Source organism: Dermacentor variabilis, chromosome 1 (assembly GCF_050947875.1).
Source record: "Dermacentor variabilis isolate Ectoservices chromosome 1, ASM5094787v1, whole genome shotgun sequence".
Lineage (NCBI taxonomy): Eukaryota > Metazoa > Arthropoda > Arachnida > Ixodida > Ixodidae > Dermacentor > Dermacentor variabilis.
Window position 1 is genome coordinate 125,132,528 of NC_134568.1, and position 72,089 is coordinate 125,204,616.

The following is a 72,089-nucleotide window of genomic DNA, read 5'->3' on the forward strand; positions in this document are numbered from 1 at the left end:
CAACATTATTAGCTGGGAAAGGTGTTCTTGTTGTCATAGTTCAGTACATGATATGGACATTGCTTTGTCAGCGCCAAGGACACTACAAAGTATTTTATGGTCAGTTACCACTAGGAGGATTGTTTGCTTTATATGTCAAGAAAGACATGCTTTGCTTTCTTTGTTGCACTTCCAAACAGAAAGGCAGCATGCCACTAGGCTGACCCAACATTCAAGTTGTTGCCAGCCTTGACATCTAGAGAACAAATGCTTCTATTTACTAAAAAGTTGGTTTAACATTGTTTTAAAGCAAGTTAATCAGTGTGGGCAACAAATTGGGATGTACTATTTGTTAATGAGATTAGTCACTTCGTCTTTGAAAAGAGCCCAACTAGCCTACATAGAGCGTGAGAAAAAAGTTGGCATGTGGTTTTCACAGAAGCAACTTGAGTTTGCAATCGATGGAGGCAAATTGTGCCTTTCTGTAGTCCCTAATGATTAATTTCTGGTGAAGGGTTCAGCGAGAAGTGCTTCCTGTAAGAGTAAAATTTATGATGGTAGCTCATTTTTAGACGTGGAAGCAAGCTTAGCAGTATAACTAGATCCAGAGCAGGGGGTCAAAACAAGGTCAAGCACGGTGGCTTTTGACAGAGTGCATCAGTGTGGCTGTGTATTGATTTGCACTAGATTGAAGCCAGAACATGCATACAAGAAGGAAGTGCATTCACATGAAGAAAAGGCTTCAATGAGAAAACCTGGAATATACTGCATCTTTGTTACTAAACCCAACATTGCGCAGGATGCAGAGGTGTAGAATTGTGTAAAGGGCTGTGATCGTAAGTAGGTATACGGTTGTCCCCGATTTGTAGAAAGAAGGGAAAAATTTGAAAACAGGCCAACGTGGTAGGAGCTAAGAAAACAAGAAAATTCTGTCCAGTGCCCGTGAAACAGATATGAGGCTTAACGAAAATAATTTCAGAGGCTGCTGTTGAAGTTGGGGGTAAGGCACCGAGTCAAGGAACGGGCAAGTTCTCCCAAGCAACAGGAGCTCAGAAATGACAGTACGAATCTCAGACACCAGTAATCACACTAAGCTGACTGAAGTACTATCAAAACTAGTAAAATGGAAAAGAATTAGTTACATACAATTAAGTTTATAATATTTTACAAATTGAGAAAGCACTAAAAGAAAATCAGAAGCATGGCTAATGTTTTTTTTTTGTGCTTTCTGGAAACCTTTATATTGCTTCTCAAAACCACAGTCGGCACAATCCTTTGGGTGCGCTTTTCAAAGGCTGGTTGTCTAGCTCTAGAATAGCTGTCTCTTCTAATGCCTACTAACGTATGTTGAGCCAAGATTAAGGTTAATGGCCTTCAAGATTGGTGCACATGCCTGATGTAGACCTCCGAAGCCACGCGAGTGGCCCAGTGGTTTTGCCAGCCGCATGTGGCACTCACGAGCAACACTACTGAAGAGGAGAAAAGGGAAAGGGTTTAGCAGCTGGTTTTCTGCTCGCGCGGCACCCACATCTAGTAAAGGAAGGAATGGATCTAGATGTTTAAGGTTAAACGTGAAAAAATAAGGCGTTTCAGGACTCAGAAGAATATAGTGAAAAATATAGTGAGATAGTGAAAAAGCATTTGGTTCGCTAGAGAAAACTGCAGCCATCAAGGCAGTGGGTCAAGAAGTAGAAGCACACTTGAGTAAATTAGGTGAGAGAGAACCTCTTTGTTGGAAGGCAGAGGTTTACGCCAGCATGCCTATGACCATTCAGCATATAAAGTAATATCTGCACATTCCACAGCCACCAGAAGTCTTCCCAAGAAATACAGAAAAGATGGTTTTAATAAGGGTGTAAGGGAATCTCTCTCTTATTTGTTACTCTCACTGCATGCTTGCAGGAGTATTCATAATGCTTAGGTTTGGAGGAATAGGTGTAAGGAGCAATCAGCCCTATAATTTTAAACCTGCAGCTTTCAAATGATGTCTTGTTCACTAACACTGGAGATAATCTACAACAAATTATTGAAATTTCAACCAGGAAAGTCAAAGGGCAGGCTTTAAAATCTATAGTCGCCAGGCTGAAATACTGTTCACTAGCCTGGCAAGGAAAAACAAGTTTAATTGTCATTAGCAATCATCTTTGTGACACTGTGCATGAGTATGTTTATATCTCTTGGCCGAATGGTTACAGGGGACCATGAAATTCGGATGGAAAAAAAATGGGTGGACTGCATATACAGAATTATTGATAAAGCTTTCTGTACTTAACAGTAATATCTATATCAGAAGTATGTTTAATTATCATTTACTAAGGTGGTACATATGGAGCTGAAAATACACTGAGCACAATAATGCACAGGAATACGGTTCTCGTGGTATGGTTTCGTGGCAGGGCAATATTTAACACTTATCTCAAGGCTCAAGTGTGCAGCTTTTGCCAAAGGACTGAAGCCTAATTGTGTCTGACATGACTGTGCATTGGGGCGCTTTAATATGGGAGTGCATGCACCTTTTACTCCAGTGTAGCCACATATAGACTGGGTGAGAAGAAGCATTTTTATAGCATTAAATTTGTGTTAATTGTCATTTAAATGTTTAAATTCCTTGGAATCCCTTGAACAGATGGCAGCAGCATATTTTAGTGATGCGCTGAAACAGCCATAGCATCTAGAGTAGCCACTTCTCACTTGCTCCCCATGACAGACACTGTCAAGTCATGATGAACACCAGCCTCTACTTTTACCTTTGAAAATGGGTAACCGCTGTGTCGTGCGAATGCTGTAGCTTATCGGGGTGAAACGTTCAAAAGGATGAAGTCGTGTCTGACAGGTCGAATAATACGAAAAGCAGATAACTGACGGTCTGCTAGAATAACAGATTGATTACCAATGGAGAAAGGACAACCAAGTTAAGCAATATGACTGATTTGAGCTGAAGGGGACGGAGTGTAAGGCATTCCACTGCAGCTCAAAGGAGCTGGTGACTGCTGAACAGGTTCAAGAGGATTAGAGCTGCAAATACATAAAATTTTGGGCTTGTTGCAAAGCAGATTCAAGATCATTACCCAGAGGTTAATTTATTCGTCAAACCAATGAACGTTTTGTGAAGCAACCCTGAAGCACGTTATGCAAGTGCAAACAATTAAGTTACAGACGGGGATGCAGCCTCGGACTGAACGCGCTGGAAGCAAGGCTACGTTGCTCAGTACTGCCCTCAAAGACCAACCCTGGGCCGTCCAGCGGGCCATGGAAGCAGCCAGAGCTCCCATGGTCCTAGAATCCCATGGCCAGAGAGAATCCAAATTGAAGCTCATTCCAGATACATGGCTCTCCTCGACAGAATAGTAGCGAGCGCAGTATTTTCACGAAAGAAAACGCAAGCAACTCAGATGAGAATTATCGCTGTGGGACAGGCTTTCTTTAAAAGTGTAGGCACGTGTAAGTGTCTACATATGTGTCTGTAGTTTCCGCCGGAGGACATCGCCTCCTATTGGAAAACCGACGCCTCTTGGTAAAACGAAAAGGCTTAGGCTTTGAAACCGAACCTGTACGCGCAGCAAAGAACCAATCAGCATCGTCGCTTTGCCATATCAATGCCTCATGCACGCGCACGGAAGCACGCGCTACGGTCAGAGCCAGGGCTCACGCATTCCTTGCTGTAGTCGGCGTAGTGTTCGAACAGTCTTTCAGGGCTGTGTGCGCCGCCGATGAGCTGTCATTTCTTGGTAAGCTGATCTTTTATTTCACTCGACTTTGTACTTAGAGTGGTGCAGCTCTCAGCGTTAAAAAATGATCTAGTAAGTTCTAGCTGCTATTACCGCAAAACTAGAAGCAGTGACAGTTTTGATTGTGTTCCTTCCGTGATCGATCGCCGTTGCCACGCTGAAGTAGGCTGTAGGTGATCGCCGTTGGATGGGATTTTTGTCGCACCGGAAGTGCGATCTCCGTCGTTTGCGACGAAAATCGCAATCGCAGCGCCGACCCTCCAATTTTCGGCTTCGACAAACCGGTTGGTCGCACAGTGATAACAGTGGTGTCAAGGCGTAAAATGTCGGCGAAACGTTTTACTCGCTCTTGGACGTGGCATGAATGCTCCGAAGGGTTTTGGAAGGCATTCCAAGACGCCTAGCTACTGGCGCTAAATCGTCACCGCGTTGGGGCCTGCGCGATAACAAATGCTTCCGAAAGCGAGGGTGACGTGGCGTCGCGGCAATGTCTTCTCTCACGCAACACCTGGTGCGCTGATGCAGCAGCAGATGTCCCCTGCCCTTTCTGCTCTGCCGAGGCGCACTCGTGATGTGGTGTCTTGGCCAATGGGAATTGAGGTACTGTTTGAACACAATGTCGCGTTAAAGGCCCCTTATTGCAAAAATTCCGGGGTCGGCATCGGATATTGTTTCGCAAAAAAATCATTCCGAAGCACAACCACGCGGGCCTTCCACGTGGCACAGAGGACTGTTACTGAACTGAGTGAATTCCTCAAAGTAAGATGCGTCAGAAAAATCGTAAAGTACGACCGAACCACAACTACAGATATGATAGCATTGGATTGTAATTTGAATATGCCAGAAAATATATTTATGTTGCATGGTAACTCAACCACAAACCCCTATTCCAGCGTTTCTACCATTCATATAGCGTGGTGTGGCCCGCTTGGTTCCTTGCAACAACATCCAGATGGCACTCACCTCGATGCACCCACAAGAAAGCTGTGGTTGCCGAGAGGTGTGACAAGCAGTTAAGAATCTTTGAATGCTATCGCATTCCACCCTTAAAGGCGAAGCTTAAGTGCCCTCTGCTTGCCCACATGACAGACGAAGGGGTTTTTCAGTATGTAGGTCATTTGCTGCTTTCGAATCGGAAAGAAAAAGAAAAGAAAAAAAAAACACCGCATGTATGCATGCATTATATCGTAGGGCAACTCTAATTGGAACTTGAATTGCTTCTATGAAATTATCTTACCTAATCCCCATTGGATTCTTTTAGGATCATAGCAATTAAGTGCCTGGTTCAAATGTATTTGTTTGCGAAGTTATGTAGATATAGTTTCCCCGTGTGAAAGCTTCCAACTCCCTGCATTCGGCCTTTGGTACTCTTTCTTGAGACGTACCCCAATTTATAGCAGAAGGTTACGAGCGTCATCTCGTCTAATATCCCATCGGGTTCTTCCCTGCATGATCATTTCATGTCTCCTCTCCGCGACTCCCCTATGTGTGTAATGTGGCTGTGTGTTAAATGGATGTATTTTTCTGAGTAAAGTGTGCTTTAGAATGGAGCAAATAGGGTACATTATGCAGATAGAATTCTTGTAATTGTTTTATGCTGTACATTGACTTCCCGGTACAGACTACCGGGTACAAGCTTTTTTTATGTTCTAGAGAATTTTTACTAATCAACTGTGGTAAATAACATACATGGTTATATTGCGCTCAGTTTTACACAGACAATATTAAGTGAAGGACAGGACGTGGACAGACGTAGCGCAAGTTGCGCTACGTCCGTCCATGTTCCGTCCTTCACTTAATATCGTCTGTGTAAAACTGAGCGCAATATAACCATGAACGTTCACCAACTAGCCCCCTTCATTGCTTTACTAAGTGGATAACATAATTTCTAGTCCTTGAGCTGGACTGCTCAGAGAAATTACTTGCATGAGTAATCAAAATGTATAATCAGTGAAGAAAAGTTCACTAATTAGGTTTTTATCTCATTACTTCAAGACACCCGTATTTCAATTTACGAATTGTAGCTAGAGAGCTTGAAAAGCGTATCCACCTGAAATGAAACATATGGGCGTCCCATTTATTTTTGTGCTTCAGTGCATGAATGGCATTTTCTTTGAAAGGTTATACAACAGTGCATTTTTTACTGCAAGTGTGATGGCACATAAACCAGTGCCATCCTCGGAATTATGATCTAGCGGATATGCCTTGCAAGCTGGCTACGATTCGGCAATTGCAATAAACTGTAATGTAATATTAGTTGAAAGCTTAAATTAAGGATGGTGTTTAATTGATCACTTATGCATATCAACGTTTCGTGCAAGTAATGTACACCTCGAGTAATCCAGCTCAGCTTGAGGAATCGAACTGGAATTATGCAATTGCCACAGGTGTCATTGCCACAGCGAAAAGTACCATATGCATAACATTTTTCTGCCTTCTTCATTTCAAGCAGGCAACAAGTCATACTTTTCTGGCATTTTCATTTCTTATTACTTTATTAGTTTTTGTACCGTCTCAGTAGTGATTTCCCGCCTTTTTTACAATATTCCACCTATCTTAACTTGCCTTTCTCTCTATTTCTTAGCGCTGCAGGGTTTTTTTTTTTTTCGGTCACGAGACACTTGAGGTGTCCATAGAAAAGTGAGGAAGTTGGAATGTCTGCGGCATTTTTATTTCGCCTTTGGTCCTCCTCTGTCAATACAATAAATCGAGACTACTACGGTCTGCATTTTGCTTTCAATTGTTTTTAAACTTTCAATGACAAAAAGAAATGAATGAAAAAGCTGTTTGAAGCACTATAATTTCCCTGTCTAAATTTTATAGCGATGCTATTTTATTGCTTTATTCGATAATTGCTGGCCACGTGGCAACTGTGTGGTGCTAGATTTCCTTCAACATGCTACAAATCATTATTTACCATGTACTTTTTTGATGCAACCAGTTCATACATAGCCGCAAGGATTAAAGCCCTCCCTTATGTAATGCGTCCAGGCCTTTAACATGAAAACAAACGAAATGAAATGAAAACATGCGCCAAATGCAGCAGAAAAAAAAACTAGAGTGTAGGAACAATGAGACATCAAGAAGATCAATCAGTCAGTCCATCAAGTTCATTTGACACGAGATTGCCATCATCCATCCTGTCTAACTATCCATCCTAGCTGTCACGAAATGTAGCTTGACTTCCTGGCATACGTAGGTTCCTTTACATGGTCACGAAAATAAGGGAGGAAGGGGTTCACAAACTTCCGACCCATTTTTCAGTTAGCCTCGTATGTACAATTGTTGCGAGTCACACAGTGACCGTGTTCCCAAAAGCTGGATGAGCAGCGCATGTGTCATTCTTTCTGCTTTACTCTGCACTTCTCCACATTTGACACTGGGAGCTTGGTCCAGCTTCCGCTGTTGCTCATCTCAAAACATACCGCGACCTTAACTCCTCTATTAGCTCCTCTTTTAGCCCCTCTGTTATCACATGAAGCTTTTGATGAGATTATCAATTGCTGCTTTGATCTCCACACCCACCTGTGAACCAGTGAGATCACCTGACCATACCCCCTCAATTTCGTATGGGAAGGAACCCTTGTAACCACACTCTACGCCGAGAAGCAGTGTTTCGTTTGGCTTGCAGTTTAGATTAATTGCATTAAACCTTTGTATACATTATGATTCCTTGTGAATCCGAGAAATTTGGGCCTCATATACTGCGATTGGGAACACTAACTACTAATAAAGCAAATAATAAATAAATAAGTAAATCTAAACAAATGCGAGACAAGATCTTGCAGTGCCCCTTTAAGGCTCACCAACCACTCAATAAATTCTTCTGACTATGATAACTATAGCTGCAGGATATGAAACTTTTAAAGAATGTACTACCTATTGGATAATCTGGATGCATAACCTTTATTATTGGCATTGGTTGCATGATTGTAAAAAATTCTTCCTGCTGCAGTGCACACCTGAAAGCTCCTGCCAGCTGAGGAAGAAACGGAGAAGGCAAGAGATGGAAGAGCAAGGCGACGAGAACAAGGTAAAAGCGGGAGCCAAATTTTCAGCGAGACAAGTGGACAAGTCCACTTGTCGAAACGTTGGCTCCCGCTTTTACATTGTTCTCGTTTTGCTTCTGCCAGCTGCTATGTCCTCGCAAGATGATGACCCTGCAGGGCACTATCTTGGAGCACCGCAAAGTCGTGAGAGTGGACAAAGGTGTGCCTCTCCCATGGCTCCAAGGCATCCTTTCACAACTTCCAGCATCAGTCCGGAGCCTGTTCGGTGCAATAACTGAAACCATACGGTTGGTCGCAAGACTTTTTGCTGTGCGATAGTTGTAGGCTCGGACAACAGAGTTTACATGTCCACACAACCTCGGGCATCTACCAAGAACAGTGCAGCAAAGAGCCACAATCCGGCTGACATGAAACACCTTAAGACGACTGATGCACCCATTGAGCTCTGCGATGTCACGGGCACCGTCTCGAAATTGTTAATGCTTTATGGATTTGTTGATTTGGTACACCCACTTCGAGCTAGTGTATTTTTTTTTTTTTGACGAGAGGTTCTTCGAAAACATTGGCACCATGACCTATCAAAATTGGGGCTCAAGCTAGGCGATGCAGTCATATTAGATTCCGTAAAAAGTCAGCTAGGCCACAGTGCCAAGTATCAGGCCACTCATATGGAACTGGTAAGAAAAATGGCTCATACGAGCAATCCCGCACCGAAGCAGGCAGCGTACCAACAAGGTAGCGACGGCATCGAAAATCGTCTTCCTGGATACAATCCAAGCCACACATATCTAATATTTGGTGAAGACATTAAAGAGTGTGCCTACTTGTCTATTGATAACGTTGACATCTCCCTGCTTCAGCCGAAAAAGAGCCTGAATGACCTGTTTAGCGTTTGGGACAAGGTGACAAGGTTCACTTTGATGCCCAGTGAAATCCAAAGCCGACCAGCTACGCCAAGTGGTGGGCCACCGTCAACAAATTGCAAAGTGTCGAACTTTCCCATGCCAACGACAGCAGAGACAAGGCTTTTGTATTCAACAACAACATCGCCAAGCTTCTGCTTGACCCAAAGGTCTGGGTCTGGTATCCGCTGTTGAACCCAATGTCATGGTCCTTGTGCCAGACACAGTGGCATATTGCAACGGAAGGAAGATCAGGTCATTCAGTGAGTTGTTGAAGGACAGTGCTGTACTAGAAGATTTAGATTTGGTTGTAGACGACGTCGAAGTGGAACACGACATGTGGGTAGCGACACTAATGTAGACTGCTGAACAACCCGAGCACCCACCAGTAGAGCAGAGCGAAAGCGCGTTTCACAACGCCCTCGCTCTCCCCATGAGCGAAATGATAACTGGCACTCATGACCTAGAAGCGGGAGACCTCGACATCCTCAACATGCCTACCATGTTCTGCTCCGCAGCTGACATTGACCATTCGGTCATGGTTTACCTGCAGAGCAAGAGAATACTCAAGGCCGTGAACGACAACAGCACACTGTGCGAAATGCCGGAGCCGGAGGGATGCAGGAACGTGCAGTTCATATTCTGCAGAAACCATGTGCCCCACATAGGTCATTTAAAGAATATCCTCCGAGAAAACTACATCATTCGTATTGACTACATGGTCGGTACGGTTGGCGGCGGGAGGAGGTGTGCTACCGCCTCATGTGGCAGGAAGGGCTTCAAACGTGCACCAAACAAGTCTCGCAGAGTTTGGCCTGCTGCTGAAGGCCAGTACGGCACAGCAAGACATCCCTGCAGCGCCGAGCAAACTTGGCGAACTAGCGTAAGTTGTGGAACGGTTTAATGGTTTATTCAAACTGCCTTTCTGTCTCCATTTTGAGTAATCCAAAGTGAATCTAGTCAAGTTGCACAAACCACGACTGAATGCCAAGCGCAACAGAGCATATGTCACACATAGCAGGCGAACACTATGAAGGCTGCAGTGACTTTACTGCTCTAATTGGGAGTAAGAAATAGTTCCTAACATACGAAAGAGAATGTACAGTATCTCTTAATTCAATGTAACATCAGGCCTCATACTTTTATGTTGCAATATATGATGTCACTATGTGACATGGGAGGTATCAAAAACCGGAACCTCTTTAGCACCGGACATACGAAGTGGCACGTTTCTGCGACCAGTGGCCACAGCCCACAGTTTGTGCTTACGCTTGCAACCAAACATAGTATGAGACATGTTAGAAGCACAAGGGTGCACTGATAACCTTATGGCCACATCTTGCAGTTGTGATGTGAAGTAGGTTATTCCATAGAAAGTATCACAAATGAATATGTTACTCGAAAAAAACACTGAGTGAAATTCTTATAGCTGCACTACTTGCATGGCAGCCACAGTGTTGCCTGCTAAGTGTGAATGCAGCATAGCGAACAAACACATTTCGTTTCTGTCATTAGCATCTGACATGAAAATGCCTAGACTTGCCTCCACAGGTTGTACCTTTGTCCTTCACACCATGTATATACAGGTGACGTGTCTGGATGAACTCTAGTCATCAGACATCTTTAGCTGTGTTGTATGAGGCCTGTGGGGTAGCTCCTCTGGTGGTGGGTGCTGTAATACAACCCTAACGTTTTGTTGTCTTTTCTCCTGTATTTAAACATCTTTCACCGAAATCTGTGTGGTTAATCTGGAGGTCAGCTGTGAATCTGAGAGACAGAATTTATTTGAGTGAAACAATTGGGAAGAGAGAAATATCTCCATACCAGTTTGAAAATGAGAGTCCTTATGTTGCGATGACAATTCAGCTTCTTTCTCGGAAGCCAAATCGACCTCGAGATATCATGACTCAGATTTTTGAAACATGGATAGAGGCTTTTCTTGTGTGGTATTACTTTTTGGCAGAGCCCCTTTCCCTTTTTTGTATTAAAGTGTCCAATTGATCAGCACAGCATGCCCACAGGCATAGAATGAATTAAATGGAATGAATAAAGTTGCATCTTTACATATAACTGACTGCACACAACCAAAAACAGCTAGCTGCAACGCATATTTTTTTTATTCGGGGCATGGCTGTGCACGGTGAACCACAGTCTCGCGGCAATGGACAAGAAGGGCCAAGCAGTGTTCCAAACTGCAACCTTGACGACGTCCAGAAATAGGGAAGTAGCAGTCTGCCTCCAGGACCCAGTTGCTCCAAATGGCCGTTGGCAAATTCGCTTGGAAAGGGACAGGCTGACAAGGAAGATGGTGAACATGGCTTACCTTTTCACGTGTGACATATTGTAGCAGTGCATAAAAAGAATGTATGCTCTCTGGGGCTTTTATTGAGAGCGTTTTTGAGAGCGTTATTGAGAGCTTTTATTGAGAGCTTATTATAAGCGTTTTATTGAGGTACCAAGCTTCTTCTCGCACATGCTCACCATAATGACACGCCATCATGCCACCATCTAACAAAACACACCTGCATCAATATAAAATGCTTGTTCCAATGAAGAAATGTCCCTTGATATTCAGTATTCAGTCCTGTTACTTCGTGTCTCCCCTTCATCTTCGTATATTACACTTTAATAACTGTGAATCAATACAAATCATTCCATTCACTATCCTCTGGTACTTATCTTGTCCGCAAGCAATAATCCTCATCCATCTTACATGCATTTCCTCTTGTCAAACACTGTGCTCACTATCCTTTCAAGCATACTATCACTTGTTAGTAGGCATTGACATTCGTGACCTGAAAGTAGAAGGCACACAACATTAAAAAAAAAAAAAAGCCAAGCAAGGTAGATTGCGTTTATTTGTTTCGGACAAGACAAGCCCCAAGGAGTGCTAACCTCCAGTGTTGAGTGACTGGTCCACATTCTTTTCATAATCAGAATCCTTGGTAAATTCGTTATGAAGATACAAGGTTCTGTATAGTATATAGTGACATACAGACAGTGTAGGATTGATTGTGAATAATACGAATGACGCGATTTTGGATATCCTCGTGAGATCCCTTGTAGTTTGAAATGCACATTGTCTCTTATACTCCTCAAAATTCTTGTAAGAGATTATGTAGAATATTCTTCCAGGATATAATGTCTGGTGCTTGTGGAACTATGTGGAAGTGGTTTAAGCTCATTTCTGCTGCCCGCTTTCCTAAAGATTGGCACTAACTTGATCTAGACCATTGCGTAGGCACAGATGACAAAAAGCAGCCTTGCAGAATGTTTTGAATACCTCGAGTTGACAAGAGAAGAAGCCATGATGTTAAGTGTTCATCATTCCTTAAGAGAGCAAAGCTGCTTTATGCGACAAGAACATGAATTGACAGTTACTTTCTCCGTCTTCATGGAGATTCTGCCATCAGCGTCCTAACTGGAGTATGGGTTTTTCACATTGGTAACATAGCAGTCGGTAATAAGAACTGAACTTGTAAAGCAGTTAAACAGCTCAGTTGCCTTTTGGTCTGAGGAGGATATGGTGTCCACGCAAAGAAGCGTACCTCTTAGCCTGTACTCATGCAGTTGCTAATATTTTTTTATGTTGTATTTCAGTAACTGGCTCATCATTACCCACGGGTCCTGCCACCTGCAATGTAAGTGATATAGGACAGGTAATTGGTGTAACCTGGGAGTGGGCAAGAAACAGTTTAGGGAGTCAACCCCCCTCCTCCGAATATTTCTGACGAACCCCTCTCCTTTCCCACGGAGCAGAAAGATTCAGGAGGTGGGCTCCAAAAGAAGGACATGGATGAAAGGGAAAGCTTGAATGTGAAAGCCAGAGGAGGGGCTAGTGGCGGTCTGGAGGGGTTTGTCATGTCACCGTACCTAGAACTTAAGTTTATCTAGTTTCCTCCCAACCGCTACCATGTCTCGAGTAGCAACGTTTCCTTGCCTTCTCACGTCACCTTTTGCGTATCCTCTCCCCCTCCCTTCCTCTTTGTATGAGAACTGCGAGCGAAGAGCAGCAAGGCTGATGTTCACTCGTTTTGCCATTGCATCAGATCTACCCATTCTCTGCCTTCTTTCCCCCTCCTCTCTACCATTCTCTCTAGCTTCCCTCTGAATGTGGGTGTAGTAGAAAGGTAAGCGCTGCCATTTCTGCAGTGGTTTTACGGGCAGGCACGGATAATTGTAGCTGTGAAGAGGCTAATGTGGCGATTGACGCCCAGGGAGCTCCAGATGGCATTGTGCATGTTCGACCGGTGCAAAGGTCCAAACGAGTTTCTAGCATCTTCTTACCTCTCTGCCATGCTCCTTCCATGTACGCATGCTCTGAACCACGCACCATGAGGGGAAACATTAAAAAAAGAAAGCTTCACTTTAAAAGAACTCTGATTTGTGCACGGCAAAATATATCAAGGCCGTGAAGGCTGAGCCAGGGAAGCTAGAAACTGCCACAATAAACTAATGGGATGGCAAGTAGGAGGATGGCCTTGAAGTTAATACAGAAACGGAAATATAGCAAGGTTAATGGAGCCGCGTCACATCCCGCTATGCCAGTGGTTCGGCAGAACAGTGAACCTTGGTAGCACAGCATGCCAGCATAGCAGAGGCGAGGCGGACTGGTGGGACCGCATAAAGGAGCGTTACAGAGGAAAGGTGAACATACATGTTCGGCTTGAAAGAATATTTTCAGATCCAATCCAATGTTTGAACCTAAATGTCGCAAAGCTTGTTTGAGTTGGCGAAGTAGCTGTAGTGAAGGACACGCACACAGCCTCAATGCCTGTCAAATGCCTCTTTATGTTAAAGTGTGTGTTGGTGAGAATTTTATGCACAGAGGAATATGATAGATATGTAAATACATTTAAGGCTTCTGTGCCCCATGCGTCTCAGTGGCGCATGTGCATTCTGGGGGATAGGCAAAGAATGGGCAACATACCCCATGGCATATATTTAGTGACCCAAGTTGTCTACCTGGCAAGAAAGCATCTGCAGCAAGGAAGAAAGCGGCAAAGAAAGCTGTCATTTAAAACTGATTGTTTTTCTTAATGGTTAATATCGTTTTACAGTTCCTGCTCCATGTACGCCAAAATCCAAACACATGTTTTGCAGGCTACCATGAGCGGGAAATCCACTGCTGCTGGGCCCACCCTGGAGCCTACAGTCTATCTCTTCTCGGGCAGGAAGGGCACAGTGATGCAAGTCTTTGTCTCTTCCGCCATGGTGGAAGCCAGAAAGGGGCAGACTATCCGGGAAGTGACGGTCACTGTGGACTGCTTCTACAGGGACGGCAGGACGGTCCTGAGCAAACTCAGCCAAGTTCTCCAGAAGAGGGACATCGTCAACATCGACTACAGTCGAAGCTCGATACATGAAACAGCTGGATGATCGCGAAATAGTTTATTATAGGCAGAATTCGATATATAAATACATGTCAAAAATGCATAAAGAACTTGTACAAATCAATTAATGAACTAATTTACATGAATAGAGGTAGGGGATTTTCAGCTGGAAATAGCATTTCAGTCGGAACCTTTCGATGGACAGCTAGAAATCAAATTTTCCAGATGGAAATTGACTTTGCTCCTGCCCAAAACAATATTTTTAAATTGTGTTTCTGGGTGGTAATAGAACTTTCTCTACTGGGGCTCCCAATAACTGGCTGGAAATAATTTTCCAGCTGGAAACAGAACCTACTGCAGCTATGTGACCAGACATTCCAAGGTGAAAATGCCAGGTATGGCTGGCATATTTAATATAACCGTTTCATCTGTCTTTACGAATGAACCTAACCATAGTGAAACAGAGCAGTTTTCTGTTGGTTTACCTGAAATGCCACCTATAATTAAGCATTAGTTTCTCAGGTATCCTGTCCTTAATTGAAAAAATGAAGTTGTCATCTTCTACTGGTAGGGACAAAATAAATTCCAAGCTCTTAAAAAACACTAGGCACATATCCGCCGAATTTTTACTATTGCTGTTTTCCCAGTAACTCTCCTCAGGAATTCTCACGACTGGAAGTGTGGGAAGGTCATTCCAGTTCACAAAGCAGGCAGCAGAGACTGTCCGCTAAATTACCGCCCCGTATCTCTAACCAGTGTGTGCTGCAAACTCGTGGAGCATATCATGCATATCATATACTCTCAGATCATGCAGTTCCTTGATCTTAACAGCTTTTTTAATCCCTCTCAACATGGATTTCGAGAAGGCGCCTCATGCGAATCCCAACCAGCCCTTTTTCTTCACGACTTGCATGCTAACCCCAACACTAACCTACAAACAGATGCTATTTTTCTTGACTTCGCCAAGGCTTTTGACAAAATACTACACAAGCGTCTACTAATGAAGCTCTCCCAACTAAACCTGCCACCCGACATTCTAAACTAGATTGCCGAATTTCTGACTAACCACTCTGTTTGTTTCCCTTAACAATGTCAAGTCTTAACTCACTCCTTGTAATGTCCGGTGTGCTGCAGAGATCTGTCCTCGGCCCGCTTTTATTTCTAATATATATCAACGACTTGCCTAACAATTCATTATGTAAGATCCGCATGTTCACTGACGACTGCAACATAACTAACACATCTCACCAGATAGCCCTACAGAATGATCTTAATAATGTGTTCGAATGGTGTAACCGCTGGCTAATGACGCTTAATCCTAACAAATGTAAATTAGTTTCCTTCCACCGTCCCAAAAACCCGCTTCGATTTACTTTTGAAATTGCTAACATACCAGTTGAAACGAGTGAATCCTATACATACCTTGGTGTAACACTAACCCCTGATCTTTCCTGGCACACCCATGTCACGAATATCATTTCATCGGCTAACCGATCATTAGGATTTCTAAAACGTCATCTGCGTCACTCACCCTACCACGTAAGACTTTTGGCTTACCAATCGCTAATTCAGCCCAAACTTGAGTACGCATCACCAATCTGGAGCCCTCACCAAATTTATTTGATCAATGCTATCGAAGCAGTGCAAAATCGTGCTGCTCGCTTCATTAATTCTTCTTATTCATACGATATCAGCGTGTCATCCCTTAAATATGAATCTGGTCTGCCCACTCTTTGGTCTCTCCGCAGGATCGCCACACTATCACTTTACCACAAGTTTTATCACAGTTCTTTCAGCCATCAACCTCACATCGCTCCTGCCACGCGCACTTCCCCCCACACGAGCCATCCGCTTCAAGTCACCCGATCCCGTTCTGGCACCACAACTTTTACTGCATCATTTTTTTGCCGTGCAGCTTCAGAATGGAATGGCCTTCCCCACGACATTGTTTCAATCACCTGTGCATCACGATTTATTCAAAGTGTATCCATGTACCTGTCTTGTTAATAAGCTGTGGAATTAGTAACATCTCTGTACAACCCACCCCTTATGTAACACCCCCTTGTGGGGTCTTTAAGGAAATAAAGTGAAGTGAAGTGAAGGCCTTCTGAGCTAAATGGGGAACATATGAAAGTCAGTTGAGAAAAGTTGTTTCCATTTGCAAGAACTGATACAGCAACTTGGAAATGTCCCATCACATTGAATGTTAGCTTTAGCATGGGAACTATATCGTGCCATCAGATTGTCCTACCGTCAAGATTCCCGCCTGCACACCGAGAACACCTCTGCGGGTCCTGCATAAACCTTTGTTTATACATTGCAGATGCCTAGAATTATAATAAAGTCATCTGTTCCTTCCATTGGCCTCAAGAAACTTACCCTGACTGTGCCCGTGTATAATGATGGGTCTGCCAAACCATATTCATCCTACGTATTGTAACGGATGGGATGAGTTTATTTACAAGGTGATAGATGGTTAGCGTAGAGCAAGGGACAAAATAGTCATCCATGGCCAACAAACAGTGGCCAGCTCCTCGCGCGCCCCTCTACTTTCTCTTCCTTCGGCTGTGCCGCGCAGCGTGACAATATGATCATTGCTCGGCATTTTCAACTAGACCATAGGTCAACGTCAATTACCGGAGAAGTTGTTGCAATCCAGGCGGGACTTAGATTTTTCTCCAAGGGTCCTCCTCGTGCATCGATGATGATGCTCTGCCATTCTAAGCAGGCTCTTCAAACCATTGGCTGCATCCTCACACGGGGCCCATATTATTCATTAGCTCTTTAAATAGCAGAACATCTCGATCATGCAAATAGAAATGGCCACAATATCACCTTTCAGAGGAGACACGCACACAGAGCTGTGATTAGGAATGAATAAGCAGCAACTGAAGCGAAAACTGCTTTAACCCTTTCAGGGTCAATGACGTAAAGATACGCCGCCATGAAGAAGTTCAAAATGGTGAAGAGGCAGACAAAACCGTCTTCTTTTCTTTCAAGCTTTACTTTGGTTGGCGTAGTGGCCCGGGCTTTCTCTACCTTTTCACCATGAACCATCTGGACCAGACGGATGTACATAAATATCATTGTAAGAGCAAGAACATTAGAGACATCAAATTTTTAATTCTTATAAGTTTATTTATTTATTTATTTATTTATAGTACCCTCAGAATGAGTATACATTAATTATAGAGGGGAGAGGCTACATAAAGGAGGTAAAAAAATGATACACAGAAAAGGCACAGTATGTGTAACAATAAAAAATTATGCTAGCTCACTAATTTACACAACAAATAATAGTGGTAGTTCACCATAGAAATCTCATGATACACTTCAATATACAAGGTAGGAATGATAGGTCAATACATAGTTAATTTGCAAAAATAGTACTTGTATATACAATTACAAGCCACATGATATATTGAAAGCAAGTTTCATGATTTACATGTAGTTAACTAAAGCATTTCTAAATTGAACAGGATTACTTATAGAAACCATAGATGCTGGCAGACCGTTCTATTCGTTGCATGTTTTGGGTAAAAATGATTGCGAATGTGTTAGAGTCAGGCACATGTACCTTATGCGTATGATCTCTACGGGAGGAGATGAATGGTGCTGTATTAATCCATGCCGACCGAAGCGCAACATTCTAGTAGTAGATCTTATGGAATAAGCGTAGGCGTGATTGTTGCCTACAGGTTAATAGCGAAGGTAGGTTCAGAGTAGTCTTCATTTGTGTTACACTTGCCGTACGATGGTAATTAGCAAGTATAAACCGAGCGGAGCGATTCTGGACACATTCAAGGCAGGTAATTGAGATGGCATGATGTGGGTCCCACACTGATGATGCATATACCAACTGTGGATGGAAATATGTCGTGTATAACAAATGTTTGAGTGATAATGTACGAACAAGAAGTTTCTGTGAAGATATCCATGTGTGCGATTAGCTTTGCTCGTTATAAAGACTATATGGTACTTCCAGGATAAGTTCTAGGTTATATGGACGTCCAAATATTTGTAATTTCTTACGCTCTCCAAAGGGATGTTATCAACTATATAGGCAGGACAAGCTTCATTAGTACGGGATATTCGCATTGATTTACATTTCTTGACATTGGGCTGCATGTGCCATATTATAGTCCAGTTATGCAGTGTGTTTAGATTGTCCTGAAGAGATGAAATATTAGTGTCATTAGTAATTTTACTATATATTACGCAGTCACCTGCAAAAAGACAAATTTTAGACTAAATGTTATCAGGTAGATCGTTAACGCAGATTGAAAACAACAGCGGCTCAAGCACAGACTGTTGTGGAACACCAGATTTCACGGGTGTCAGGGTTGAATTAACTTCATTAGCGCTTACAAATTGCATGCAAATTGCATGCAAAGTCGACAACGGTCGGAAAGTGAGCAGCATCACAGAGAATGGCCCTGTGTACATATCGCCTGATTAAAAGATTAGTTGTCCATGAATGTGTTGACAGAGGTGGGCAGGCCTGTTCTATTTGCTTCTAGCTTCCGGTATAAAATATTTCAGAACAAATTGGAGTGACCAAAGAAAATATGTTCTTTGTGCATGGTTATGTAGGCAAGATGATGTGTGTACTGGATCAGAAAGTAGGCATTCTTTTTAACTAACTTTTGAAGCGATAAATTTAGTGCAAAGGCAGTCAAGGTATTCTTCAGCTATAGCAAAAGGGAGAAATATATGGAAGTGATCATCAAGAAAAGTGAAAAGGGTATCTAGCACAAATCAGTTATTTTATACTCGCATGTCGCACTGAAAAAATTCAAGCGTAATTGAAGTGAACGGTCTCGCATATTATGGTTGTTTGTAAAACAGTCGGACTTCAATATATGCGATCACGTTTGGATTGTTTAGCTCAGGCTGGGTATGTCGCGAAATTGTGGCAACAGGCTACAAGCGGTAATGAGAAAATCATGACTGGGGTGCCGCACCAAAGAGGTACATTCCAACTACAAACAAACAAGGGTTCTGGAAAGGGGTAATTTAAGACGAAGATGCCCTTGACAAATTTCGCCATAAATGTTTAAGTATACAGTTAGCATTAGTGACAATGTTATCAACATGCATCTCCCAGGAGAGGTTATTAGTTATGTGGACTGAAAAACATTTATATGGTTCAACTTGTTACAGAAGACGGCTTTCATTACAGTAGTGACAATCATTAGTTTGCCTAGGATTTCTCGATACCCACATTTGTTAATTTACATTCTTTAGTGCACAGTTTCATTTGCTGTATGTTGTACCGGCTTATTTCTGTAGCAAGTTCATTTAGAAGCTGCTTTTTTCAGCACTAGAAGAAACCGTACTGCAAGTTACACAGTCATCAGCAAACAGTCTAATAGATGATGGGATGACGTGAGGCAAATAATTTGTATATAGATATGAAATAGTCGAGGACCGACTACAGGCCATTGTGGGACACCAGATACAAATGTAATGAGCAAAGAATGACAGTTATTGGTTGATGCATAGTGTCTTGTGTTAGACAAAATGTTTTCTGTCGAGGCAATAATATGTTACTGTTTATGTATAATTTTTGTAATTCCAAGCAAAGATGTGGTTGCACAATGAAATAAAATGCTTTATGGAGTTCTAGAAATGTGGAATCGGTGTAAAGTCCATTGTTACCAAGAGAAAAGAGATTGCGAGGTAAAGAAGTAGTTACTTAAGTTGTGCGTCACATGAGAATGTGTTGCAGTAACCATGTTGATGAAGCCTGAAAAAAAGATTGCTTTCCAAAAATTTTGCCAATTGTGAGTAGATATTAAACATATTCAAACTGCTTTCAAGGGATAAATTGGTCAGAGATATGTGCGTGTAATTGTGTGGGACTGTGGATTTTGGTTTTAAACAATGGCACATACCACCTTGCCCAGCTTCCAATCTGCTGGTATGCAGCCAGAAGCAGATGATTGAGAAAGAAGTTCAGTTGGGAAAGCGCTGAATACATTTCCAATTTTACCATAATTAAGTGCTTCACGATGAAGGTTACCTTCACGTACCCACTAAGATTCATCATGCCAAGGGGATTAATTAATACAGGATCCATAGAGATTCATGGGATATTGATGTAGAAGCAGTCTGCACAATGGACTTGGAAAATACATCATTAAATGCATACAACATTATTAGCTGGGAAAGGTGTTCTTGTTGTCATAGTTCAGTACATGATATGGACATTGCTTTGTCAGCGCCAAGGACACTACAAAGTATTTTATGGTCAGTTACCACTAGGAGGATTGTTTGCTATATATGTCAAGAAAGACATGCTTTGCTTTCTTTGTTGCACTTCCAAACAGAAAGGCAGCATGCCACTAGGCTGACCCAACATTCAAGTTGTTGCCAGCCTTGACATCTAGAGAACAAATGCTTCTATTTACTAAAAAGTTGGTTTAACATTGTTTTAAAGCAAGTTAATCAGTGTGGGCAACAAATTGGGATGTACTATTTGTTAATGAGATTAGTCACTTCGTCTTTGAAAAGAGCCCAACTAGCCTACATAGAGCGTGAGAAAAAAGTTGGCATGTGGTTTTCACAGAAGCAACTTGAGTTTGCAATCGATGGAGGCAAATTGTGCCTTTCTGTAGTCCCTAATGATTAATTTCTGGTGAAGGGTTCAGCGAGAAGTGCTTCCTGTAAGAGTAAAATTTATGATGGTAGCTCATTTTTAGACGTGGAAGCAAGCTTAGCAGTATAACTAGATCCAGAGCAGGGGGTCAAAACAAGGTCAAGCACGGTGGATTTTGACAGAGTGCATCAGTGTGGCTGTGTATTGATTTGCACTAGATTGAAGCCAGAACATGCATACAAGAAGGAAGTGCATTCACATGAAGAAAAGGCTTCAATGAGAAAACCTGGAATATACTGCATCTTTGTTACTAAACCCAACATTGCGCAGGATGCAGAGGTGTAGAATTGTGTAAAGGGCTGTGATCGTAAGTAGGTATACGGTTGTCCCCGATTTGTAGAAAGAAGGGAAAAATTTGAAAACAGGCCAACGTGGTAGGAGCTAAGAAAACAAGAAAATTCTGTCCAGTGCCCGTGAAACAGATATGAGGCTTAACGAAAATAATTTCAGAGGCTGCTGTTGAAGTTGGGGGTAAGGCACCGAGTCAAGGAACGGGCAAGTTCTCCCAAGCAACAGGAGCTCAGAAATGACAGTACGAATCTCAGACACCAGTAATCACACTAAGCTGACTGAAGTACTATCAAAACTAGTAAAATGGAAAAGAATTAGTTACATACAATTAAGTTTATAATATTTTACAAATTGAGAAAGCACTAAAAGAAAATCAGAAGCATGGCTAATGTTTTTTTTTTGTGCTTTCTGGAAACCTTTATATTGCTTCTCAAAACCACAGTCGGCACAATCCTTTGGGTGCGCTTTTCAAAGGCTGGTTGTCTAGCTCTAGAATAGCTGTCTCTTCTAATGCCTACTAACGTATGTTGAGCCAAGATTAAGGTTAATGGCCTTCAAGATTGGTGCACATGCCTGATGTAGACCTCCGAAGCCACGCGAGTGGCCCAGTGGTTTTGCCAGCCGCATGTGGCACTCACGAGCAACACTACTGAAGAGGAGAAAAGGGAAAGGGTTTAGCAGCTGGTTTTCTGCTCGCGCGGCACCCACATCTAGTAAAGGAAGGAATGGATCTAGATGTTTAAGGTTAAACGTGAAAAAATAAGGCGTTTCAGGACTCAGAAGAATATAGTGAAAAATATAGTGAGATAGTGAAAAAGCATTTGGTTCGCTAGAGAAAACTGCAGCCATCAAGGCAGTGGGTCAAGAAGTAGAAGCACACTTGAGTAAATTAGGTGAGAGAGAACCTCTTTGTTGGAAGGCAGAGGTTTACGCCAGCATGCCTATGACCATTCAGCATATAAAGTAATATCTGCACATTCCACAGCCACCAGAAGTCTTCCCAAGAAATACAGAAAAGATGGTTTTAATAAGGGTGTAAGGGAATCTCTCTCTTATTTGTTACTCTCACTGCATGCTTGCAGGAGTATTCATAATGCTTAGGTTTGGAGGAATAGGTGTAAGGAGCAATCAGCCCTATAATTTTAAACCTGCAGCTTTCAAATGATGTCTTGTTCACTAACACTGGAGATAATCTACAACAAATTATTGAAATTTCAACCAGGAAAGTCAAAGGGCAGGCTTTAAAATCTATAGTCGCCAGGCTGAAATACTGTTCACTAGCCTGGCAAGGAAAAACAAGTTTAATTGTCATTAGCAATCATCTTTGTGACACTGTGCATGAGTATGTTTATATCTCTTGGCCGAATGGTTACAGGGGACCATGAAATTCGGATGGAAAAAAAATGGGTGGACTGCATATACAGAATTATTGATAAAGCTTTCTGTACTTAACAGTAATATCTATATCAGAAGTATGTTTAATTATCATTTACTAAGGTGGTACATATGGAGCTGAAAATACACTGAGCACAATAATGCACAGGAATACGGTTCTCGTGGTATGGTTTCGTGGCAGGGCAATATTTAACACTTATCTCAAGGCTCAAGTGTGCAGCTTTTGCCAAAGGACTGAAGCCTAATTGTGTCTGACATGACTGTGCATTGGGGCGCTTTAATATGGGAGTGCATGCACCTTTTACTCCAGTGTAGCCACATATAGACTGGGTGAGAAGAAGCATTTTTATAGCATTAAATTTGTGTTAATTGTCATTTAAATGTTTAAATTCCTTGGAATCCCTTGAACAGATGGCAGCAGCATATTTTAGTGATGCGCTGAAACAGCCATAGCATCTAGAGTAGCCACTTCTCACTTGCTCCCCATGACAGACACTGTCAAGTCATGATGAACACCAGCCTCTACTTTTACCTTTGAAAATGGGTAACCGCTGTGTCGTGCGAATGCTGTAGCTTATCGGGGTGAAACGTTCAAAAGGATGAAGTCGTGTCTGACAGGTCGAATAATACGAAAAGCAGATAACTGACGGTCTGCTAGAATAACAGATTGATTACCAATGGAGAAAGGACAACCAAGTTAAGCAATATGACTGATTTGAGCTGAAGGGGACGGAGTGTAAGGCATTCCACTGCAGCTCAAAGGAGCTGGTGACTGCTGAACAGGTTCAAGAGGATTAGAGCTGCAAATACATAAAATTTTGGGCTTGTTGCAAAGCAGATTCAAGATCATTACCCAGAGGTTAATTTATTCGTCAAACCAATGAACGTTTTGTGAAGCAACCCTGAAGCACGTTATGCAAGTGCAAACAATTAAGTTACAGACGGGGATGCAGCCTCGGACTGAACGCGCTGGAAGCAAGGCTACGTTGCTCAGTACTGCCCTCAAAGACCAACCCTGGGCCGTCCAGCGGGCCATGGAAGCAGCCAGAGCTCCCATGGTCCTAGAATCCCATGGCCAGAGAGAATCCAAATTGAAGCTCATTCCAGATACATGGCTCTCCTCGACAGAATAGTAGCGAGCGCAGTATTTTCACGAAAGAAAACGCAAGCAACTCAGATGAGAATTATCGCTGTGGGACAGGCTTTCTTTAAAAGTGTAGGCACGTGTAAGTGTCTACATATGTGTCTGTAGTTTCCGCCGGAGGACATCGCCTCCTATTGGAAAACCGACGCCTCTTGGTAAAACGAAAAGGCTTAGGCTTTGAAACCGAACCTGTACGCGCAGCAAAGAACCAATCAGCATCGTCGCTTTGCCATATCAATGCCTCATGCACGCGCACGGAAGCACGCGCTACGGTCAGAGCCAGGGCTCACGCATTCCTTGCTGTAGTCGGCGTAGTGTTCGAACAGTCTTTCAGGGCTGTGTGCGCCGCCGATGAGCTGTCATTTCTTGGTAAGCTGATCTTTTATTTCACTCGACTTTGTACTTAGAGTGGTGCAGCTCTCAGCGTTAAAAAATGATCTAGTAAGTTCTAGCTGCTATTACCGCAAAACTAGAAGCAGTGACAGTTTTGATTGTGTTCCTTCCGTGATCGATCGCCGTTGCCACGCTGAAGTAGGCTGTAGGTGATCGCCGTTGGATGGGATTTTTGTCGCACCGGAAGTGCGATCTCCGTCGTTTGCGACGAAAATCGCAATCGCAGCGCCGACCCTCCAATTTTCGGCTTCGACAAACCGGTTGGTCGCACAGTGATAACAGTGGTGTCAAGGCGTAAAATGTCGGCGAAACGTTTTACTCGCTCTTGGACGTGGCATGAATGCTCCGAAGGGTTTTGGAAGGCATTCCAAGACGCCTAGCTACTGGCGCTAAATCGTCACCGCGTTGGGGCCTGCGCGATAACAAATGCTTCCGAAAGCGAGGGTGACGTGGCGTCGCGGCAATGTCTTCTCTCACGCAACACCTGGTGCGCTGATGCAGCAGCAGATGTCCCCTGCCCTTTCTGCTCTGCCGAGGCGCACTCGTGATGTGGTGTCTTGGCCAATGGGAATTGAGGTACTGTTTGAACACAATGTCGCGTTAAAGGCCCCTTATTGCAAAAATTCCGGGGTCGGCATCGGATATTGTTTCGCAAAAAAATCATTCCGAAGCACAACCACGCGGGCCTTCCACGTGGCACAGAGGACTGTTACTGAACTGAGTGAATTCCTCAAAGTAAGATGCGTCAGAAAAATCGTAAAGTACGACCGAACCACAACTACAGATATGATAGCATTGGATTGTAATTTGAATATGCCAGAAAATATATTTATGTTGCATGGTAACTCAACCACAAACCCCTATTCCAGCGTTTCTACCATTCATATAGCGTGGTGTGGCCCGCTTGGTTCCTTGCAACAACATCCAGATGGCACTCACCTCGATGCACCCACAAGAAAGCTGTGGTTGCCGAGAGGTGTGACAAGCAGTTAAGAATCTTTGAATGCTATCGCATTCCACCCTTAAAGGCGAAGCTTAAGTGCCCTCTGCTTGCCCACATGACAGACGAAGGGGTTTTTCAGTATGTAGGTCATTTGCTGCTTTCGAATCGGAAAGAAAAAGAAAAGAAAAAAAAAACACCGCATGTATGCATGCATTATATCGTAGGGCAACTCTAATTGGAACTTGAATTGCTTCTATGAAATTATCTTACCTGATCCCCATTGGATTCTTTTAGGATCATAGCAATTAAGTGCCTGGTTCAAATGTATTTGTTTGCGAAGTTATGTAGATATAGTTTCCCCGTGTGAAAGCTTCCAACTCCCTGCATTCGGCCTTTGGTACTCTTTCTTGAGACGTACCCCAATTTATAGCAGAAGGTTACGAGCGTCATCTCGTCTAATATCCCATCGGGTTCTTCCCTGCATGATCATTTCATGTCTCCTCTCCGCGACTCCCCTATGTGTGTAATGTGGCTGTGTGTTAAATGGATGTATTTTTCTGAGTAAAGTGTGCTTTAGAATGGAGCAAATAGGGTACATTATGCAGATAGAATTCTTGTAATTGTTTTATGCTGTACATTGACTTCCCGGTACAGACTACTGGGTACAAGCTTTTTTTATGTTCTAGAGAATTTTTACTAATCAACTGTGGTAAATAACATACATGGTTATATTGCGCTCAGTTTTACACGGACAATATTAAGTGAAGGACAGGACGTGGACAGACGTAGCGCAAGTTGCGCTACGTCCGTCCATGTTCCGTCCTTCACTTAATATCGTCTGTGTAAAACTGAGCGCAATATAACCATGAACGTTCACCAACTAGCCCCCTTCATTGCTTTACTAAGTGGATAACATAATTTCTAGTCCTTGAGCTGGACTGCTCAGAGAAATTACTTGCATGAGTAATCAAAATGTATAATCAGTGAAGAAAAGTTCACTAATTAGGTTTTTATCTCATTACTTCAAGACACCCGTATTTCAATTTACGAATTGTAGCTAGAGAGCTTGAAAAGCGTATCCACCTGAAATGAAACATATGGGCGTCCCATTTATTTTTGTGCTTCAGTGCATGAATGGCATTTTCTTTGAAAGGTTATACAACAGTGCATTTTTTACTGCAAGTGTGATGGCACATAAACCAGTGCCATCCTCGGAATTATGATCTAGCGGATATGCCTTGCAAGCTGGCTACGATTCGGCAATTGCAATAAACTGTAATGTAATATTAGTTGAAAGCTTAAATTAAGGATGGTGTTTAATTGATCACTTATGCATATCAACGTTTCGTGCAAGTAATGTACACCTCGAGTAATCCAGCTCAGCTTGAGGAATCGAACTGGAATTATGCAATTGCCACAGGTGTCATTGCCACAGCGAAAAGTACCATATGCATAACATTTTTCTGCCTTCTTCATTTCAAGCAGGCAACAAGTCATACTTTTCTGGCATTTTCATTTCTTATTACTTTATTAGTTTTTGTACCGTCTCAGTAGTGATTTCCCGCCTTTTTTACAATATTCCACCTATCTTAACTTGCCTTTCTCTCTATTTCTTAGCGCTGCAGGGTTTTTTTTTTTTTCGGTCACGAGACACTTGAGGTGTCCATAGAAAAGTGAGGAAGTTGGAATGTCTGCGGCATTTTTATTTCGCCTTTGGTCCTCCTCTGTCAATACAATAAATCGAGACTACTGCGGTCTGCATTTTGCTTTCAATTGTTTTTAAACTTTCAATGACAAAAAGAAATGAATGAAAAAGCTGTTTGAAGCACTATAATTTCCCTGTCTAAATTTTATAGCGATGCTATTTTATTGCTTTATTCGATAATTGCTGGCCACGTGGCAACTGTGTGGTGCTAGATTTCCTTCAACATGCTACAAATCATTATTTACCATGTACTTTTTTGATGCAACCAGTTCATACATAGCCGCAAGGATTAAAGCCCTCCCTTATGTAATGCGTCCAGGCCTTTAACATGAAAACAAACGAAATGAAATGAAAACATGCGCCAAATGCAGCAGAAAAAAAAACTAGAGTGTAGGAACAATGAGACATCAAGAAGATCAATCAGTCAGTCCATCAAGTTCATTTGACACGAGATTGCCATCATCCATCCTGTCTAACTATCCATCCTAGCTGTCACGAAATGTAGCTTGACTTCCTGGCATACGTAGGTTCCTTTACATGGTCACGAAAATAAGGGAGGAAGGGGTTCACAAACTTCCGACCCATTTTTCAGTTAGCCTCGTATGTACAATTGTTGCGAGTCACACAGTGACCGTGTTCCCAAAAGCTGGATGAGCAGCGCATGTGTCATTCTTTCTGCTTTACTCTGCACTTCTCCACATTTGACACTGGGAGCTTGGTCCAGCTTCCGCTGTTGCTCATCTCAAAACATACCGCGACCTTAACTCCTCTATTAGCTCCTCTTTTAGCCCCTCTGTTATCACATGAAGCTTTTGATGAGATTATCAATTGCTGCTTTGATCTCCACACCCACCTGTGAACCAGTGAGATCACCTGACCATACCCCCTCAATTTCGTATGGGAAGGAACCCTTGTAACCACACTCTACGCCGAGAAGCAGTGTTTCGTTTGGCTTGCAGTTTAGATTAATTGCATTAAACCTTTGTATACATTATGATTCCTTGTGAATCCGAGAAATTTGGGCCTCATATACTGCGATTGGGAACACTAACTACTAATAAAGCAAATAATAAATAAATAAGTAAATCTAAACAAATGCGAGACAAGATCTTGCAGTGCCCCTTTAAGGCTCACCAACCACTCAATAAATTCTTCTGACTATGATAACTATAGCTGCAGGATATGAAACTTTTAAAGAATGTACTACCTATTGGATAATCTGGATGCATAACCTTTATTATTGGCATTGGTTGCATGATTGTAAAAAATTCTTCCTGCTGCAGTGCACACCTGAAAGCTCCTGCCAGCTGAGGAAGAAACGGAGAAGGCAAGAGATGGAAGAGCAAGGCGACGAGAACAAGGTAAAAGCGGGAGCCAAATTTTCAGCGAGACAAGTGGACAAGTCCACTTGTCGAAACGTTGGCTCCCGCTTTTACATTGTTCTCGTTTTGCTTCTGCCAGCTGCTATGTCCTCGCAAGATGATGACCCTGCAGGGCACTATCTTGGAGCACCGCAAAGTCGTGAGAGTGGACAAAGGTGTGCCTCTCCCATGGCTCCAAGGCATCCTTTCACAACTTCCAGCATCAGTCCGGAGCCTGTTCGGTGCAATAACTGAAACCATACGGTTGGTCGCAAGACTTTTTGCTGTGCGATAGTTGTAGGCTCGGACAACAGAGTTTACATGTCCACACAACCTCGGGCATCTACCAAGAACAGTGCAGCAAAGAGCCACAATCCGGCTGACATGAAACACCTTAAGACGACTGATGCACCCATTGAGCTCTGCGATGTCACGGGCACCGTCTCGAAATTGTTAATGCTTTATGGATTTGTTGATTTGGTACACCCACTTCGAGCTAGTGTATTTTTTTTTTTTTGACGAGAGGTTCTTCGAAAACATTGGCACCATGACCTATCAAAATTGGGGCTCAAGCTAGGCGATGCAGTCATATTAGATTCCGTAAAAAGTCAGCTAGGCCACAGTGCCAAGTATCAGGCCACTCATATGGAACTGGTAAGAAAAATGGCTCATACGAGCAATCCCGCACCGAAGCAGGCAGCGTACCAACAAGGTAGCGACGGCATCGAAAATCGTCTTCCTGGATACAATCCAAGCCACACATATCTAATATTTGGTGAAGACATTAAAGAGTGTGCCTACTTGTCTATTGATAACGTTGACATCTCCCTGCTTCAGCCGAAAAAGAGCCTGAATGACCTGTTTAGCGTTTGGGACAAGGTGACAAGGTTCACTTTGATGCCCAGTGAAATCCAAAGCCGACCAGCTACGCCAAGTGGTGGGCCACCGTCAACAAATTGCAAAGTGTCGAACTTTCCCATGCCAACGACAGCAGAGACAAGGCTTTTGTATTCAACAACAACATCGCCAAGCTTCTGCTTGACCCAAAGGTCTGGGTCTGGTATCCGCTGTTGAACCCAATGTCATGGTCCTTGTGCCAGACACAGTGGCATATTGCAACGGAAGGAAGATCAGGTCATTCAGTGAGTTGTTGAAGGACAGTGCTGTACTAGAAGATTTAGATTTGGTTGTAGACGACGTCGAAGTGGAACACGACATGTGGGTAGCGACACTAATGTAGACTGCTGAACAACCCGAGCACCCACCAGTAGAGCAGAGCGAAAGCGCGTTTCACAACGCCCTCGCTCTCCCCATGAGCGAAATGATAACTGGCACTCATGACCTAGAAGCGGGAGACCTCGACATCCTCAACATGCCTACCATGTTCTGCTCCGCAGCTGACATTGACCATTCGGTCATGGTTTACCTGCAGAGCAAGAGAATACTCAAGGCCGTGAACGACAACAGCACACTGTGCGAAATGCCGGAGCCGGAGGGATGCAGGAACGTGCAGTTCATATTCTGCAGAAACCATGTGCCCCACATAGGTCATTTAAAGAATATCCTCCGAGAAAACTACATCATTCGTATTGACTACATGGTCGGTACGGTTGGCGGCGGGAGGAGGTGTGCTACCGCCTCATGTGGCAGGAAGGGCTTCAAACGTGCACCAAACAAGTCTCGCAGAGTTTGGCCTGCTGCTGAAGGCCAGTACGGCACAGCAAGACATCCCTGCAGCGCCGAGCAAACTTGGCGAACTAGCGTAAGTTGTGGAACGGTTTAATGGTTTATTCAAACTGCCTTTCTGTCTCCATTTTGAGTAATCCAAAGTGAATCTAGTCAAGTTGCACAAACCACGACTGAATGCCAAGCGCAACAGAGCATATGTCACACATAGCAGGCGAACACTATGAAGGCTGCAGTGACTTTACTGCTCTAATTGGGAGTAAGAAATAGTTCCTAACATACGAAAGAGAATGTACAGTATCTCTTAATTCAATGTAACATCAGGCCTCATACTTTTATGTTGCAATATATGATGTCACTATGTGACATGGGAGGTATCAAAAACCGGAACCTCTTTAGCACCGGACATACGAAGTGGCACGTTTCTGCGACCAGTGGCCACAGCCCACAGTTTGTGCTTACGCTTGCAACCAAACATAGTATGAGACATGTTAGAAGCACAAGGGTGCACTGATAACCTTATGGCCACATCTTGCAGTTGTGATGTGAAGTAGGTTATTCCATAGAAAGTATCACAAATGAATATGTTACTCGAAAAAAACACTGAGTGAAATTCTTATAGCTGCACTACTTGCATGGCAGCCACAGTGTTGCCTGCTAAGTGTGAATGCAGCATAGCGAACAAACACATTTCGTTTCTGTCATTAGCATCTGACATGAAAATGCCTAGACTTGCCTCCACAGGTTGTACCTTTGTCCTTCACACCATGTATATACAGGTGACGTGTCTGGATGAACTCTAGTCATCAGACATCTTTAGCTGTGTTGTATGAGGCCTGTGGGGTAGCTCCTCTGGTGGTGGGTGCTGTAATACAACCCTAACGTTTTGTTGTCTTTTCTCCTGTATTTAAACATCTTTCACCGAAATCTGTGTGGTTAATCTGGAGGTCAGCTGTGAATCTGAGAGACAGAATTTATTTGAGTGAAACAATTGGGAAGAGAGAAATATCTCCATACCAGTTTGAAAATGAGAGTCCTTATGTTGCGATGACAATTCAGCTTCTTTCTCGGAAGCCAAATCGACCTCGAGATATCATGACTCAGATTTTTGAAACATGGATAGAGGCTTTTCTTGTGTGGTATTACTTTTTGGCAGAGCCCCTTTCCCTTTTTTGTATTAAAGTGTCCAATTGATCAGCACAGCATGCCCACAGGCATAGAATGAATTAAATGGAATGAATAAAGTTGCATCTTTACATATAACTGACTGCACACAACCAAAAACAGCTAGCTGCAACGCATATTTTTTTTATTCGGGGCATGGCTGTGCACGGTGAACCACAGTCTCGCGGCAATGGACAAGAAGGGCCAAGCAGTGTTCCAAACTGCAACCTTGACGACGTCCAGAAATAGGGAAGTAGCAGTCTGCCTCCAGGACCCAGTTGCTCCAAATGGCCGTTGGCAAATTCGCTTGGAAAGGGACAGGCTGACAAGGAAGATGGTGAACATGGCTTACCTTTTCACGTGTGACATATTGTAGCAGTGCATAAAAAGAATGTATGCTCTCTGGGGCTTTTATTGAGAGCGTTTTTGAGAGCGTTATTGAGAGCTTTTATTGAGAGCTTATTATAAGCGTTTTATTGAGGTACCAAGCTTCTTCTCGCACATGCTCACCATAATGACACGCCATCATGCCACCATCTAACAAAACACACCTGCATCAATATAAAATGCTTGTTCCAATGAAGAAATGTCCCTTGATATTCAGTATTCAGTCCTGTTACTTCGTGTCTCCCCTTCATCTTCGTATATTACACTTTAATAACTGTGAATCAATACAAATCATTCCATTCACTATCCTCTGGTACTTATCTTGTCCGCAAGCAATAATCCTCATCCATCTTACATGCATTTCCTCTTGTCAAACACTGTGCTCACTATCCTTTCAAGCATACTATCACTTGTTAGTAGGCATTGACATTCGTGACCTGAAAGTAGAAGGCACACAACATTAAAAAAAAAAAAAAGCCAAGCAAGGTAGATTGCGTTTATTTGTTTCGGACAAGACAAGCCCCAAGGAGTGCTAACCTCCAGTGTTGAGTGACTGGTCCACATTCTTTTCATAATCAGAATCCTTGGTAAATTCGTTATGAAGATACAAGGTTCTGTATAGTATATAGTGACATACAGACAGTGTAGGATTGATTGTGAATAATACGAATGACGCGATTTTGGATATCCTCGTGAGATCCCTTGTAGTTTGAAATGCACATTGTCTCTTATACTCCTCAAAATTCTTGTAAGAGATTATGTAGAATATTCTTCCAGGATATAATGTCTGGTGCTTGTGGAACTATGTGGAAGTGGTTTAAGCTCATTTCTGCTGCCCGCTTTCCTAAAGATTGGCACTAACTTGATCTAGACCATTGCGTAGGCACAGATGACAAAAAGCAGCCTTGCAGAATGTTTTGAATACCTCGAGTTGACAAGAGAAGAAGCCATGATGTTAAGTGTTCATCATTCCTTAAGAGAGCAAAGCTGCTTTATGCGACAAGAACATGAATTGACAGTTACTTTCTCCGTCTTCATGGAGATTCTGCCATCAGCGTCCTAACTGGAGTATGGGTTTTTCACATTGGTAACATAGCAGTCGGTAATAAGAACTGAACTTGTAAAGCAGTTAAACAGCTCAGTTGCCTTTTGGTCTGAGGAGGATATGGTGTCCACGCAAAGAAGCGTACCTCTTAGCCTGTACTCATGCAGTTGCTAATATTTTTTTATGTTGTATTTCAGTAACTGGCTCATCATTACCCACGGGTCCTGCCACCTGCAATGTAAGTGATATAGGACAGGTAATTGGCGTAACCTGAGCGTGGGCAAGAAACAGTTTAGGGAGTCAACCCCCCTCCTCCGAATATTTCTGACGAACCCCTCAGCTTTTCCACGGAACAGAAAGATTCAGGAGGTGGGCTCTAAAAGAAGGACATGGATGAAAGGGAAAGCTTGAATGTGAAAGCCAGAGGAGGGGCTAGTGGCGGTCTGGAGGGGTTTGTCATGCCACCGTACCTAGAACTTAAGCTTATCTAGTTTCCTCCCAACCGCTATCGTTTCCTCCCAACCGCTCCCAAACGCTAACTGAAATATAGGAATGTTAGTGGCGCCGCGTCACATCCTGCTGTGCCAATGGATCGGCAGAACAGTGAACCTCGGTAGCACAGCATGCCAGCATAGCAGAGGCAAGGCGGACTGGTGGGACCGCATAAAGGAGCGTTACAGAGGAAAGGTGAACATACATGTTCGGCTTGAAAGAATATTTTCTGATCCAATCCAATGTTTGAACCTAAATGTCACAAAGCTTGTTTGAGTTGGCGAAGTAGCTGTAGTGAAGGACACGCACACAGCCTCAATGCCTGTCAAATGCCTCTTTATGTCAAAGTGTGTGTTGGTGAGGATTTTATGCACGGAGGAATATGATAGATATGTAAATACATTAAGGCTTCTGTGCCCCATGCGTCTCAGTGGCGCATGTCCATTCTGGGGGATTGGCAAAGAATGGGCAACATACCCCATGGCATATATTTAGTGACCCAAGTTGTCTACCTGGCAAAGAAAGCATCTGCAGCAAGGAAGAAAGCGGCAAAGAAAGCTGTCATTTAAAACTGATTGTTTTTCTTAATGGTTAATATCGTTTTACAGTTCCTGCTCCGTGTACGCCAAAATCCAAACACATGTTTTGCAGGCTACCATGAGCGGGAAATCCACTGCTGATGGGCCCACCCTGGAGCCTACAGTCTATCTCTTCTCGGGCAGGAAGGGCACAGTGATGCAAGTCTTTGTCTCTTCCGCCATGGTGGAAGCCAGAGAGGGGCAGACTATCCGGGAAGTGACGGTCACTGTGGACTGCTTCTACAGGGACGGCAGGACGGTCCTGAGCAAACTCAGCCAAGTTCTCCAGAAGAAGGACATCGTCAACATCGACTACAGTCGAAGCTCGATACATGAAACAGCTGGATGATCGCGAAATAGTTTATTATAGGCAGAATTCGATATATAAATACATGTCAAAAATGCGTAAAGAACTTGTACAAATCAATTAATGAACTAACTTACATGAATAGAGGTAGGGGATTTTCAGCTGGAAATAGCATTTCAGTCGGAACCTTTCGATGGACAGCTAGAAATCAAATTTTCCAGATGGAAATTGACTTTGCTCCTGCCCAAAACAATATTTTCAAATTGTGTTTCTGGGTGGTAATAGCACTTTCTCTACTGGGGCTCCCCATAACTGGCTGGAAATAATTTTCCAGCTGGAAACAGAACCTACTGCAGCTATGTGACCAGACATTCCAAGGTGAAAATGCCAGGTATGGCTGGCATATTTAATATAACCGTTTCGTCTGTCTTTACGAATGAACCTAACCGTAGTGAAACAGCAGTTTTCTGTTGGTTTAGTTGAAATGCCACCTATAATTAAGCATTAGTTTCTCAGGTATCCTGTCCTTAATTGAAAAAATGAAGTTGTCATCTTCTACTGGTACGGAAAAAATAAATTCCAAGCTCTTAAAAAACGCTAGGCACATATCCGCCGAATTTTTACTATTGCTGTTTTCCCAGTAACTCTCCTCAGGAATTCTCACTTACGATTGTAAGTGTGGGAAGGTCATTCCAGTTCACAATGCAAGCAACAGAGACTGTCCGCTAAATTACCGCCCCGTATCTCTAACCAGTGTGTGCTGCAAACTCGTGGAGCATATCATGCATATCATATACTCTCAGATCATGCAGTTCCTTGATTTTAACAGCTTTTTTAATCCCTCTCAACATGGATTTCGAGAAGGCGCCTCATGCGAATCCCAACCAGCCCTTTTTCTTCACGACTTGCATGCTAACCCCAACACTAACCTACAAACAGATGCTATTTTTCTTGACTTCGCCAAGGCTTTTGACAAAATACTACACAAGCGTCTACTAATGAAGCTCTCCGAACTAAACCTGCCACCCGACATTCTAAACTAGATTGCCGAATTTCTGACTAACCACTCTGTTTGTTTCCCTTAACAATGTCAAGTCTTAACTCACTCCTTGTAATGTCCGGTGTGCTGCAGAGATCTGTCCTCGGCCCGCTTTTATTTCTAATATATATCAACGACTTGCCTAACAATTCATTATGTAAGATCCGCATGTTCACTGACGACTGCAAAATAACTAACACATCTCACCAGATAGCCCTACAGAATGATCTTAATAATGTGTTCGAATGGTGTAACCGCTGGCTAATGACGCTTAATCCTAACAAATGTAAATTAGTTTCCTTCCACCGTCCCAAAAACCCGCTTCGATTTACTTTTGAAATTGCTAACATACCAGTTGAAACGAGTGAATCCTATACATACCTTGGTGTAACACTAACCCCTGATCTTTCCTGGCACACCCATGTCACGAATATCATTTCATCGGCTAACCGATCATTAGGATTTCTAAAACGTCATCTGCGTCACTCACCCTACCACGTAAGACTTTTGGCTTACCAATCGCTAATTCAGCCCAAACTTGAGTACGCATCACCAATCTGGAGCCCTCACCAAATTTATTTGATCAATGCTATCGAAGCAGTGCAAAATCGTGCTGCTCGCTTCATTAATTCTTCTTATTCATACGATATCAGCGTGTCATCCCTTAAATATGAATCTGGTCTGCCCACTCTTTGGTCTCTCCACAGGATCGCCACACTATCACTTTACCACAAGTTTTATCACAGTTCTTTCAGCCATCAACCTCACATCGCTCCTGCCACGCGCACTTCCCCCCACACGAGCCATCCGCTTCAAGTCACCCGATCCCGTTCTGGCACCACAACTTTTACTGCATCATTTTTTTGCCGTGCAGCTTCAGAATGGAATGGCCTTCCCCACGACATTGTTTCAATCACCTGTGCATCACGATTTATTCAAAGTGTATCCATGTACCTGTCTTGTTAATAAGCTGTGGAATTAGTAACATCTCTGTACAACCCACCCCTTATGTAACACCCCCTTGTGAGGTCTTTAAGGAAATAAAGTGAAGCGAAGTGAAGGGCTTCTGAGCTAAATGGGGAACATATAAAAGTCAGTTGAGAAAAGTTGTTTCCATTTGCAAGAACTGATACAGCAACTTGGAAATGTCCCATCACATTGAATGTTAGCTTTAGCATGGGAACTATATCGTGCCATCAGATTGTCCTACCGTCAAGATTCCCGCCTGCACACCGAGAACACCTCTGCGGGTCCTGCATAAACCTTTGTTTATACATTGCAGATGCCTAGAATTATAATAAAGTCATCTGTTCCTTCAATTGGCCTCAAGAAACTTACCCTGACTGTGCCCGTGTATAATGATGGGTCTGCCAAACCATATTCATCCTACGTATTGTAACGGATGGGATGAGTTTATTTACAAGATAATAGATGGTTAACGTAGAGCAAGGGACAAAATAGTCATCCATGGCCAACAAACAGTGGCCAGGGATGAGTTTATTTACAAGATAATAGATGGTTAACGTAGAGCAAGGGACAAAATAGTCATCCATGGCCAACAAACAGTGGCCAGCTCCTCGCGCGCCCCTCTACTTTCTCTTCCTTCGGCTGTGCCGCGCAGCGTGACAATATGATCATTGCTCGGCATTTTCAACTAGAGCATAGGTCAACGTCAATTGCCGGAGAAGTTGTTGCAATCCAGGAGGGACTTAGATTTTTCTCCACGGGTCCTCCTCGTGCATCGATGATGATGCTCTGCCATTCTAAGCAGGCTCTTCAAACCATTGGCTGCATCCTCACACGGGGCCCATATTATTCATTAGCTCTTTAAATAGCAGAACATCTCGATCATGCAAATAGAAATGGCCACAATATCACCTTTCAGAGGAGACACGCACACAGAGCTGTGATTAGGAATGAATAAGCAGCAACTGAAGCGAAAACTGCTTTAACCCTTTCAGGGTCAATGACGTAAAGATACGCCGCCATGAAGAAGTTCAAAATGGTGAAGAGGCAGACAAAACCGTCTTCTTTTCTTTCAAGCTTTACTTTGGTTGGCGTAGTGGCCCGGGCTTTCTCTACCTTTTCACCATGAACCATCTGTACCAGACGGATGTACATAAATATCATTGTAAGAGCAAGAACATTAGAGACATCAAATTTTTAATTCTTATAAGTTTATTTATCTATTTATTTATTTATAGTACCCTCAGAATGAGTATACATTAATTATAGAGGGGAGAGGCTACATAAAGGAGGTAAAAAAATGATACACAGAAAAGGCACAGTATGTGTAACAATAAAAAATTATGCTAGCTCACTAATTTACACAACAAATAATAGTGGTAGTTCACCATAGAAATCTCATGATACACTTCAATATACAAGGTGGGAATGATAGGTCAATACATAGTTAATTTGCAAAAATAGTACTTATACAATTACAAGCCACATGATATATTGAAAGCAAGTTTCATGATTTACATGTAGTTAACTAAAGCATTTCTAAATTGAACAGGATTACTTATAGAAACCATAGATGCTGGCAGACCGTTCTATTCGTTGCATGTTTTGGGTAAAAATGATTGCGAATGTGTTAGAGTCAGGCACATGTACCTTATGCGTATGATCTCTACGGGAGGAGATGAATGGTGCTGTATTAATCCATGCCGACCGAAGCGCAACATTCTAGTAGTAAATCTTATGGAATAAGCGTAGGCGTGATTGTTGCCTACAGGTTAATAGCGAAGGTAGGCTCAGAGTAGTCTTCATTTGTGTTACACTTGCCGTACGATGGTAATTAGCAAGTATAAACCGAGCGGAGCGATTCTGGACACATTCAAGGCAGGTAATTGAGATGGCATGATGTGGGTCCCACACTGATGATGCATATACCAACTGTGGACGGAAATATGTCGTGTATAACAAATGTTTGAGTGATAATGTACGAACAAGAAGTTTCTGTGAAGATATCCATGTGTGCGATTAGCTTTGCTCGTTATAAAGACTATATGGTACTTCCAGGATAAGTTCTAGGTTATATGGACGTCCAAATATTTGTAATTTCTTACGCTCTCGAAAGGGATGTTATCAACTATATAGGCAGGACAAGCTTCATTAGTACGGGATATTCGCATTGATTTACATTTCTTGACATTGGGCTGCATGTGCCATATTATAGTCCAGTTATGCAGTGTGTTTAGATTGTCCTGAAGAGATGAAATATTAGTGTCATTAGTAATTTTACTATATATTACGCAGTCACCTGCAAAAAGACAAATTTTAGACTAAATGTTATCAGGTAGATCGTTAACGCAGATTGAAAACAACAGCGGCTCAAGCACAGACTGTTGTGGAACACCAGATTTCACGGGTGTCAGGGTTGAATTAACTTCATTAGCGCTTACAAATATCATGCAAATTGCATGCAAAGTCGACAACGGTCGGAAAGTGAGCAGCATCACAGAGAATGGCCCTGTGTACATATCGCCTGATTAAAAGATTAGTTGTCCATGAATGTGTTGACAGAGGTGGGCAGGCCTGTTCTATTTGCTGCTAGCTTCCGGTATAAAATATTTGAGAACAAATTGGAGTGACCAAAGAAAATATGTTCTTTGTGCATGGTTATGTAGGCAAGATGATGTGCTTACTGGATCAGAAAGTAGGCATTCTTTTTAACTAACTTTTTAAGCCATAAATTTAGTGCAAAGGCAGTCAAGGTATTTTTCAGCTATAGCAAAAAAAAGAAATATATGGAAGTGATCATCAAGAAAAGTGAAAAGGGTATCTAGCACAAATCAGTTATTTTATACTCGCATGTCGCACTGAAAAAATTCAAGCGTAATTGAAGTGAACGGTCTCGCATATTATGGTGGTTTGTAAAACAGTCGGACTTCAATATATGCGATCACGTTTGGATTGTTTAGCTCAGGCTGGGTATGTCGCGAAATTGTGGCAACAGGCTACAAGAGGTAATGAGAAAATCATGACTGGGGTGCCGCACCAAAGAGGTACATTCCAACTACAAACAAACAAGGGTTCTGGAAAGGGGTAATTTAAGACGAAGATGCCCTTGACAAATTTCGCCATAAATGTTTAAGTATACAGTTAGCATTAGTGACAATGTTATCAACATGCATCTCCCAGGAGAGGTTATTAGTTATGTGGACTGAAAAACATTTATATGGTTCAACTTGTTACAGAAGACGGCTTTCATTACAGTAGTGACAATCATTAGTTTGCCTAGCATTTCTCGATACCCACATTTGTTAATTTACATTCTTTAGTGCACAGTTTCATTTGCTGTATGTTGTACCGGCTTATTTCTGTAGCAAGTTCATTTAGAAGCTGCTTTTTTCAGCACTTGAAGAAACCGTACTGCAAGTTACACAGTCATCAGCAAACAGTCTAATAGATGATGGGATGACGTGAGGCAAGTAATTTGTATATAGATATGAAATAGTCGAGGACCGACTACAGGCCATTGTGGGACACCAGATACAAATGTAATGAGCAAAGAATGACAGTTATTGGTTGATGCATAGTGTCTTGTGTTAGACAAAATGTTTTCTGTCGAGGCAATAATATGTTACTGTTTATGTATAATTTTTGTAATTCCAAGCAAAGATGTGGTTGCACAATGAAATAAAATGCTTTATGGAGTTCTAGAAATGTGGAATTGGTGTAAAGTCTATTGTTAACAAGAGAAAAGAGATTGCGAGGTAAAGAAGTAGTTACTTAAGTTGTGCGTCACATGAGAATGTGTTGCAGTAACCATGTTGATGAAGCCTGAAAAAAAGATTGCTTTCCAAAAATTTTGCCAATTGTGAGTAGATATTAAACATATTCAAACTGCTTTCAAGGGATAAATTGGTCAGAAATATGTGCGTGTAATTGTGTGGGACTGTGGATTTTGGTTTTAAACAATGGCACATACCACCTTGCCCAGCTTCCAATCTGCTGGTATGCAGCCAGAAGCAGATGATTGAGAAAGAAGTTCAGTTGGGAAAGCGCTGAATACATTTCCAATTTTACCATAATTAAGTGCTTCACGATGAAGGTTACCTTCACGTACCCACTAAGATTCATCATGCCAAGGGGATTAATTAATACAGGATCCATAGAGATTCATGGGATATTGATGTAGAAGCAGTCTGCACAATGGACTTGGAAAATACATCATTAAATGCATACAACATTATTAGCTGGGAAAGGTGTTCTTGTTGTCATAGTTCAGTACATGATATGGACATTGCTTTGTCAGCGCCAAGGACACTACAAAGTATTTTATGGTCAGTTACCACTAGGAGGATTGTTTGCTATATATGTCAAGAAAGACATGCTTTGCTTTCTTTGTTGCACTTCCAAACAGAAAGGCAGCATGCCACTAGGCTGACCCAACATTCAAGTTGTTGCCAGCCTTGACATCTAGAGAACAAATGCTTCTATTTACTAAAAAGTTGGTTTAACATTGTTTTAAAGCAAGTTAATCAGTGTGGGCAACAAATTGGGATGTACTATTTGTTAATGAGATTAGTCACTTCGTCTTTGAAAAGAGCCCAACTAGCCTACATAGAGCGTGAGAAAAAAGTTGGCATGTGGTTTTCACAGAAGCAACTTGAGTTTGCAATCGATGGAGGCAAATTGTGCCTTTCTGTAGTCCCTAATGATTAATTTCTGGTGAAGGGTTCAGCGAGAAGTGCTTCCTGTAAGAGTAAAATTTATGATGGTAGCTCATTTTTAGACGTGGAAGCAAGCTTAGCAGTATAACTAGATCCAGAGCAGGGGGTCAAAACAAGGTCAAGCACGGTGGCTTTTGACAGAGTGCATCAGTGTGGCTGTGTATTGATTTGCACTAGATTGAAGCCAGAACATGCATACAAGAAGGAAGTGCATTCACATGAAGAAAAGGCTTCAATGAGAAAACCTGGAATATACTGCATCTTTGTTACTAAACCCAACATTGCGCAGGATGCAGAGGTGTAGAATTGTGTAAAGGGCTGTGATCGTAAGTAGGTATACGGTTGTCCCCGATTTGTAGAAAGAAGGGAAAAATTTGAAAACAGGCCAACGTGGTAGGAGCTAAGAAAACAAGAAAATTCTGTCCAGTGCCCGTGAAACAGATATGAGGCTTAACGAAAATAATTTCAGAGGCTGCTGTTGAAGTTGGGGGTAAGGCACCGAGTCAAGGAACGGGCAAGTTCTCCCAAGCAACAGGAGCTCAGAAATGACAGTACGAATCTCAGACACCAGTAATCACACTAAGCTGACTGAAGTACTATCAAAACTAGTAAAATGGAAAAGAATTAGTTACATACAATTAAGTTTATAATATTTTACAAATTAAGAATGCACTAAAAGAAAATCAGAAGCATGGCTAATGTTTTTTTTTTTGTGCTTTCTGGAAACCTTTATATTGCTTAATTCTCAAAACCACAGTCGGCACAATCCTTTGGGTGCGCTTTTCAAAGGCTGGTTGTCTGGCTCTAGAATAGCTGTCTCTTCTAATGCCTACTAACGTATGTTGAGCCATGATTAAGGTTAATGGCCTTCAAGATTGGTGCACATGCCTGATGTAGACCTCCGAAGCCACGCGAGGTAATGCCCAGTGGTTTTTCCAGCCGCATGTGGCACTCACGAGCAACACTACTGAAGAGGAGAAAAGGGAAAGGGTTTAACAGCTGGTTTTCTGCTCGCGCGGCACCCACATCTAGTAAAGGAAGGAATGGATCTAGATGTTTAAGGTTAAACGTGAAAAAATAAGGCGTTTCAGGACTCAGAAGAATATAGTAAAAAATATAGTGAGATAGTGAAAAAGCATTTGGTTCGCTAGAGAAAACTGCAGCCATCAAGGCAGTGGGTCAAGAAGTAGAAGCACACTTGAGTAAATTAGGTGAGAGAGAACCTCTTTGTTGGAAGACAGAGGTTTACGCCAGCATGCCTATGACCATTCAGCATATAAAGTAATATCTGCACATTCCACAGCCACCAGAAATCTTCCCAAGAAATACAGAAAACATGGATTTAATAAGGGTGTAAGGGAATCCCTCTCTTATTTGTTACTCTCACTGCATGCTTGCAGGAGTATTCATAATGCTTAGGTTTGGAGGAATAGGTGTAAGGAGCAATCAGCCCTATAATTTTAAACCTGCAGCTTTCAAATGATGTCTTGTTCACTAACACTGGAGATAATCTACAACAAATTATTGAAATTTCAACCAGGAAAGTCTAAGGGCAAGTTTTAAAATCTATAGTCGCCAGGCTGAAATACTGTTCACTAGCCTGGCAAGGAAAAACAAGTTTAATTGTCATTAGCAATCATCTTTGTGACACTGTGCATGAGTATGTTTATATCTCTTGGCCGAATGGTTACAGGGGACCATGAAATTCGGATGGAAAAAAAATGGGTGGACTGCATATACAGAATTATTGATAAAGCTTTCTGTACTTAACAGTAATATCTATATCAGAAGTATATTTAATTATCATTTACTAAGGTGGTACATATGGAGCTGAAAATACACTGAGCACAATAATGCACAGGAATACGGTTCTCGTGGTATGGTTTCGTGGAAGGGCAATATTTAACACTTATCTCAAGGCTCAAGTGTGCAGCTTTTGCCAAAGGACTGATGCCTAATTGTGTCTGACATGGCTGTGCATTGGGGCGCTTTAATATGGGAGTGCATGCACCTTTTACTCCAGTGTAGCCACATATAGACTGGGTGAGAAGAAGCATTGTTATAGCATTAAATTTGTGTTAATTGTCATTTAAATGTTTAAATTCCTTGGAATCCCTTGAACAGATGGCAGCAGCATATTTTAGTGATGCGCTGAAACAGCCATAGCATCTAGAGTAGCCACTTCTCACTTGCTCCCCATGACAGACACCGTCAAGTCATGATGAACACCAGCCTCTACTTTTACCTTTGAAAATGGGTAACCGCTGTGTCGTGCGAATGCTATAGCTTATCGGGGTGAAACGTTCAAAAGGATGAAGTCGTGTCTGACAGGTCGAATAATACGAAAAGCAGATAACTGACGGTCTGCTAGAATAACAGATTGATTACCAATGGAGAAAGGACAACAAAGTTAAGCACGACTGATTTGAGCTGAAGGGGACGGAGTGTAAGGCATTCCACTGCAGCTCAAAGGAGCTGGTGACTGCTGAACAGGTTCAAGAGGATTAGAGCTGCAAATACATAAAATTTTGGGCTTGTTGCAAAGCAGATTCAAGATCATTACCCAGAGGTTAATTTATTCGTCAAACCAATGAACGTTTTGTGAAGCAACCCTGAAGCACGTTATGCAAGTGCAAACAATTAAGTTCCAGACGGGGATGCAGCCTCGGACCGAACGCGCTGGAAGCAAGGCTACGTTGCTCAGTACTGCCCTCAAAGACCAACCCTGGGCCGTCCAGCGGGCCATGGAAGCAGCCAGAGCTCCCATGGTCCTAGAATCCCATGGCCAGAGAGAATCCAAATTGAAGCTCATTCCAGATACATGGCTCTCCTCGACAGAATAGTAGCGAGCGCAGTATTTTCACGAAAGAAAACGCAAGCAACACAGATGAGAATTATCGCTGTGGGACAGACTTTCTTTAAAAGTGTAGGCACGTGTAAGTGTCTACGTATGTCTCTGTAGTTTCCGCCGGAGGACATCGCCTCCTATTGGAAAACCGACGCCTCTTGGTAAAACGAAAAGGCTTAGGCTTTGAAACCGAACCTGTACGCGCAGCAAAGAACCAATCAGCATCGTCGCTTTGCCATATCAATGCCTCATGCACGCGCACGGACGCACGCGCTACGGTCAGAGCCAGGGCTCACGCATTCCTTGCTGTAGTCGGCGTAGTGTTCGAACAGTGTTTCAGGGCTGTGTGCGCCGCCGATGAGCTGTCATTTCTTGGTAAGCTGATCTTTTATTTCACTCGACTTTGTACTTAGAGTGGTGCAGCTCTCAGCGTTAAAAAATCATCTAGTAAGTTCTAGCTGCTATTACCGCAAAACTAGAAGCAGTGACAGTTTTGATTGTGTTCTTTCCGTGATCGATCGGCGTTGCCACGCTGAAGTAGGCTGTAGGTGATCGCCGTTGGATGGGATTTTCGTCGCACCGGAAGTGCGATTTCAGTCGTTTGCGACGAAAATCGCAATCGCAGCGCCGACCCTCCAATTTTCGGCTTCGACAAACCGGTTGGTCGCACAGTGGTAACAGTGGTGTCAAGGCGTAAAATGTCGGCGAAACGTTTTACTCGCTCTTGGACGTGGCATGAATGCTCCGAAGGGTTTTGGAAGGCATTCCAAGACTCCTAACTACTGGCGCTAAATCGTCACCGCGTTGGGGCCTGCGCGATAACAAATGCTTCCGAAAGCGAGGGTGACGTGGCGTCGCGGCAATGTCTTCTCTCGCGCAACACCTGGTGCGCTGATGCAGCAGCAGATGTCCCCTGCCCGTTCTGCTCTGCCGAGGCGCACTCGTGATGTGGTGTCTTGGCCCATGGGAATTTAGGTACTGTTTGAACACAATGTCGCGTTAAAGGCCCCTTATTGCAAAAATTCCGGGGTCGGCATCGGATATTGTTTCGCAAAAAAATCATTCCGAAGCACAACCACGCGGGCCTTCCACGTGGCACAGAGGACTGTTACTGAACTGAGTGAATTCCTCAAAGTAAGATGCGTCAGAAAAATCGTAAAGTACGACCGAACCACAACTACAGATATGATAGCATTGGATTGTAATTTGAATATGCCAGAAAATATATTTATGTCGCATGGTAACTCAACCACAAACCCCTATTCCAGCGTTTCTACCATTCATATAGCGTGGTGTGGCCCGCTTGGTTCCTTGCAACAACATCCAGATGGCACTCACCTCGATGCACCCACAAGAAAGCTGTGGTTGCCGAGAGGTGTGACAAGCAGTTAAGAATCTTTGAATGCTATCGCATTGCACCCTTAAAGGCGAAGCTTAAGTGCCCTCTGCTTGCCCACATGACCGACGAAGGGGTTTTTCAGTATGTAGGTCATTTGCTGCTTTCGAATCGGAAAGAAAAAGAAAAGAAAAGAAAAAAAACGCATGTATGCATGCATTATATCGTAGCGCAACTCTAATTGGAACTTGAATTGCTTCTATGAAATTATCTTACCTAATCCCCATTGGATTCTTTTAGGATCATAGCAATTAAGTGCCTGGTTCAAATGTATTTGTTTGTGAAGTTATGTAGATATAGTTTCCCCGTGTGAAAGCTTCCAACTCCCTGCATTCGGCCTTTGGTACTCTTTCTTGAGACGTACCCCAATTTATAGCAGAAGGTTACGAGCGTCATCTCGTCTAATATCCCATCGGGTTCTTCCCTGCGTGATCATTTCATGTCTCCTCTCCGCGACTCCCCTATGTGTGTAATGTGGCTGTGTGTTAAATGGATGTATTTTTCTGAGTAAAGTGTGCTTTAGAATGGAGCAAATAGGGTACATTATGCAGATAGAATTCTTGTAATTGTTTTATGCTGTACATTGACTTCCCGGTACAGACTACCGGGTACAAGCTTTTTTTATGTTCTAGAGAATTTTTACTAATCAACTGTGGTAGATAACATACATGGTTATATTGCGCTCAGTTTTACACAGACAATATTAAGTGAAGGACAGGACGTGGACAGACGTAGCGCAAGTTGCGCTACGTCCGTCCATGTTCCGTCCTTCACTTAATATCGTCTGTGTAAAACTGAGCGCAATATAACCATGAACGTTCACCAACTAGCCCCCTTCATTGCTTTACTAAGTGGATAACATAATTTCTAGTCCTTGAGCTGGACTGCTCAGAGAAATTACTTGCATGAGTAATCAAAATGTATAATCAGTGAAGAAAAGTTCACTAATTAGGTTTTTATTTCATTACTTCAAGACACCCGTATTTCAATTTACGAATTGTAGCTAGAGAGCTTGAAAAGCGTATCCACCTGAAATGAAACATATGGGCGTCCCATTTATTTTTGTGCTTCAGTGCATGAATGGCATTTTCTTTGAAAGGTTATACAACAGTGCATTTTTTACTGCAAGTGTGATGGCACATAAACCAGTGCCATCCTCGGAATTATGATCTAGCGGATATGCCTTGCAAGCTGGCTACGATTCGGCAATTGCAATAAACTGTAATGTAATATTAGTTGAAAGCTTAAATTAAGGATGGTGTTTAATTGATCACTTATGCATATCAACGTTTCGTGCAAGTAATGTACACCTCGAGTAATCCAGCTCAGCTTGAGTAATCGAACTGGAATTATGCAATTGCCACAGGTGTCGTTGCCACAGCGAAAAGTACCATATGCATAACTTTTTTCTTCCTTCTTCATTTCAAGCAGGCAACAAGTCATACTTTTCTGGCATTTTCATTTCTTATTACTTTATTAGTTTTTGTACCATCTCAGTAGTGATTTCCCGCCTTTTTTACAATATTCCACCTCTCTTAACTTGCCTTTCTCTCTATTTCTTAGCGCTGCAGGGTTTTTTTTTTTTCGGTCACGAGACACTTGAGGTGTCCATAGAAAAGTGAGGAAGTTGGAATGTCTGCGGCATTTTTATTTCGCCTTTGGTCCTCCTCTGTCAATACGATAAATCGAGACTACTACGGTCTGCATTTTGCTTTCAATTGTTTTCAAACTTGCAACGACAAAAAGAAATGAATAAAAAAGCTGTTTGAAGCACTATAATTTGCCTGTCTAAATTTTATAGCAATGCTATCTTATTGCTTTATTCGATAATTGCTGGCCACGTAGCAACTCTATGGTGCTAGATTTCCTTCAACATGCTACAAATCATTATTTACCATGTACTTTTTTGATGCAACCAGTTCATACATTGCCGCAAGGATTAAAGCCCTCCTTTATGTAGTACGTCCAGGCCTTTAACGTGAAAATAAACGAAATGAAATGAAAACATGCGCCAAATGCAGCAGAAAAAAAACTAGAGTGTAGGAACAATGAGACATCAAGAAGATCAATCAGTCAGTCCATCAAGTTTATTTGACACGAGATTGTCATCATCCATCCTGTCTAACTATCCATCGTAGCTGTCACGAAATGTAGCTTGACTTCCTGGCATACGTAGGTTCCTTTACATGGTCACGAAAATAAGGGAGGAAGGGGGTCACAAACTGCCGACCCATTTTTCAGTTAGCCTCGTATGTACAATTGTTGCGAGTCACACAGTGACCGTGTTCCCAAAAGCTGGATGAGCAGCGCATGTGTCATTCTTTCTGCTTTACTCTGCACTTCCCCACATTTGACACTGGGAGCTTGGTCCAGCTTCCGCTGTTGCTCATCTCAAAACATACCGCGACCTTAACTCCTCTATTAGCTCCTCTTTTAGCCCCTCTGTTATCACATGAAGCTTTTGATGAGATTATCAATTGCTGCTTTGATCTCCACACCCACCTGTGAACCAGTGAGATCACCTGACCATACCCCCTCAATTTCGTATGGGAAGGAACCCTTGTAACCACACTCTACGCCGAGAAGCAGTGTTTTGTTTGGCTTGCAGTTTAGATTAATTGCATTAAACCTTTGTATACATTATGATTCCTTGTGAATCCGAGAAATTTGGGCCTCATATACTGCGATTGTGAACACTAACTACTAATAAAGCAAATAATAAATAAATAAGTAAATCTAAACAAATGCGAGACAAGATCTTGCAGTGCCCCTTTAAGGCTCACCAACCACTCAATAAATTCTTCTGACTGTGATAACTATAGCTGCAGGATATGAAACATTTAAAGAATGTTCTACCTATTGGATAATCTGGATGCATAACCTTTATTATTGGCATTGGTTGCATGATTGTAAAAAATTCTTGCTGCTGCAGTGCACACCTGAAAGCTCCTGCAGCTGAGGAAGAAACGGAGAAGGCAAGAGATGGAAGAGCAAGGCGACGAGAACAAGGTAAAAGCGGGAGCCAAATTTTCAGCGAGACAAGTGGACAAGTCCACTTGTCGAAACGTTGGCTCCCGCTTTTACATTGTTCTCGTTTTGCTTCTGCCAGCTGCTATGTCCTCGCAAGATGATGACCCTGCAGGGCACTATCTTGGAGCACCGCAAAGTCGTGAGAGTGGACAAAGGTGTGCCTCTCCCATGGCTCCAAGGCATCCTTTCACAACTTCCAGCATCAGTCCGGAGCCTGTTCGGTGCAATAACTGAAACCATACGGTTGGTCGCAAGACTTTTTGCTGTGCGATAGTTGTAGGCTCGGACAACAGAGTTTACATGTCCACACAACCTCGGGCATCTACCAAGAACAGTGCAGCAAAGAGCCACAATCCGGCTGACATGAAACACCTTAAGACGACTGATGCACCCATTGAGCTCTGCGATGTCACGGGCACCGTCTCGAAATTGTTAATGCTTTATGGATTTGTTGATTTGGTACACCCACTTCGAGCTAGTGTCTTTTTTTTTTTTTGACGAGAGGTTCTTCGAAAACATTGGCACCATGACCTATCAAAATTGGGGCTCAAGCTAGGCGATGCAGTCATATTAGATTCCGTAAAAAGTCAGCTAGGCCACAGTGCCAAGTATCAGGTCACTCATATGGAACTGGTAAGAAAAATGGCTCATACGAGCAACCCCGCACCGAAGCAGGCAGCGTACCAACAAGGTAGCGACGGCATCGAAAATCGACTTCCTGGATACAATCCAAGCCACACATATCTAATATTTGGTGAAGACATTAAAGAGTGTGCCTACTTGTCTATTGATAACGTTGACATCTCCCTGCTTCAGCCGAAAAAGAGCCTGAATGACCTGTTTAGCGTTTGGGACAAGGTGACAAGGTTCACTTTGATGCCCAGTGAAATCCAAAGCCGACCAGCTACGCCAAGTGGTGGGCCACCGTCAACAAATTGCAAAGTGTCGAACTTTCCCATGCCAACGACAGCAGAGACAAGGCTTTTGTATTCAACAACAACATCGCCAAGCTTCTGCTTGACCCAAAGGTCTGGGTCTGGTATCCGCTGTTGAACCCAACGTCATGGTCCTTGTGCCAGACACAGTGGCATATTGCAGCGGAAGGAAGATCAGGTCATTCGGTGAGTTGTTGAAGGACAATGCTGTACTAGAAGATTTAGATTTGGTTGTAGACGACGTCGAAGTGGAACACGACATGTGGGTAGCGACACTAATGTAGACTGCTGAACGACCCGAGCACCCACCAGTCGAGCAGAGCGAAAGTGCGTTTCACAACGCCCTCGCTCTCCCCATGAGCGAAATGATAACTGGCACTCGTGACCTAGAAGCGGGAGACCTCGACATCCTCAACATGCCTACCATGTTCTGCTCCGCAGCTGACATTGACTATTCGGTCATGGTTTACCTGCAGAGCAAGAGAATACTCAAGGCCGTGAACGACAACAGCACACTGTGCGAAATGCAGGAGCCTGAGGGATGCAGGAACGTGCAGTTCATATTCTGCAGAAACCATGTGCCCCACATAGGTCATTTAAAGAATATCCTCCGAGAAAACTACATCATTCGTATTGACTACATGGTCAGTACGGTTGGCGGCGGGAGGAGGTGTGCTACCGCCTCATGTGGCAGGAAGGGCTTTAAACGTGCACCAAACAAGGCTTGCAGAGATTTGCCTGCTGCTGAAGGCCAGTACGATGCAGGAAGACATCCCTGCAGCGCCGAGCAAACTTGGTGAACTAGTGTAAGTTGTGGAACGGTTTAATGGTTTATTCAAACTGCATTTCTGTCTCCATTTTGAGTAATCCAAAGTGAATCTAGTCAAGTTTCACAAACCACGACTGAATGCCAAGCGCAACAGAGCATATGTCACACATAGCAGGCGAACACTATGAAGGCTGCAGTGACTTTACTGCTCTAATTGGGAGTAAGAAATAGTTCCTAACATACGAAAGAGAATGTACAGTATCTCTTAATTCAATGTAACATCAGGCCTCATACTTTTATGTTGCAATATATGATGTCACTATGTGACATGGGAGGCATCAAAAACCGGAACCTCTTTAGCACCGGACATACGAAGTGGCACGTTTATGCGACCAGTGGCCACAGCCCACAGCTTGTACTTACGCTTGCAACCAAGCATAGTATGAGACATGTTTGAAGCACAAGGGTGCACTGATAACCTTATGGCCACATCTTGCAGTTGTGATGTGAAGTAGGTTATTCCATAGAAAGCGTCACAAATGAGAATGTTACTCGAAAAAAACACTGAGTGAAATTCTTATAGCTGCACTACTTGCATGGCAGCCACAGTGTTGCCTGCTAAGTGTGAATGCAGCATAGCGAACAAACACATTTCGTTTCTGTCATTAGCATCTGACATGAAAATGCCTAGACTTGCCTCCACAGGTTGTACCTTTGTCCTTCACACCATGTATATACAGGTGACGTGTCTGGATGAACTCTAGTCATCAGACATCTTTAGCTGTGTTGTATGAGGCCTGTGGGGTAGCTCCTCTGGTGGTGGGTGCTGTAATACAACCCTAACGTTTTGTTGTCTTTTCTCCTGTATTTAAACATCTTTCACCGAAATCTGTGTGGTTAATCTGGAGGTCAGCTGTGAATCTGAGAGACAGAATTTATTTGAGTGAAACAATTGGGAAGAGAGAAATATCTCCATACCAGTTTGAAAATGAGAGTCCTTATGTTGCGATGACAATTCAGCTTCTTTCTCGGAAGCCAAATCGACCTCGAGATATCATGACTCAGATTTTTGAAACATGGATAGAGGCTTTTCTTGTGTGGTATTACTTTTTGGCAGAGCCCCTTTCCCTTTTTTGTATTAAAGTGTCCAATTGATCAGCACAGCATGCCCACAGTCATAGAATGAATTAAATGGAATGAATAAAGTTGCATCTTTACATATAACTGACTGCACACAAGCAAAAACAGCTAGCTGCAACGCATATTTTTTTTATTCGGGGCATGGCTGTGCACGGTGAACCACAGTCTCGCGGCAATGGACAAGAAGGGCCAAGCAGTGTTCCAAACTGCAACCTTGACGACGTCCAGAAATAGGGAAGTAGCAGTCTGCCTCCAGGACCCAGTTGCTCCAAATGGCCGTTGGCAAATTCGCTTGGAAAGGGACAGGCTGACAAGGAAGATGGTGAACATGGCTTACATTTTCACGTGTGACATATTGTAGCAGTGCATAAAAAGAATGTATGCTCTCTGGGGCTTTTATTGAGAGCGCTTTTGAGAGCGTTATTGAGAGCTTTTATTGAGAGCTTATTATAAGCGTTTTATTGAGGTACCAAGCTTCTTCTCGCACATGCTCACCATAATGACACGCCATCAAGCCACCATCTAACAAAACACACCTGCATCAATATAAAATGCTTGTTCCAATGAAGAAATGTCCCTTGATATTCAGTATTCAGTCCTGTTACTTCGTGTCTCCCCTTCATCTTCGTATATTACACTTTAATAACTGTGAATCAATACAAATCATTCCATTCACTATCCTCTGGTACTTATCTTGTCCGCAAGCAATAATCCTCATCCATCTTACATGCATTTCCTCTTGTCAAACACTGTGCTCACTATCCTTTCAAGCATACTATCACTTGTTAGTTGGCATTGACATTCGTGACCTGAAAGTAGAAGGCACACAACATTAAAAAAAAAAAAAAGCCAAGCAAGGTAGATTGCGTTTATTTGTTTCGGACAAGACAAGCCCCAAGGAGTGCTAACCTCCAGTGTTGAGTGACTGGTCCACATTCTTTTCATAATCAGAATCCTTGGTAAATTCGTTATGAAGATACAAGGTTCTGTATAGTATAGTGACATACAGACAGTGTAGGATTGATTGTGAATAATACGAATGACGCGATTTTGGATATCCTCGTGAGATCCCTTGTAGTTTGAAATGCACATTGTCTCTTATACTCCTCAAAATTCTTGGAAGAGATTATGTAGAATATTCTTCCAGGATATAATGTCTGGTGCTTGTGGAACTATGTGGAAGTGGTTTAAGCTCATTTCTGCTGCCCGCTTTCGTAAAGATTGGTACTAACTTGATCTAGACCATTGCGTAGGCACAGATGACAAAAAGCAGCCTTGCAGAATGTTTTGAATACCTCGAGTTGACAAGAGAAGAAGCCATGATGTTAAGTGTTCATCATTCCTTAAGAGAGCAAAGCTGCTTTATGCGTCAAGAACATGAATTTACAGTTACTTTCTCCGTCTTCATGGAGATTCTGCCATCAGCGTCGTAACTGGAGTAGTCAAACTTAAATATGGGTTTTTCACATTGGTAATATAGCAGTCTGTAATAAGAACTGAACTTGTAAAGCAGTTAAACAGCTCAGTTGCCTTTTGGTCTGAGGAGGATATGATGTCCACGCAAAGAAGCGTACCTCTTTGCCTGTACTCATGCAGTTGCTAATATTTTTTTATGTTGTATTTCAGTAACTGGCTCATCATTACCCACGGGTCCTGCCACCTGCAATGTAAGTGATATAGGACAGGTAATTGGTGTAACCTGGGAGTGGGCAAGAAACAGTTTAGGGAGTCAACCCCCCTCCTCCGAATATTTCTGACGAACCCCTCAGCTTTCCCACGGAACAGAAAGATTCAGGAGGTGGGCTCTAAAAGAAGGACATGGATGAAAGGGAAAGCTTGAATGTGAAAGCCAGAGGAGGGGCTAGTGGCGGTCTGGAGGGGTTTGTCATGTCACCGTACCTAGAACTTAAGCTTATCTAGTTTCCTCCCCACCGCTATCGTTTCCTCCCAACCGCTCCCAAACGCTAACTGAAATATAGGAATGTTAGTGGCGCCGCGTCACATCCTGCTGTGCCAATGGATCGGCAGAACAGTGAACCTCGGTAGCACAGCATGCCAGCATAGCAGAGGCAAGGCGGACTGGTGGGACCGCATAAAGGAGCGTTACGGAGGAAAGGTGAACATGCATGTTCGGCTTGAAAGAATATCTTGAGATCCAATCCAATGTTTGAACCTAAATGTCGCAAAGCTTGTTTGAGTTGGCGAAGTAGCTGTAGTGAAGGACACGCACACAGCCTCAATGCCTGTCAAATGCCTCTTTATGTTAAAGTGTGTGTTGGTGAGGATTTTATGCACAGAGGAATATGATAGATATGTAAATACATTTAAGGCTTCTGTGCCCCATGCGTCTCAGTGGCGCATGTGCATTCTGGGGGATAGGCAAAGAATGGGCAACATACCCCATGGCATATATTTAGTGACCCAAGTTGTCTACCTGGCAAGAAAGCATCTGCAGCAAGGAAGAAAGCGGCAAAGAAAGCTGTCATTTAAAACTGATTGTTTTTCTTAATGGTTAATATCGTTTTACAGTTCCTGCTCCATGTACACCAAAATCCAAACACATGTTTTGCAGGCTACCATGAGCGGGAAATCCACTGCTGATGGGCCCACCCTGGAGCCTACAGTCTATCTCTTCTCGGGCAGGAAGGGCACAGTGACGCAAGTCTTTGTCTCTTCCGCCATGGTGGAAGCCAGAGAGGGGCAGACTATCCGGGAAGTGACGGTCACTGTGGACTGCTTCTACAGGGACGGCAGGACGGTCCTGAGCAAACTCAGCCAAGTTCTCCAGAAGAGGGACATCGTCAACATCGACTACAGTCGAAGCTCGATACATGAAACAGCTGGATGATCGCGAAATAGTTTATTATAGGCAAAATTCGATATATAAATACATGTCAAAAATGCGTAAAGAACTTGTACAAATCAATTAATGAACTAACTTACATGAATAGAGGTAGGGGATTTTCAGCTGGAAATAGCATTTCAGTTGGAACCTTTCGATGGACAGCTAGAAATCAAATTTTCCAGATGGAAATTGACTTTGCTCCTGCCCAAAACAATATTTTTAAATTGTGTTTCTGGGTGGTAATAGAACTTTCTCTACTGGGGCTCCCAATAACTGGCTGGAAATAATTTTCCAGCTGGAAACAGAACCTACTGCAGCTATGTGACCAGACATTCCAAGGTGAAAATGCCAGGTATGGCTGGCATATTTAACATAACCGTTTCATCTGTCTTTACGAATGAACGTAACCATAGTGAAACAGAGCAGTTTTCTGTTGGTTTACCTGAAATGCCACCTATAATTAAGCATTAGTTTCTCAGGTATCCTGTCCTTAATTGAAAAAATGAAGTTGTCATCTTCTACTGGTAGCGACAAAATAAATTCCAAGCTCTTAAAAAACACTAGGCACATATCCGCCGAATTTTTACTATTGCTGTTTTCCCAGTAACTCTCCTCAGGAATTCTCACGACTGGAAGTGTGGGAAGGTCATTCCAGTTCACAAAGCAGGCAACAGAGACTGTCCGCTAAATTACCGCCCCGTATCTCTAACCAGTGTGTGCTGCAAACTCGTGGAGCATATCATGCATATCATATACTCTCAGATCATGCAGTTCCTTGATCTTAACAGCTTTTTTAATCCCTCTCAACATGGATTTCGAGAAGGCGCCTCATGCGAATCCCAACCAGCCCTTTTTCTTCACGACTTGCATGCTAACCCCAACACTAACCTACAAACAGATGCTATTTTTCTTGACTTCGCCAAGGCTTTTGACAAAATACCACACAAGCGTCTACTAATGAAGCTCTCCCAACTAAACCTGCCACCCGACATTCTAAACTAGATTGCCGAATTTCTGACTAACCACTCTGTTTGTTTCCCTTAACAATGTCAAGTCTTAACTCACTTCTTGTAATGTCCGGTGTGCTGCAGAGATCTGTCCTCGGCCCGCTTTTATTTCTAATATATATCAACGACTTGCCTAACAATTCATTATGTAAGATCCGCATGTTCACTGACGACTGCAAAATAACTAACACATCTCACCAGATAGCCCTACAGAATGATCTTAATAATGTGTTCGAATGGTGTAACCGCTGGCTAATGACGCTTAATCCTAACAAATGTAAATTAGTTTCCTTCCACCGTCCCAAAAACCCGCTTCGATTTACTTTTGAAATTGCTAACATACCAGTTGAAACGAGTGAATCCTATACATACCTTGGTGTAACACTAACCCCTGATCTTTCCTGGCACACCCATGTCATGAATATTATTTTATCGGCTAACCGATCATTAGGATTTCTAAAACGTCATCTGTGTCACTCACCCTACCACGTAAGGCTTTTGGCTTACCAATCGCTAATTCAGCCCAAACTTGAGTATGCATCACCAATCTGGAGCCCTCACCAAATTTATTTGATCAATGCTATCGAAGCAGTGCAAAATCGTGCTGCTCGCTTCATTAATTCTTCTTATTCATATGATATCAGCGTGTCATCCCTTAAAAATGAATCTGGTCTGCCCACTCTTTGTACTCGCCACAGGAACGCCACACTATCACTTTACCACAAGTTTTATCACAGTTCTTTCAGCCATCAACCTCACATTGCTCCTGCCGCGTGCACTTTCCCTCGCACGAGCCATCCGCTTCAAGTCACCCGATCCCGTTCTGGCACCACAACTTTTTCTGCATCATTTTTTTGCCCCGCAGCTTCAGAATGGAGTGGCCTTCCCCACGACATTGTTTCAATCACCTGTGCATCACGATTTATTCAAAGTGTATCCATGTACCTGTCTTGTTTATAAGCTGTGGAATTAGTAACATCTCTGTACAACCCACCCCTTATGTAACACCCCCTTGTGGGGTCTTTAAGGAAATAAAGTGAAGTGAAGTGAAGGTCTCCTGAGCTAAATGGGGAACATATGAAAGTCAATTGAGAAAAGTTGTTTCCATTTGCAAGAAGTGATACAGCAACTTGGAAATGTCCCATCACATTGAATGTTAGCTTTAGCATGGGAACTATATCGCGCCATCAGATTGTCCTTCCGTCAAGATTCCCGCCTGCACACCGAGAACATCTCTGCGGGTCCTGCATAAACCTTTCTTTATACATTGCAGATGCCTAGAATTATAAAGTCATCTGTTCCTTCCATTGCCCTCAAGAAACTTACCCTGACCGTGCACGTGTATAATGATGGGTCTGTCAAACCATATTCATCCTACGTATTGTAACGGTTGGGATGAGTTTATTTACAAGGTGATAGATGGTTAGCGTAGAGCAAGGGACAAAATGGTCATCCAAGGCCAACAAACAGTGGCCAGCTCCTCGCGCGCCCCTCTACTTTCTCTTCCTTTGGCTGTGCCGTGCAGCGTGACAATATGATCATTGCTCGGCATTTTCAACTAGACCATAGGTCAACATCAATTACCGGAGAAGTTGTTGAAATCCAGGTGGGACTTAGATTTTTCTCCGAGGGTCCTCCTCATGCATAGACGATGTTCTGCCATTCTAAGCCAGCTCTTCAAACGATTGGCTGCATCCTCAGACGGTGCCCATATTATTCATTAGCTCTTTAAATGGCAGAACATCTCAATCATGCAAATAGAAATGGCCACAATATCACCTTTCCGATAGGGGCGAAATGCGAAAACACCAGTGTGCTTAGATTTAGGTGCACGTTAAAGAACCCCAGGTGGTCAAAATTTCCCGAGTCCTCCACTATGGCGTGCCTCATAATCAGAAAGTGGTTTTGGCACGTAAAACCCCAAATATTATCCCCTTTCAGAGGAGACACGCACACGGAGCTGTGATCAGGAATGAATAAGCAGCAACTGAAGTGAAAACTGCTTTAACCCTTTCAGGGTGAATGACTTAAATATACGCCGCCATGAAGAAGTTCGAAATGGTGAAGAGGCCAACAAAACCTGCGGCACGTCTTCTTTTCTTTCAAACTTTACTTTGGTCGGCGTAGTGGCCCGGGCTTTCTCTACCTTTTCACCATGAACCATCTCGACCAGACGGATGCACATAAATATTAGTGTAAGAGCAAGAACATTAAAGACTTGAAATTTTTAATTCTTGTAAGTTTATTAATTTATTTATTTATAGTACCCTCAGAGTGAGTATACATTAATTATAGAGGGGGGAGGCTACATAAAGGAGGTAAAAACATAATATACAGAAAAGGCACAGTATGAGTAACAATAAAAAATTATGCTAGCTCACTAATTTACACAACAAATAATAGTGGTAGTTCACCATAGAAATCTCATGATACACTTCAACATACAAGGTGGGAATGATAGGTCAATACATAGTTAATTTGCAAAAATAGTATGTATACAATAACAAGCCACATGATATATTGAAAGCAAGTTTCATGATTTACAGGTAGTTAACTAAACATTTCTAAATTGAACAGGATTACTTATACAAACCATAGATGCTGGCGGACCGTTCTATTCGTTGCATGTTTTGAGTAAAAATGATTGCGAATGTGTTAGAGTCAGGCACATGTACCTTATGCGTATGATCTCTACGGGAGGAGATGAATGGTGCTGTATTAATCCATGCCGACCGAAGCGCAGCATTCTAGTAGTAAATCTTATGAAATAAGCATAGGCGCGATTGTTTCCTGCAGGTTAATAGTGAAGGTAGGTTCAGAGTACTCTTCATTTGTTATACACTTGCCGTATGATGGTAATTAGCTAGTATAAACCGAGCGGAGCGATTCTGGACACATTCAAGGCAGTTAATTGAGATGGCATGATGTGGGTCCCATACTGATGATGCATATACCAACTGTGGACGGACATATGTCGTGTATAACAAATGTTTGAGTGATAATGGTGCGAACAAGAAGTTTCTGTGAAGATATCCATGTGTGCGATTAGCTTTGCTCGTTATAAAGACGATATGGTACTTCCAGGATAAGTTCTAGGTTATATGGATGTCCAAATATTTGTAATTTCTTACGCTCTCCAAAGGGATGTTATCAACTATATAGTCAGGACAAGCTTCATTAGTACGGGATATTCGCATTTATTTACATTTCTTGACGTTAAGCTGCATGTGCCATTTTATATTCCATTTATGCAGTGTGTTTAAATCGTCCTGAAGAGATGAAATATTAGTGTTATTAGTAATTTTACGATATATTACGCAGTCATCTGCGAAAAGACAAATTTTAGATGAGATGTTATCAGGTAGATCGTTAACGTAGATCAAAAACAACAGTGGCCCAAGCACAGACTGTTGTAGAACACCAGATTTCACGGGTGTTAGAGGTGAATCAACTTCATTAGCGCTTAGAAATTGCATGTGATGCGTTAGAAATGCTTTTATCCAATTAAGTACATTAGTATCAACGTTTAGTGCGCTGAGTCTAGATAGCGGTAATGTGTGGTGTACTTTGTCAAAAGCTTTAGCGAAATCAAGAAAAAATACAGTCCGTAAGAAATCCTGTGTCCAAGTTGGAATGTAAGTCGTTAGTAAAGCAAAGAAGCTGGGTATCACAGGAGAATGTTTTACGAAAACCATGTTGGCTAGATGTAAAGAAGCTGTTAGATTCAAGGTGATTGATTACCTGAGAATAAATTACGTGCTCCATTATCTTACAGGGCACTGAAGTCAGACTAATGGGCCTATAATTAGAAGGGTTATGCATATCACCAGATTTATGAATTGGAATGACCTTAGCCGTTTTCCTATCGAAAGGCAATGAGCCGTTGTGAAGTGACTGAGAAAAGAGTAATTCTAAAATATTGAGCAATACTCACTAGTAATGTGAGTTGTTGTTGTTCATGAATAAAGTACATGTATACCAACACAAAATATTTGTTTCTTACTTTACGGTCTTGGTAGTAAAATTACGTTAAATTTTTTTTTCGAAACAGGTCCCGCTGATAAATTTAAATCTGCAGTAGAAGAAATCTGCCCTGGGTGGTCACATGCTGAAAAAAATCGACCCTGGAAGGGTTAAATAATGCTTCTCAAGTATGCGTTGCATTCTCATGAACAGAGAGAAATGCGCTGCTTTGTTGCATAATACGCAACTTTACGTTGGAGCACTAACCCAACCAGATCAACGACGACGAGTACACAGAAATTAATTTTTGAATGATAAAAGAAATTATGGGGTTTCACGTTCCAAAACCACTTTCTGATTATGAGGCGCTCTGGAAATTTGGACCACCAGAGGTTCTTTAACGTACACAAGCTAAAAAAAAATGTCAGACAAGCATGGTTCATCGGATTCGCCTTGGTGTCGCATTCACCAGGCGTTACAGACACCTCATAGGTTGCTGCAACTCTAGCCCGAATTGTGGATGCTGTCAGGTGCCAGAAACACTTCATCAGATACTTTGCATTTGTATCGTGTATGCGCAAGAACCACAGAAACTTGTCTCTTCCATCGCAAATGTTGATCAGAGGCCGCTACCAAACGAGTTTCTTTTGGTTCTTTGGCCTGATGCAAATGTGTAAGGGTTTCCCAGAAGTTTTTATATCGTAAACCATTACTCTTTCTATATATTAAAGAACATTGAATGGTAGGAAGTAACCGGAGGCTAACGATCTAGTGCCACCCAATGCATTGACAATCAGAAATGGGCTTTCGTGCTTTCCGTACAGAAGATGAGCTGAGCTGGTCAAGTGTGTACTTGCTGAAAAAAATAAAACGATGAGCCGAACTTGTTTAGTGCTGTTTTAGTTTTAGGCAAGAGCCTTAAGGCAGTTCATTCCCCCAATAATCTGGAAAACGCAGCGAGCAGTGCAGAAAATCATGTGAGTTTGCCACGCAGAGACATGCACTCTGGGCACTGCTCGCCCAGCTGGCTCCGATGCGGATCATGATGCCAGTGTTCCCATACTGTCCCTCGCAATTGTGCCACTGCTTTCACATTCGTTGTTGTCTTCCACAGTTGGCTCCGATGCCGCCACTCATTCCAAAAAAAAAAGGCAAAATTAAGATAGAGTAATTCAGGCACTCGAGCCCACGACTTTCGGTGAGACTTCAACTCTTGAGCTTGTGTGGAAGTCTAACCCATGACCTTTAGGTTTAAGATGAAGTTAAGTAATATAGGTTAACTATTATATGTTTTTTAAGGCACTTTAACCCACGACCTTTGGTGGAAGTCGAACCCACAACCTCTAGTGTTAATTAAGGCAATGTTAATCAAGGGACAGTTAATTAAGGTAGTGTCAATTAAGGCACTTGACCCACAGTCTTTGGTGAGAGAAAATAAATAAGACGTGACATTGCATTCGAATGAGACTGTCGAGTAATTTAACGAAGTCTCCTGAGCGAGCAGGCTTTCGCCTTCACCCTCTTTGGGGTATGCTAAAGTGACTCAGCTTTTTTCCTGCAGCTTTTGAGATGATTTGAGCTCGTTCGTTATTCTGTGCTTATTGTAAACAAGACTAGGTGGCTTGAGGACCCTGTTGAAAAGGTAAGCTGAAGTCAACGCTGTGGAAGCTACGCACGAAGTTCGGTCAAAAGAATTTATATTTCCGCACTTTCCCCCCACGCTTCGCTGCACGCCAGCAGTGTTTGCTTGCTTGAGCATAGCTGTGAGGCTCATTGCGACGGGTTTGCAAATAAAAAACCTGAAAGCAACAACAAAAATTAAGATCATCTGATGCAATGCATTAGCAGTCATATACAGCAGCGTGTTTGTTTCTAAGGATTGAAAATTGTTTCTTTCAATACTGAGCCTCTATAATAAAGATTTGCACACAATTGTGGTAAAAGAACTGCTGTGTATGGAACGGAATATATAGTAGTAGAAAGTTGACTCGCCGACATTTATGTGGAACTTGGAGCCGGCTCTCATTGGCTGACACAAGCCCTAGGCTTCACTCCACTGCATGGAGTTGATGAGAAAGAGTATTGGGAAGTCTTCTGAGCCACAAAAACACACTGGTTAAAAAAAATTTAACCATTGTTTTCCATATGAATCACAATTAAACATTGGCTCTCAGTCCCGAGTAGTTGCAGAGCACCTAACTAGGATGGCAGTCAGACGTTGTGTGCGTAAACAGGTGATAGAATCTGTGGCTCTGGACAGGTTGCCATTGGAAACAAGCTGGAGACATCCTACACACAAATTCTATTGAATGCAGCTAGCTTAGCAAAGTCCCTGAGGAATCGTGAGGCATTACCTGAGATGGGATATAGTGTTGACTATTGCGTGCATTTTTGTTACACCTCATCTTAAAAAGAGATTATAGGGCAGATTTTATTGCAGAAGGACATAGTAGATAACACAGATAAGTTCTAGAGCATTAACAAAAAGGTAGCAGTAATTGCAATAAAGGTCACAATGAAGCCAATGTCCATTCTTGATGATAAAGCAGAAAGGTCACCTCTGTATTGTAGTGGACAACTGTAATGCAAAAATCAGGGTAAACTTTGACACTGACACAAGGAACAGTAGAAGTATGTAGAGCTTTCATGAGGTATCTATCATGAATTATGAATAGCTGCTTCCATAAGCGTAGATTGAATACCTCGAGGTCCCTAAGGACATTACAGAAAGAAATGGAAAGATATTAGAAGACCGAATATATAAAAGCAAAAAACAATAATGTTGATGAAATAAAATACAAAATAACAAAGTAAACATGCCTACATACATTAACAACCATAGTGAATACATTTGAACAATGGTATAACAAGGCACAGAAAATATAAAAATAACAATATGGTGTGTACTTTTAAGCGAAAGTGTATATACAAAGCAGTACGAGTTTGCTGTAAAGAGTTGATGCAAAGTCGACAACAGTCGGAAAGTGAGCAACATCACAGAGAATGGCCCTGTGTACGTATCGCCTGATTAAAAGATTAGTTGTTCATGAATGTGTTTACAGAGGTGGGCAGGCCTGTTCTATTTGCTGCTAGCTTCCGGTATAAAATATTTAAGAACAAACTGGAGTGACCAAAGAAAATATGTTCTTTGTGCATGGTTATGTAGGCAAGATGTGTGCACTGGATCAGAAAGTAGGCATTCTTTTTAACTAATTGTTTAAGCGATAAATTTAGTGCAAAGGCAGTCAAGGTATTCTTCAGCTATAGCAACAGAGAGAAATATAAGGAAGTGATCATCAAGAAAAGTGAAAAGGGTATCTAGCACAAATCAGTTACTTTATACTCGCATGTCGCACTGAAAAAATTCAAGCGTAATTGAAGTGAACGGTCTCGCATAATATGGTGGTCTGTAAAACAGTCGGACTTCAATATATGCTGTCACGTTTGGATTATTTAGCTCAGGCTGGGTATGTCGCGAAATTGTGGCAACAGGCTACAAGAGGTAATGAGAAAATCATGACTGGGGTGCCGCACCAAAGAGGTACATTCCAACTACAAACAAACAAGGGTTCTGGAAAGGGGTAATTTAAGACGAAGATGCCCTTGACAAATTTCACCATAAATGTTTAAGCATACAGTTAGCGTTAGTGACAATGTTATCAACATGCATATCCCAGGAGAGGTTACTAGTTATGCGGACTGAAAAACATTTATATGGGTTCAACTTGTTCTTGAGGACAGCATTCATTATAGTAGTGACAGTCATTAGTTTGCCTAGCATTTCTCGATACCCACATTTGTTAATTTACATTCTTGAGTGCACAGTTTCATTTGCTGTATGTTGTACTGGCTCATTACTGTAGCAAGTTCATTTAGAAGCTGCTTTTTGTCAGCACTAGAAGAAACCGTACTGCAAGTTACACAGTCATCAGCAAACAGTCTAATAGATGATGGGATGACGTGAGGAAAGTAATTTGTATACATAGATATGAAATAGTCGAGGACCGACTACAGGCCATTGCGGGACACCAGATACAAATGTAATGAGCAAAGAATGACAGTTATTGGTTGATGCATAGTGTCTTGTGTTAGACAAAATGTTTTCTGTCGAGGCAATAACATGTTAGTGTTTATGTATAATTTTTGTAATTCCAAGCAAAGATGTGAGTGCACAATGAAATAAAATGCTTTACGGAGTTCTAGAAATGTGGAATCAGTGTAAAGTCCATTGTTAACACAAGAGAACAGAGCTTGCGAGTTAAAGAAATAGGTACTTAAGTTGTGTGTCACATAGTTGTGTGAGAATATGTTGCAGTAACCAGGTATGGTGAAGCATGAAAAAAACATTGCTTTCCAAGAAGTTAGCCAATTGTGAGTAGAATAAACATATTCAAACAACTTTCAAGCGATGTTGGTCAGTGATATGGGCATGTAATTGTGTGGATGTGTGGATTTTGGACTTAAACAATGGCACATACCACCTTGCCCAGCTTCCAATCTGCTGGTATGCAGCCAGAAGCAGGTTATTGAGAAAGAAGTTCAGTTGGGAAAGTGCTGAATACATTTGCAGTTTTACCATAAGTGCTTTACGATGAAGATATCTTCACCTTCCTGATAAGATCCATTATGCCAAGGGGATCACTTAATACAGGATCGACAGAGATCTATGGGATATTGATGTAGAAGCAGTCTGCACAAGGAACTTGGAAAATACGTCATTAAATTCATACAACATTATTAGCTGGGAAAGGTGTTCTTGTTGTCATAGTTCAGTACATGATGTGGACATTGCTTTGTCACCACCAAGGACACCCCAAAGTATATTATGGTCAGTTACCAGTAGGAGGGGTGTTTTCTGTATATATGAAGAAACACATGCTTTGCTTCCTTTGTTGCACTTCCAAACAGAAAGGCAGCATGCCACTAGGCTGACCCAACATTCATGTTGTTGCCAGCTTTGACTCTAAAGTACAAATGCTTCTATGTACTAAAGAGTTGGTTTAACATTGTTTTAAAGCAAGTTAATCAGTGTGGGCAACAAATTGGGATGTACTTTTTGTTAATGAGATTAGTAACTTTGTCTTTGAAAAGAGCCCAACTAGCCATCATAGAGCGTAAGAAAAAAGTTGGCATGTGGTTTTGACAGAAGCAACTCGAGTTTGAAATCGATGGAGGCAAATTCTGCCTTTCTGTGGTCCCTAATAATTAATTTCTGTTGAGGGGTTCAGCGAGAAGTGCTTCCTGTAAGAGTAAAATTATGATGCTAGCTCATTTCTAGACGTGGAAGCAAGTTTAGCAGTATAACTAAATCCAGAGCAGGGGGTCGAAACAAGGTCAAGCACGGTGGCTTTTTACAAAGTGCATCAGTTTGGCTGTGTATTGATTTACACTAGATTGAAGCCAGAACATGCGTACAAGAAGGAAGTGCATTCACATGAAGAAACGGCTACAATGAGAAAACAACCTGGAATATACTGCATCTTTATTACTAAACCCAGCATTGCGCAGGATGCAGAGGTGTGGCATTGTGTAAAGGGCAGTGATCGTAAGTAGGTATACGGTTGTCCGCGATTTGTAGAAAGAAGGGAAAAATATGAAAACAGGCCAACGTGGTAGGAGCTAACAAAACAAGAAAATTCTAGCCAGTGCCCATGAAACAAATATGAGTCTTAACGAAAAAAATTTGAGAAGCGCGCTGCTGTTGAAGTTGGGGGTAAGGCACCAAGTCAAGGAACGGGCAAGTTCTCCCAAGCAACAGCTACAGGAGCTCAGAAATGACATTACGAATCTCAGACACCAGTAATCACACTAAACTGACTGAAGTGTCAAAACTAGTAAAATGGAAAAGAATTAGTCACATACAATTAAGTTTATATAATATTTTACAAATTGAGAAAGCACTAAAAAAATCAGAAATGTAGCATGTTTTTTTAGTGCTTTCTTGAAACCTTTTTATTGCTTCTCGAAACGACAGTCGGCACAATCCTTTGAGTGCGCTTTTGAAGGGCAGGTTGTCTGGCTCTAGAATAGCCGTCATGTAATGCCTGCAAACGAATGTTGAGCTATGATTAAGGGTAATAGCTAGCCTGATGTAGATTTCCGAAGCCACGCGAGGTAATTATGCCCAGTGGTTTTGCGAGCCGCGTGTTGCGCTCGCGAGCGACAATAGTGAAGAGGAGAAAAGGGAAAGGGTTTGGCAGCTGGTTTTCTGCTCATGCGCGGCAGGCATATCTAGTAAAGGAGGCAATGGATCTATATATGATATAATTAAAGATAAAGAAATAAGATATTTCGGAACTCCAAGAATATAACCAAATACACTGTATGACTTGAGATAGTGAAAAAAACATTTGGTTCACTAGTGAAAACTGCAGCCATCAAGGCAGTGGGTAAAAAGTAGAACCCCGCAGGGGCGACTGCGTCAGCGGGCGTTTGGTGTGTTGCGACACCACGTAACCGAGCACACAAGGTTTGGAGCCTCCCGCGTTTAACCGTGCGCGGCGTAGCCGTGTCCGGGGAAAGGGGGATCCTGGGGCACGGGTTGAACTGATGTCGGGTGTTCGGACCTTTAAGGCCCCAGGCGGAGGCAACACACCTCTTTGGCCTCTGCTTCACGTAGACGGCACCCCCGGACTGACCCACCCGGGGGAAATCGATCGGTAGTTGCCTTTTCCTGTCTCTCGCTCTCCCTCCAACCTTCGTCTTTCTCTCACTTTCCATCTTTCCTGTCTTCTCCTGGCTTCTCTTTACTTGCAATTTTTCCAGGCAGCAAGGGTTAACCTTGTGTGAATAACCAACCTAGGTTATTTCATATTTGGTTATAGTGATAATGTACAGCTGGCGTTTGCAGGCCGTGTTTCGCAGGCCCTGCAGCGTCCCCTTGTAGGACTCCACGGTGAGTGGCTGGCGTTACTGCCGAAATTACAATGTCCTATGGCTACCTCCTTTCCCCCACCACCTGATCGCACCCTGAAGAGGGGGCGCACCGATGATGTTTTAGAATTTTTCGCCCGTCAAAAAGAAACTTTTCCTCGCTTCCACGTAGTCCACTCCGAAACACCAAACAAACCCGTACGAACAATCTCACCATTCTCCCAGGTAGCACACAAAGTCTTGAAAACGTCGTATTAAGGGATTCAACGTCTGAAACGGATTTTTGACCAAAATCGACGCATCAAAGACGTTCCAAACAAGATAGCTTAAAAACGAGGGGTGAATACGTTTTGATAACGTTGGAAGCCAGACAGCTTAAAAACGAGGGGTGAATACGTTTTGCAAACGACTCAAAACGCCACCGCCACGCCACGGCGCGTCAGCCTCTTTAGCGGCTTCTACAATATTCAACAACCCATCAACGCGATCCAACCTTGCGCAAGGTGGCGATACCGTCGTCAAATCATGTGACCAAGGTGGCCACGTGATTCGTGATGCCGGGCAGCCGGGCGAGCCGGGTGTCGTCGCGTCACCGCACTCGCATTGCGCTGTGGTGTGTTTGCGGCTGTTCTGAACGTGCTGCCGCTGCCCTTTGCTATGTAAGTGTTGCAGTGTTTTGCTGTCAAGAAAACGATATTCTGTGATCAGTTTGGGTTGTGCGATATGTTTGTGTGGTTTTAATTTGGAAATCAGTAGTGTTTTCAATTGTTATCTGATCAAGGCGGCCACGTTATTCGTGAAGCCGGGCATAGTTACGTTATCGCACTCGCATGGCACTATGGTCTGTTTGCGACTGTTCTGAATGTGCTGCCGCTGCCCTTTGTCATGTAAGTGTTGCAGTGCTTTGCTGTCAAGAAAACGACATTCTGTGATTAGTTTGGGTTGTGCGATCTGTTTGAGCCGGGCATAATAACGTTATCGCACTTGCATTGCGCTGTGGTATGATAGCGGCTGTTCTGAATGTGCTGCCGCTGCCCTTTGTCATGTAAGTGTTGCAGGGTTTTGCCGTCAAGAAAACGACGTTCTGTGATTAGTTTGGGTTGTGCGATCTGTTTGTGTAGTTTAATTTGGAAATCAGTAGTGTTTTCAATTGGAGGGCGCGGAGTGGAGGGCACTAATCAGCTCTTCAAGTTCAATTGTCATGTTATGTGAGTCGCCTTTTCACTGACGCTGTAATTAAGGCGTTAAGGGCAGTATAAGGACGAAAGTTAGAGGGACGAAATCGTGCCTGTGTGTCCCTAGCGTCGGGGTCAGCCGCTATGCGTGATCCTAACAAGAAAGCATTTTGCAGAATGCGAAGAAAGGCGGCAAAATTTCTGTCTGTGCGCACCTTGCCGATCTCCGCAATAGAGCCATCATCGCGGTATTTTAGTCTCCCGTTTAGCAAGAGTGTTGCAGACAAGGGAACTGGTTCAAACAGGCTTTTTTTTAATGATTCACTACTATAGTGCGGTATCCCAAAAGGTGAGGTCAAGTGCTCGCCCTATTTTCTTCCCTCGCGCTACAGCGCACTGACAGAATTTTGCGTGCACCATACCGTGCTTTTATCGTTTGCGCTTCAGGTTCTCGATTGTGTTTTCGCCCCCTTTACCCACGTTATGGGTATTTCATGGTATTACCGGGTACCACATGTGTCCATATATTGTGTCCAATATATGAAACGGCCAAATTCGATTTTATTTGACGCCTCAAATGGTAGTAATGTATTGAGTCCCTTGTAGCTTTGTGCTTGTTATCAATTTTACTATTTGGCGAATGGATACAGCATGTACGCTGCATAACTCGCTTGTGCATACTGCATACGTGAGTCGAGTATGCCCTTGGTATAAAATAACTTGTATGCTTTAGGTAGTACGATTGTTTGCAGTTTGGGACATGTGTCGGAATGTACGCTGTGCGCCCTTCGCGCTTTACGGCGGCCTGCCGAGTTCGTGCGGGCGCCATGTGTGCGCATGGAGTTCGCGAAGCGCTCTCGCAGTTTTTTTTTATATATATATACATGTGTTCTGTTCGCGCGCTTCGCACAACAGGGCATGTCGCAGTTCTTTGTCCTTGTGCAACACATTTTCCTAGCGTACGTCTGTGCATTATTTGATACCGGTTTCACACGGGGCTCTTTTAGCCGCTATCCAGTCCGTTACAAATCGAATTTCTCGGTCGTGATGGCTCCTCTGCGCAAGCTACGAGAGTGAGCCAGTCGCATCGATAATTTCGATCCTGATCGGGCTTGATCGCGATCGAGAGTGGTCGTGTGACACCGGTTTTACACATGGCTCCCACATAGGGAACACTTTAAGTTCAATGCTACTGAGTGAAGAGCAAGTGCATTATATGCCAGTGGTGGTATGTGGGCAAGTCTTTCTGGTGAAGCCAATACTTGTGCATTCAAAACATTTCAATTACCAGCGTAGTGCATCAATGTGTCTACTTCGACAAAATGGAGCACCAGTGCAGATATCTGAACATACCTGTCCAGGGCAGCAAGTGTGTCTACATTGAAACCACTACCAGCATGTGCGGCAGTTCTATTTCCAGCAGCGGGACTTCACAATAATCAGTAGGGTGCTCTCAAGCTGTTTATCTATGAAGCTCTGCCTGGACTGTGGGCCAAATATTTTTGGACGTGAAAGTGGGGGTGAATTGGTAAACATCAGTGGAACTGTGCCTGGACTTTGTGGCAAATGTTTTTGGATGTGAAAGTGTGAGTGAACTGGCAAAGAATTTGCTCTGGGCTACATGTGTTAAACGTTTTTCTCATTCAGAGTGCTTTTTTTTTTACTTTAGGAGACTGGAGATGTGCGCGAAGTGTGACATGTCAGTGTGCTAATTAATGTATTTGCTGGTTTGCAAATTATTCGTTGCAACTTTACTTTTGCCAGAGAGGTACAACTTTGCCTCTTGTAAAGGGCTTTTTAGATAAAACACTTACTATTTATTATGACCATTGCTTCCTTTGTTACACAAATGCAGCTTCCAGTGCATTCCAGTTTATTTCCATGTTTATGTAAGTTTCTAATATGAGGCTTGCATATTCATTTCTCACGTTCTGGAGTGGCAAGATGCAGCATTACTGTCTCATCATTCGCTGTACTACAGTAGTGTTCACTTGTTACACTGAATCCCCCGTTTAAGTATTCTGTACTAATTTCACTTTATTGCTTTTTTGTTGTATGGTTATTTTTTCTCGCCATTACCTTCTTTGATATATCCTAAAGGCAATATTTCCAATTTTGCATTGTTCCCATTTTTTTTTATTTCTGTCACAGGATTGTTTTATGATGGTATGCGGTGGTATTTCTTTTTGTGCTCTTTTCAAGCTTCTAGATGATTGGTAACATTGCTTGGAGGCAGTTACCATCCGATACTCTTGCATTTTTCAGTCTACTTCTTCCATTCGCTCGGATGTCACTTCTGCATAACTCTAGTCCATCTAATAGCACGCGCACTTTAATATGATAAATTAGACACTTTAGTACACTCCAGGTTTTTCTGTTCATTTTTGTATGTGTACTTGGAATTTTGTTTATGTGCTAGTGAATGTTCACTTTCGAGTTCATTACGAATCCTTTCTGCGACTTTTGTCATTGTTGATGTACTTTTATTTCTATTTGCATTTCTCACACAGTTTGTTCGAACCTTGCATAAGCATTAAATTTTAATAAAGTGTTCTTGCTTTGTCACAATGTTCTCATTTCATGCACTCTTGGCATGAAGGGCTTGGTCTGGCCACCTGCCAAGACGTGGCCATTTGTTCTTTGCAGGATGTCATTCCCATTGTGGTTGTAAGCATCGTAGCTTACTAAAGGCGGTATTAAGGATTTATTATTCCTAACAGGCTCATTTTCGTGCGACTTGGTAGAGGATGCGCCGGCCATGCGGGGAACAGTGCTTGGCACTGCGCCATGGCTCTTACAGTCAACACCGACGCTTCTACTCATCTGGGGCGCGATTGGAGATCGTTGTTCGAAACGCCCGATCAGTTTCACCTCACGCGATTGGCCTAGGCCGTGCCAACGGGTGCGGCTGACGACGTCTGCGCGGCGTAGGCCAGTCGCGTGAGGCGAAACTAAACGCGTGTTTTGAACAACGATGTCTGATCGCGCCCGTCACCCGCGAAAATTAGCTTCAGATGATCGTAAACCTTTCAAGACCGCTTCTAGACCAGCTTTTTGATAACGTCCTAAAAACGTTTAGAAATTGGTTACGAATAGTTTTGGCAAAGGGATTACTTGTGTCTTTCCCAATGCTATTTCTAGACCAGCTTTTCGAATACGTCTTGCAGACCTGTTCTAGATCGTCTCAAGAAAGTAATTAAGCCGGACATTAGCAGAGATATACGACGGTTTCCCGCCGAAGTTCTCTCATTCGTGTCTTCTTTAACCCGTTTTTATCGTCTTGGATAAACGCTACGAAAACGTCACGTATCTCTTTTGTGCCACCTTGGGTGTCCAAGTCTCTGATCCAAGTTCTTGGTACAGGTTACAAAGCATCCAGAATGGCAAGCGGTGATCTCCTCTTGGAGCTCCGCAACCTGAAGCAATATGAAAACCTACCCAATCTAGTATCATTTGGCGACGCCAAAGTGGCAGTAACTCCGCATCGAATGAATACTACCCGCGGGGCGTAGTCTCCGATGATGATCTCTTGGAGCTGACTGAGGCTGAGCTCTTGGAGGGCTTCAGTGAGCAGAACGTCATCAACGTTAAGCGAATTAAGATGAGGCGTGACAACAAGGAAATACAGACCAAACACCTGATAGTTACTTTTGGCATAAGTGTTCTGCCCGAGTCCATCGAGGCCGGGTATATCAAGCTTCGTGTTCGGCCATACATCCCTAATCCCTGCTTCAAATACCAGCGTTTCGGTCACAGTTCACAGAGCTGCCGAGGCCGTCAAACCTGCGCGAAATGCAGTGCTCATGAGCACACTTCTGAATCTTGTGAAAACTCTCTTCACTGCGTAAACTGTGAAGGCGAGCACGCTGCATACTCGCGGTCGTGCCCATCTTGGAAGAAAGAAAAGGAAATAGTTACAATTAAAGTAAAAGAAAACATAAGTTTCAAAGAGGCACGCAGGCGGGTATCCTTCCTGCCAAAGCACACCTTTGCCGATGTGGCGCGTCAGGGGGCAGCGCCACAACGGTCTCCGGCGGCTGTCCGACCCACACCCAGTGAGGCGGCAGTGACGCCATCGGCCCCCGCGGCGGCTGCAGCTAACGCTGCTACAGCAGACGGGGCCATCGACCCCGAAGGTGGGCGCAGCCGAGGCTGCCCCAACCTCCCCGGCCCCTTCCAGCGCTGGCAACAGCCGGCGCAGACAAATCCCTCAGGGAGCCCCATCGACCTCCGAGCTGGTGGGCGCAGGGGTCTTGCCTTCCGAGGCAGGACTCTCACAGAAAACTTCTCGCTCGCAAGAGCACGTGTCCGGCGCCTCACAAGAGGCAATGGACACTATACACCTATCCCCACGGCACGCCAAGCGCCTAAGGAGCTGCGAGGCTCCCTCGAATGCTCCAGAAAGGGCAAAACCACGATTACAGGGCCTCGAAAGAGCTCTGGAATCTAATCTCTGAAACCTCTAATTAACACTTCTGTTTCTGTACACACAGCACCTATTGACTTCCAATATGGATACACAAATAATTCAATGGAACGTCAGAGGTCTTCTTAGAAACCTTGATGATGTGCAGGAACTGCACATCAAAAGTGCTTTGTTTACAAGAAACACACTTAAAATCCAAACACACAAACTTTCTCCGACAATATACAACATTTCGCAAAGATCGCGAAGATGCTGTCGCATCATCGGGCGGTGTCGCCATTGCTATCCATAAGAGCATTGCGTGTCAACTTTTACAGCTACAAACGCCTCTCGAAGCAGTGGCGGTTCACGCTGTTCTCCTAAACAAACTCATCACCATTAGCTCTCTTTACATACACCCACATTACAAATTAACGAAACATGAATTCCAATCCTTTATAGATCAATTGTCAGAACCTTATGTTGTTCTTGGCGATTTCAATGCGCACAGCTCCCTGTGGGGCGACTCTCGTATAGATGCGCGAGGTCGTCTTGTTGAACAGTTCTTTTTTTTCTTCTGGTGCGTGCCTTCTGAATAAGAAGAAACCCACATATTACTGTCTTGCAAACAATACCTTTTCTTCAATTGATCTGAGAATAGTTTCCCCGTCCATACTGCCTGAACTCGAATGGGAAGTTACGAACAATCCTTACGGAAGCGACCACTTCCCCATACTATTAAGAACGCTTAAAGAAAACGAATATCCACCACAGGCTCCTAGGTGGAAGATTGACACAGCAGACTGGAAGAAATTCCGAACCTTAACTAGTATATCATGGGATGACATGTCCTCGTTAGAAATTGATGCTGCTGTGGAGTATTTTACAGCCTTCATAATAGATGCCGCATCTAAATGCATACGTGAAGTAAGTGGCTCGGCATGCAAACGGCATGTCCCGTAGTGGAACGATGAATGTAGAATCGCACGTAGGAATCAGAACAAAGCGTGGGGGTTGCTACGCGTTTCGCCCACTGCAGAGAATCTTGTCAACTTTAAAAAAGTAAAGTCCCAAGGTAGGAGAACCCGCCGACACGCCAGAAGAGAAAGTTGGCAGAAGTTTTTATCGAGTATTAACTCGTTTACAGGTGAGGCGAAAGTCTGGAACAGGGTAAATAGAATTAGAGGGTGACAAACATATTCACTTCCTCTAGTAAATAAACAGGGCGATACACTGCAAGATCAGGCAGACTCACATGGGGAGCACTTTAAGAGCGTATAAAGTTCAAACCATTATTCGCAATCCTTCCTGAAATATAAACAAATAGAAGAATGCAAACCAGTCATAAGAAAGTGTTGACAGAATGAACCGTACAACTGTCCTTTTAGTGCTGCTGAGTTGAGAGCTGCCTTGAGCGCATGCAAGAGCTCTGCACCGGGATCTGATAGAATCATGTATGAAACGCTCAAAAACTTACAA

General features: G+C 42.9%; 2 protein-coding genes across 3 annotated transcripts; both read left to right on the top strand.

The window, feature by feature from the left end:
* The first annotated feature begins 8,832 nt into the window (after positions 1 to 8,832).
* Positions 8,833 to 14,070, top strand: LOC142584347 (uncharacterized). Of its 2 annotated transcripts, XR_012828772.1 has the most exons (3): positions 9,524 to 10,927; positions 12,220 to 12,260; positions 13,723 to 14,070. XR_012828772.1 is itself a non-coding variant. In XM_075694503.1 (2 exons), exons 1-2 carry the CDS (start codon positions 9,053 to 9,055, stop codon positions 13,996 to 13,998), a joined length of 726 nt encoding a protein of 241 aa, XP_075550618.1. In that variant the 5' UTR covers positions 8,833 to 9,052; the 3' UTR covers positions 13,999 to 14,070. The 2 variants fall into 2 exon arrangements, 1 of the variants encoding a protein (XP_075550618.1); XM_075694503.1 differs by lacking the exons at positions 9,524 to 10,927; positions 12,220 to 12,260 and adding an exon at positions 8,833 to 9,502.
* A 14,867-nt stretch (positions 14,071 to 28,937) lies between these two features.
* Positions 28,938 to 35,562, top strand: LOC142584356 (uncharacterized). Its single transcript, XM_075694513.1, has 2 exons — positions 28,938 to 29,607; positions 33,271 to 35,562. The coding sequence occupies exons 1-2, from the start codon at positions 29,158 to 29,160 to the stop codon at positions 33,544 to 33,546; spliced, it is 726 nt and encodes a 241-aa protein (XP_075550628.1). The 5' UTR covers positions 28,938 to 29,157; the 3' UTR covers positions 33,547 to 35,562.
* Positions 35,563 to 72,089: the final 36,527 nt, after the last annotated feature.

Excerpts from the sequence above, each read along its gene's own strand:
- LOC142584347 (XM_075694503.1), top strand. The coding sequence starts at position 9,053 with ATGAGCGAAATGATAACTGGCACTCATGACCTAGAAGCGGGAGACCTC. Across the intron at positions 9,503-13,722 it reads AGCAAACTTGGCGAACTAGC|GCTACCATGAGCGGGAAATC; the intron begins GTAAGTTGTGGA and ends CATGTTTTGCAG.
- LOC142584356 (XM_075694513.1), top strand. The coding sequence starts at position 29,158 with ATGAGCGAAATGATAACTGGCACTCATGACCTAGAAGCGGGAGACCTC. Across the intron at positions 29,608-33,270 it reads AGCAAACTTGGCGAACTAGC|GCTACCATGAGCGGGAAATC; the intron begins GTAAGTTGTGGA and ends CATGTTTTGCAG.